This window comes from Pseudochaenichthys georgianus, chromosome 10 (genome assembly GCF_902827115.2).
Source record: "Pseudochaenichthys georgianus chromosome 10, fPseGeo1.2, whole genome shotgun sequence".
In the NCBI taxonomy this organism is placed as follows: Eukaryota; Metazoa; Chordata; class Actinopteri; order Perciformes; family Channichthyidae; genus Pseudochaenichthys; species Pseudochaenichthys georgianus.
The window spans coordinates 9,398,553-9,470,641 of NC_047512.1; the positions used below are offsets into that span (position 1 = coordinate 9,398,553).

The following is a 72,089-nucleotide window of genomic DNA, read 5'->3' on the forward strand; positions in this document are numbered from 1 at the left end:
AAAATGGCATAAAAACACATATTATTCTAATACGGGTCCTTTTAGACCCACTAATGGAAGAGTGTCGGGTCCAGTCACTCTAAGGGCATCTAAGGGTTGAATGGAACTATTTGACATTAATCTACAAAAACATTAACCGGTCATCCTGAAATACATTTACAGACTCACCAACTTTTCATATATTTTTCCAACTAGTTTATTATGTTCCTTTGTTTGACATCCCGTTTCACATTAACCAGCTGTTGTTCCAATGGAAATAGGGTCTTACAAGGCTTTACAGGGATGGAATGTTCAGACTTTGTGCTTTCATATTACTGAACGTATATGTTGTTAAAGCTTAGTGAGGATTCAACTGGATGCCATCCCAAATATAAACTAATACCCCAAACTATATCAGGCTTAGTGTTAATTATGATCCTGCTGTGATATTTTTCTTGTCTTTTTCTAATGTGAAATACTAAAATAAACTTGAAAATAATAAATGGTACTTCTCCGAGTCCTCTGGATCGATACCCTCATTACAGCGGTACAGTAAAAAGTCAGTTTCGCAGAGCGGTGACATATTCTTGGCATCTCCCTGCAGTAGATGAGTCTCGCTTCAGTTATTGATCAGGGTGTTTCCCCTCTGAATGGGGCTTCCCCCTTTAAACAAAACATCTATGCAGCCGTATTATACATGCTACAATTTAAACAACTTAATGTACGACATATCTGTAACACCACTAGCATACTATTGAAACTACAAATGGTTGTAAATAAGAGTACACATCACACAGTGCAGGGCTCCAGAACAATACTGTATTGATAAAGTGTTGCAGTATAGATTTGACCCCGGGAATATTGCATATGCTCGTTGCCATAATGGAAACTGAATGGTCCTCGTCAGCACATATTCAGTAATTGCGAAACGACCCGAGATTATGATGAAGGCAGGAATCCAGAAAGCTGCTTAACCGAAGCGCTTCTTCCCGGTAGTGTTGGACTGTACTCGAGGGAGTTCCTCAAGGAGCAAGAGGATCCGTCCAACATGAGATGCCACATATGTTTAACACCTCAGCTAGTTTCCTAAAATATAAAAAAACGACACTTATAGGATAAGTGTTGCTTTCTTTAATATTAATATTATCCCACACACAACAGAACCCATACATTAATATGGGGTATCTTACTTTAAGCCCAGCTAATCACACTGTAGGCTTACTCCTGTCTCGTTCTCAGTGCATCCAGGAGCAATAACAAATAGAGAACAGCATCCAAATCTAACAAGTGCATCTCAATTGAATTCACTTCAGGTTTCCGCTGTGAAAAGCCGGATGCAGACACATGTCATGGATACGTGTAGCAGGCAAGCATATCCATGTTTCAGTTTAATTAATGGTTATAGCACAACACTGACGTATTGGATTTATATACAGTACTACTGAGCGGTAAATACTGAGCGTAGGGCTGAGGGGCACCACCAGGGGGCTCTGGTTTCCACGCCAAGTGCAGCCAGGGGCAATAAATCACCATGATGCCACACTTTGTACATGACGAACTGAAGCACAAGACATTCATATTCATACAACTTACGTACCCATTGATTTAAAGCTGTGTCCAGAATATGACGGACATGGCACCCCGTTAGACTATTAGCACAACTTTGATACTGAGATTCAATGATTGAGCAGGCATAACAAAGGATTTAGAAGACTTCAATTTGTTAAAGTTCCAGAGAATGTGAGTCATTACTTTCTAAATTCGTCTGCTGGCACATTTCCCACGGCTCGCAGGACCACACAGCAAAAAGCTCCCGCTGCTGCTTCAGGAGGTTTTACCATATAAATGAAGTCATCTCAAAAGCCTTTTTCTCCTTCTAAATGTAATGAGATCTGGATATAGCAAACACGTCCGCTCCTTTGTGTATTACCTCATTTCACCTGGAACAAAGCTTGTGTCGTGTAACAGGGACTGATTGGGAGCGGGCGCTTGTTTGCTTGACAGTATGTGTCCCAAAAAGGCAGCAAGTCTAAAGGGATTTAGCTGGGAGCCGCCGACTGAGTTCTCTGCTGTATACATTTCCATATCCAGTATGCCCGGTGGACACAGCCCTCCTGGCTGGCATGTTTCTGTATGTTCGTCATGACCCCAAAGGTCTGCCTTGTTTCTAATTGTCTCTGTTTATTATATGTCTTTGTATCGAAGGCTCCACATTACCCAAGACCACCAAGGAAGTGGCAATCAAATGTAGACAAACGAGACAAAATACCCAGCTTTCACAGACAAAACCTCAAGGGGTGAATGAGTGTGTATGGGTGTGTGTGCGAAAGGGAGAGGGATTCCACAATGTGAAGTGCTGACATCTGCTGCAGGCCCTTGCAGGGCTGGAATGTGATACCCTCCTTTACACAAAGGGCCTTGGCCCTTGCAGCAGGCACAAGAAGACCTCTATCTGCCCCTCTCCATGGGGGCACCACACGTATGAAATGACTGTATCCATGCCCATGCTTCCTTTCCCAGCCATTAACTCTGATTAAAACCACAAAACCTCCCTCCATACCTTGATGCAGGGGAGATAGCTGCTCCGCGCTCTCTTTGAGGTGGTAGTCTCTGAGCTATGTGAGGGGCTAAATTGCTGCAGCATTACATCATGTGTCTGGCTCAATGGGTTCAATATGTGTTCAGCTCTCCTTTGATTGTTGTGTCTGTGCTGCAGCAGCCTTACTGTGGGGGATACTCTGGAGGGTCCTTGCCAATAATAGACGGGAGGAACCACATGAAACACAGTTGATGAGGTACAACATGGTGCCGGGGAGAAAGGAAATTGGGAACAGGAGGGAGTATTGTTCCAAGCGGTGTCTCTGCTTTGATATGACAAATTGAGAAGCTCTTAAACATTTCCTTCCACAGAAACAGTTAAGCAGAATGCACCAGGGCGCGTTGAACAGTGCAGTGAGGGAACGCATGCGTCTTTCATCTCTCTGTTGGGAAAATGAATCAAGGATTTAAACAATCCCGCCACGGTTACAACAAGCATACTTAGTCATATTTTCTCATGGAAAGGTTCCTCTTGAATGATGAAGAAGCTCCATATGTGAATATGATCTGTGGACTATATTGTTTAACCATACACGTTATGATTGTGATGAACCGTGATGCACTGGGAAATGTAAGTGGGCCAAAATGATAGCTGTTTGAAAGAGTAGGACAAATATAGTTTTGAGTTTTAACACAGAAAGAGGAAATGAGATGCCATACATGTCTGTCTTTGCCAACCGCCAACCATAATGTCACAATTTAGCTTCCTTTTTATTGACATAAGACACAACTATCTGGAAAACTATGTATTTTATATATGTTATATATTATAATGTTCTGTATTTTTTTAGACATTATGTAAAGATTACGTGGAATAATATACACATCTTGTCATCTTTACACTTAAAACAATGTTTTTCTTATCAATTAATTTAATGTGATTAATGATAATTTACTAACTGATCATTGATGTTCTTACTTAACTGATTCCAGGTTATTCTAAAAAAAAGAAGCAGAATAAGAAAAACAACGACAAAAAGGTCAATTTGAAGTCATGTATTCTGGTATTTTGTGTATTGAAGTTATTTTACATTGTGGAGGAACAGTCTGCATAGTTTACCTTGTATCTTCTTCATGACAGAATGTGCTGAGCTGCTTTATTCTTAGTTCTCTGGAGAAGATGACACATTGCCTGCCTGGAAAGTTAAACTACTGGAACTGAAACTGAATTTGGCAATACAGTGTGTGTAGCGGAAAGTGGATAAAACACCTCGTTGGACCAGCAGCAGCGGAATGGTTAACATGCCGGGGAGTTGCCTCGGCTGGGAAGTTGTACTTTATGTATAGCACCTGTTGTGCCGTCAGTTGGCAGTCTGCAAAAACCCAACCCCGGCCGCGCAGCGATATTTTATCTCAGTCTCCACCAAGTTATGACTCGAGACCTCGCCAGACAACGGAACTCGTCTCGGTGTTGCGAGTGGCTTCTGAGTACACACTGTATCATGTTGCTGCTCTCTCTCTCGCTGTCTCTGTGTGGGAGCTCTTGCTGTAATGCGTGAAGATCTGCGGGGATTTATTCAGACTGAGTCAAGAATGCAACGTGGACGCGCGCTTTAGCCAAAATGCCTCGTTGCTTTTCCAATGACCATAGATGATATGCATGCATACGGACGTTTTCACAACTAATTCCGGGATTATAATTACGGCACGACGAGCTTTCCCCAACTCAGTCTCCAACTTTTCTGTAAACCAACAGGTGCGCACTTGCAGTACGCAGAAGCTGCAAGGTCTGCGAGATTTGGATGAGGATTTTTCTTGATTTAGGGAGATATTCATTTTACTTTTTCACCTGAAGGACTGATGATTAAGATTATGTGGATTCTACTCTGCCTTTATCCTCTCCAAATGTGTCCAAAACAGCACTGGTGTCCTGTAAACGACGCATGTGTGTGGTGATACAAACCATCACTTCAACAGAGCTCTGTGATCGCCAACCACCACTCATCCAAATGATCCTTCCATTATTATTCCTTCTTGCATCGCTTCTCCAACAATATGGCTCGGAAGCTGAATCAAGTCATGTCAGCAAATTTCACACTCCAAGTGTAAAGGAGCAAAACGGTGAGTCCCCATTGTTGTTTGTAACATTCACGTGTTTGAATTGAACATGAACTGAGATGTTTTTTTCCGCATACATATAACGAAATCCTTATTCTAACTGGGCATGAAGCCATTCTTAAAACATGCACATCTTGCTTGAGTTTGGGCTGCAATGAATGGGAGTGTTTCATTCAGTTCAAACAGCATTAGGATCGGAAGTGAAAAATTACCTTTTACCTTTAAAGTGTACCAGTGTATGTTTAAGGGGGAAAACCCTCTGAAATGCCATGTCCCCCGGGGGAACTTTTCCCTGTGATCATGAAAAAGGCTCCATTCATTCAGCAGTAGCTCCAGGCGATGTAATTTGCTTACCCTCAGAACTGCACTAAGCTGCACTATCAAATTCAGAAATCCAGTTCTGTCAATGTCTAATGTTACCTCCATGTTAGGCTGGTGTTGATGGTGTATCGACCGTGAGCTGCTTTAAGTCAATAATTACCCCTCCAACATTTTCTTGCAATCAATTGACATTTGGAAACCACATTTTGTGATTTCAACTAGAGTGTGTGGGTGTGTGTGTGAGCACAAGCATGTTTAGTGCGAAGAATAGAGCCATCTTTTAAAACTTGAATGAAACTTTTTAGAGTTGTTTGATGCACTGACTTAAGCAGAATATTTTCCATACTGGTCAAATCTTTATAATTGTTTTTAAACTCACTTTAATATGTTATTATACTCTATCAATGGTTACCAATCAAGTACCTATTACCTATATAATACTCATTTCAGATAACACCTTATTGTGTGCTACTATCCTTCAGACACTTGCTTTGTCTTCAACACTCTTGAATTCATAAGGGGAACGCGTTGGCTGTTTGAACTCAAGTTCATTTTCATGAGGTGTTGAGGAATGGATGTTGGCCCGGTTGTGATACAACTCTTTACTGGGAGTACAATCCGTCAGACAAAAAACACAAAGCAAAAGCTGTGCAAAAGGATTTCCTCGAAGCTGTTCTTGTAAAGGTCTTATAAGTCATCTAGAAATAATGACTAAAGCATGTATTAAGTAACCAAGTGCAATAAAGCGTCAAACATTTGTATTGGGCTGAATTATTGACAGAGATGAATATGGCAACAGAACCTCATGGGGTACAATAAGCCTGCAGATGTTGCACTAGTCAAACTCCATGCATTACTCAGCCTGCTGTAGCCAGTGGGTTTGAGTGGCCTTGTGTGAGGACATGCAGCGCTGACTTCACTACAGTAACAGTCAAGGCTGGGAAATCAGAGCCTCCCGTCGGGAACTCCAGGTTTAATCAGCACGGTCGAGAAAGGAAAACAACCGTGAGGAGAGAGGGGAGGGAGAGCGGTGGGGGAAGTGTGGGGTGGAGAAATGTTAAACTGTCAAAGAACTCTTTCAATCAGCGGTCACACATTGGCTGAGGCCGGGCGAAGCTGGCCGGCCGTCTGTAACCTTTGACTGAAGTCTGAGCGCTCACCATGCTGCCGTGCTTGATTGCTGTTGCTCTGTGAGAACATTTGATATCGATCTGAGGGAGGGGAGGGAGCCAGACCGGTCTGGCATGTTTAGTGGTAGTTGCTGGGAGAGTTAGGGTCCCCAGTCGTATTACACTTGACAACTGGCTGCTGATGACTCCATAAGATATCAGAGGGGGCCAGTGCTGAGTGAAGTAACCATCTGTCACAATAAATGATTTGGACAAAAGTCTCAAGAAGTCCAACAGTATGGGCATGAACTCTGGAATGTAAATGTTGTGTGTTGTGGTCATAATGTATGAGAACACTTCCTTCCTCCACCACTAAAGGCTTATATTACAATAACATGCATTGCACGTTTCATTTTCATCTGTTTGCCACATGCGTATAAGGTTGCATGGTTAGTAAGGAAAAGCTTTGCTAAAAAAGGCATCTGCAGTTTGAGTAGACAAATGCTTTTTACGGTTTCAGAAATATAGTGGAGTTGAAAGCAAATGCTTGTCCCCATCCAAGCCAAACACCTCGACAAGTGAACTGTTTTACAGATGATGTTATTCCCATTTGAGGATAAGAACCATTTTATTTCTTATAACTTGTAGAAAGCTAATGCAGGGATACAATGGTGATCCATTTTGTCTTTCCATCTTGCCTGACAACATGTGACACACAACATAAACCACATCATTAGATTACGTCCAAGAGGCATTTGATGAAGACAAATAGCACTACATAAATATTTTTTGTATAAGTAGGTGTGATTTGTTATAGAATTAAAAGTATGTGTATTTAAAAGAGATAGTTCCATCATTTCTGTACTCCAGTCATTTCAAATAAACAGAGGCACATAACAATAAAGCTGCAGCACCTTGTCTTCAGGTTTATTAACTAACGCCATGCTTGTTTCATTTCACTGAGATGGCCTTTGTTCATTCTACAGTGTTTACAATGCCTTATTCCATTAGGCTGGGATTTACTGGCAGAGGCGGCGGTTTTATAACACAGCAGCGCATCCAGCTGAAGACGCACCTCAGCTCTTCTCACAGGTCATCTCAGGATGCGCCTTTTCATATCTCTGCCCTCGGTTACATAATCTGGCTTCCCTTCCTCGCAGAAGACCATGTGTTTACCTCCACTGAGCCCACCCGGAAGCACAGGCCACAGTCTTATTAGAAAAATCCGGCTGCAAATATTAGTAGGAGATGTGGATTACCTGCAGATATTCTCACATATCCTCTCCCTTAAGCGCCACTGGAGGAAGGTATGCAACTTGCTGCACCTGCCAATGATCACAGAGGCTGCTGTTCCGTTGAAGATTAAGAGATTAGGGGGAGGACTGGGGTCATAAGGGTCTCAGGCCCGAGGGGACAATGTGCAGTTTTCCCCTTCTACATACATATTAGGTAGAATATATAGGGGTGCATTCATTAGACTATTACTCTCACAAACAAGCCGTTTATGGGGACTTACAAACAGGAAAAAGGGTGGGTGGCCCTTTAGGTGAACTGTGAAGATCAGCCATTCATTCATTACTGGCTGAGGATAGTTGGAGGCACAACACTTCTTTTCTTAAAGGTTAGCAAGTGCATTAGAAAATATCTGCTTCTTTCATCAAATGCCAAAGGTATAGTACAACACTGCACTGTATCGCAACACTTCAGACTGAATTTCTTTCCCTGAAGTTCACAAGTATTATTATACCGAGAGCCATCTTCCACTAAAAACTGTCAAAAAGTAAATGGCCAAAACATAAAATATCATTGAATTACTCAGGAGACTACCATATGGTTTTCATGGAGGAAATAAAGATTGATATAATTAAACAGAACTATGAAATGGGACGTTTTAAGTGCTTACAATAAGGCAGGTCCTCCCACTACTTTAGTTTGAAACGTGAAGCTATAAAGTGACTTTTCTCACAAGTCAGGTATCATTATGGAGCCTCAACTCCTATACGTTTTTCTCTCCTTCAGCCAGTGTTACCACATCTGTCCTGAATAGAGCAAACAGTGATTTATATACTGTAGGTGCACGTCTCTTCTCTTCTACTTGCAGCTACAAGTGTCGCCAGCTGGCATACACGTTTCCACTATGTTGTTTTAAGTGGTTTCCATAGTGCTTAACTTTATGTTTTAATGTGAAATTACGATACGCCTCTTAAACCAGTGAAACAAAACTAGCCGGTCTCGGAATCTCCATGCGCTCTTTAATACAGGTCAGATGTTTGCGGAGCCTGCCTCTCTGGGAAAGCTACGGTTGTGCTTTGATGGATATGCTTGAATGAATGAATGAATGCCACACTCTGCAGTTTATCATTGCAGCGGGCAGTGCAGTAGCAGCCCGTGTGCTTGGCTGAATTAAAACCATCAGAGGAAATAGACGGGTCCACTTCAATGAATTTAGGGAGAAGCAAAGACGGAAACAATTACACTGAGTCACCAATGTCAGATGAAAACCAAATAAAAAAGATGGTCGTCAGGATTGTTTCCTGTTTTCTGAATGGAGCAAATGTATTTAGTTTACTTTTGTACTTTTGTGGCGTTAAAGACAATCCTTTGCTTAAGTCCCTAAACACACCAGCTCCTACCTGAATCATTGGAAGTAAGAACAACTATAATCGCATTATCTGCATGTATGCTATTTTCCCACAGTTACAGAAACACATTGAACACACTGCCGGGAGGAGATTTAGCCTCAACATCTCACTCCCAAGTGAGCGACCTTGGATAACAATGTCTATGTTTTCCCTGTCAGCACTATTTGAATATTGAGTGCTGTATTTGGCAAGCCAAGCATGCCACCGCCTGCCTGCTGTTTGTCATTTCATCAGCCACGGGAGTTTTCTGGGGCTCCGGGTCACAGGTCTAAGCTCTCCACAGACAACAGGTCTGGACCCTGAATCAGTGTCAGTGGAGTTTGCTTGGGAGTCAATGCCAGTGATAGACTGATGAATACATATGTAGTTACTGTATATCTTGGTCTCTAAGAAGTGACTGGTTCAACATTGCAAAAACAAAAGCAATGGTGTTCGGAACCAGACATATGTTAAGCAGCAGGTAAACGAGAATAAGCTGCTTGGCATTGTTCTTGATTCTGGTTTACGGTGGGCAAAGCAAATAGACAGTATCGTAACCAAAATGGGAAGGATCATAGCTGTGACGAGAAAATGTACAAAGTATGTAACACCAACCACTTTGAAACAAGTCATTCAGTCTCTGGTTTTGTCACATCTTGAGTACTGTCCGGTCATATGGTCAGAAATTACAAATAGCTCAAAACAAGGCTGCCAGACTAGCTCTCCACTGTTCGAAGCGCACTCATACTGGAGTTATGCATAGAAGCCTATCATGGCTTCCGGTTGAGAAACGTCTGCAATCTCGTGTTATCACTTTTCTAAAAAAATGTCCAATTTAGCAAAAGACCACTGTCTTTTTATGATCAAATAGTTTACACAAGAGACAAGCATGACCATAAGACTAGACAAGCTACATCAGGCCATCTACTGGCACCTAAACCCAGGACACATCTTCTGAAATCTTCTGTGTCTTATAGAGCTATAAAGGAATGGGACTCATTGCCAAACTACCTCGCTGAAATAGAGTCCAGAGCCTCTTTCAAGAAGAGATTGAAGGGCCGTCTACTAATGACCATGTTGTACCCTTGTGAGCTGTGAACCCTAATTTAATTTGATCTCATGCTTTGTACTGGTGGGTGTCTAGTGCACTCATCCTTGGCTGAGATTGATATTGAAAGTGGATGAGATTGTTGAAGATGTTAGAAATTGTTGATGATATTGGTGATGTTGATAATGATGTCAGGAATTATGTCTTGAATTGTGTTGTATTATTGTTGTATTGTTTTAAGTGTCGGACCCCAGGAAGAGTAGCTTTTGTCAAGAGCAAAAGCTAATGGGGATCCTTAATAAACATAAACATAAAGTGGATGAGCATGATGGTCAGAATCTGCATTGATAGATGTATTTGTCACGTGGGGGCAGAGCACCAAGCTGTTATCCTAAAAGTGATATATCATTGCCTTCTTGAGATGATACAGTGACATTGTAAGCACACATTGCAGCCTTGTTTACATTTATTTTGCATTTCTGACAAAATGAGCACAATATATTTTTTTCCCTTGTTAACTTTGTATGTAGTTGGAAATACACTTGCCGTTTAAGAAAAATAGAAGTCAACAGTTGGTCTAGACAAGATACGATACCATGAACAAGAAAGAGAGTTTCAAATATGAATTAGCGCAGTAACAAAAACTGTATTTACAAATGCAGAGACGAGATTGTCCAATTTCCTACATTGATCCTGATGCCCGAAGAAACTGTTGGATGGGCTCCAACATCCACCATTGAAATATCACCACACAGGAAGCACCACACAGTATTTAATCTAGTAGACATATAAGAAGTAAAACAATATTAACACATCTTCAGTTCGACAACATTGACACTAGCAACATGTTAGCCTCAAACAGCTAGCATAATGGCTACTTTGGTTGGCAGTAAACTGATCAAATAAAAACATCACAAAGAAACTGTGATTAAACATTACCACACACATTATCCAAGAGGATATTTAAACAGTAGATAACATGTACTGTCAATATTTGCTTGGACGCAGATCCAACAAAATGGTGGATGTTACAATGTCAATAAAGTTGCTGCTGTTGAAGCTAGTCAATGAGGGTTGCTACTGGCAACAAAATGTCCACTTGAAACAACTGTTGTGGAAAGAATAAAATCCTAATTGTTTTGAGTGGCCGGTATCAAAAGTGCATTCGCTTTGCAGCTCCCAGGTGTGTCTGCAACTGTCTGAATAGAAATCTGGGTGTTGGTGAGGAAACACATTCATGTTCCATGTTCAGCAAACATTGCCTTGATAAATAATGTGTTTAAATAATGTCTTTGATGTGGCGCACAGTTTTTCCTCTTTCAATTTCTTATCGGTTCAGCTCTGTAGTGGTCTCATTGTCCTGCCTCCATCGACTGCCCTCCAATAAGAAACACAATATGTGAAATATTGCTAGGTTGCAGGATTGCAGGATGGTCACACCATGAGCTTGGCAATATCATTTCAAACGTTTGGCTTTGTCAATGTTTCATTGCAAATGTATCTCATAAAAAGCCACCATTTCATTGGTAGTTGTAAAGATTGTATATTATTTCTTCCTTTTGCAAAATGAATACAGATTGCACTTCTATCCCATTCTCCCCTTATCTACGTGATGAAATAACTTCAATGGAAAAGCAATTTAGCTTCTTTAGCAGAAGGGCTTGGTCAATGTTATCAGCTGTTTCTGCACAATGACTCAAGTAGCTACAGTCTGACCAGCTGGCACTGAGCAAAGCTGTTCCACATGAAGCAGACTGAATTAACCAAACATGAGCAATTCTTAGTCAAGTGTAGGCCTCTGAGAGCTCCCAGAGCAGATATAGCGTTTTAAATGCGGACTTCTAAACACAGTACTCTAAATAGTCCCAATGCAAACATTGATTCTGCCAGGCAGAGGGACGTGTCTGCCTGCTGCAGTCTAAACATGACGAGTGGCGTATGTCTGCCTCAAGTCAGGGTTACTTGTCAGCGCAAAGACCTGACATCCAATGCACGTTAGCATTGTTTTCTCCCTTAGTTGTTGTTTTACTTTAGGCTGAATGTGGAACTGGCCGAATGTTAGCCGTTGAGGGCTAATAACATATACAGTACAGTACAAAATAAGGTGTGTTCACTTCTAGCTGCTGTAAAGGCCTTGAGCATCATAAAAAATCAGATCAGACTTGCCATTTCAAATAAAATAAAAACAATGTTTTACAGTTGACTCATCCTAACGCAGCCAATGCATCCATCAAACACCTATTCTGGTCATTTTAATAGGCTCATATATTTAATCACTCAACATTAAGGAAGCATTAGATCTTAAATAGCACAATGCTTATTCATTTGCATTTTGCATTGCAAAACGAGCATGTCAAGACAGGCACATGTATGTGTCTTTAAGGTATGTAACATAAAAAGCTATGGCATATGAAAACAGAGGAAAGATTTTTTGATTTACTCTTGGCAATCACTTTCATTCTTGTTAGATTCACCTCTAAAACAGAGGCTTGAATTTAAAATGCATTTGGATCAACTAGAAGCTGTTAGGGTTTGAGCTTTCCTGTCTTGGCAAAAAGTCTTGGCAGCGAGATGAGTTGACCTTGGTGATCGTCTCTGGAGGGCGTGTCTGCATAGCTTGGCAGATGTCAACACCTCCTATCAGAGGTATTTCAAAGTATCCTGTAATGACTCCACTCGACACTTGTCTTTGCTGCATAGCCTTGCAGCTGATTGACAGGGAGCTTGACACAGATCAAGTGCTAAAGAATACAACAGCTGTGTCTGTTCTGATATGATGAGAATACTTTACAATGAGGTGGAGTTCCTAAATCAATCACTAAATAAGTTAATTAAGAAAGACTGCTAGACGCTTTGGTAATGAACCAGTTGCTAATGACTTACACACTGGCCACTTTCCCAATGAATCATTCCCAATAAGTTTTGTATCAGGTGTTAAATGAAGTGTAACAAACACACAACCATTAAGTCCTTATTATTAGTCACTGTTTGTGTGGTTCTGTTTGTGAAAAATAGCTCTGTTGTGTAACTTGCAATACACCAATTATTTACGATGACACCTCCAGTAATAGAACAGCTTAATTATGATATAAATAGATTCCCTTATATGCGTTCAGACATTCATTCACAAACTGCATTGTGACAAAACGTCATGCAAAGAAAACATTATATATTCATAATTATTACTGCAACCATAAAAAAAGACCCAGAGTTGTTTCAGTCTGTCCCCGGAGGACCATTTTGTAAATAAGATAATGTGTTTGTGTTGCATTTCTCCCCGGAAGCACCGAGACAGTGTAGCTACATTGCTTGATAGGAATACACTGCACCGTCTCAAGCGTCATACATGCGACCAATTGAAACAAACCTAACTTTGTCTCCCTTCTTATCATGTGAAGGGAGTCGTGTCGAACTGAGCTACTAGAATTATCCAGAGACATTTCACGGTTATCAAGCACCTAGCTAATTTTAGAAAGCAGCAATGAGATTTACTGATGCTTGAGAAGCCTCACACAGTTTCGAATACACTCGAGACACCTCATTGCAGATATGAGGTGCAGTTTGAGCATGCTTAAAGTGGAATCAAATGAAGATGTTACTGTGGTTACAGCTTTTTACCGACTTCAAAACACTACTGTGCAAATAAAAAGTCTGTGCGGATACTCACAGGATGCATTAGTGTAAATAGCCTAATCAATAAGACGACGAATGCCAAAATATATTTGTAACGCCATCTTGTTTACTGCTCTTGACTACGAGTGCACTGCAGCTCAGGTGTTGTGCTTAATCCCATGTTAACACTGTCAGAATGTACAATGTGACACGGATAGTGACTTGTCAGATGAAATGTTATATATTATCACACGTTGTTGTAAACTATGTAATTACATACTGTTTTGGAATTGCACACCTTATGTGTGATTTGACACTTGTTACATGCCAGGTTGTTATAGAAACCCTGCCAGTAAATATCAATAATAGTAACTTGTAAGCTCACCAGCACACTCATCTTTCCAGTATAATCATTGTTAAACCTTCAACTAATATGTTCCTGATTCTCTACAGCTGGTTTATCGTATTTGTATTTGTACCTCAGTACGTTGTTACTAATATAGAGTGCCCTCTGAGAAGAAAAGTTATTTAGAGAAGACTGATGTCAACAAATCACAACTTATCTTGCTTGGTTGGTTTGATAGAGCTAATTTAAGCATACACGTAAAAACTTTACACATGTTTTCTTCATGTATTACTAATGTACTGTAGTTCCCCTATTGTGCATATTGTGATATTTATATTGGAAAATGATTATTGCGCTCACTTCCTATTACCTTCACTACTTACAATAATAACTCGTAAGTCATGCATGCCCGTGGAAATCAAACCACCACTGTATCTACTCAATACGCCATCCGAGGAGACTGAGAAACGAACCAGAAACTCATAAATAGAGATGTGAAATATCCCAGCTCCAATGCATTTAGAGGGGAAATAAAACACACACCTGTCCCGACATCATCGACATAGCGCTGGATTATGTCACCTAGCACATGGTGAGATGTGATATACGACGCAAAGCCAGTGGCATACAGGGACGGTAACCCAATCACACATACTATTTTGAGAATGTATGGCTTTTCCCAAAGCACAAATAGGTTTTCGGTGCAGACTGGATACGCTCTGCCAAGCCGTGCTTACACTCGGATCCCCATGGGGGGGGTATCCATTTCTATGGCCCAAACTAAATGAAAATGCACACAAGCTATTAGGTCGTTTTGACTGGCAGGAATGATTTGTGCATGTGTGTGTGTCGATGTCTGCGCATTGAACAGGAACTGCAGCAATCTCCATCTGTATAAAATAAGAGTGAAATGACCAGTACTCCCGACGGCTCCTCGGTTAATTGGGCGGGATTGTTTGTGGTACTGAATTTGTTTTTGTCTTGGAGCTACAGCTTTAGCTTCTACTGCTGGTGATGGTGGTGATGACACTGGTACTTGCGTACCATGCTGCGAATGGATCTGGCCCTTCCTACATCCAGGACATGGTTAAACCGTACACCCCAGCACGTGCACTACGCTCTGCATCAACCAAACGACTCGCTGCACCCTCGCTGCGAGGGGGACCCAAGTTCCCATCAGCAAAAACACGTGGGTTTGCTATCCTGGCTCCAAAATGGTGGAATGAGCTCCCCATTGAAATCAGGACCGCAGATAGCTTACACACCTTCCGGCGCAGACTGAAAACTCATCTCTTTCGACTCCACTTCGAGCGATAGAATGACTAACAAAGAACTGCTAACAGAGCACTTATATACTAATAAAGGACTGGCTTAGCCAGTTGAGCAGCACTTGAAACGATTGGCTCTTTGAAACCTGATGTTCTTATATGATTCTGTTTTCCTCAAGGTTGTGTCTTCCTGGTCGAATGTACTTATTGTAAGTCGCTTTGGATAAAAGCGTCAGCTAAATGCAATGTAATGTAATGTAATGTGATCTGGAATTTCACTCGACCGTAACACTTACTCAAACCGATCAGCTGATACAAAGGATAATAGAGAACATTGTACCTCAATACCATTTCATGTTTTTTCCAAATCATTTTAAAAGCCAGGGGTATACATAATATCCTCACAATTTGCAATTCCTTTTCCTTTCAACTCCTAAGTGTTGATTGAGGAAACTGGTGTGGCGAATATGATACAATACGCCTTCTGTAATTTAGTTGCAGCATGAGGAGATGCTGTCCTTGTACCGTAATAACTTGGCAACACTGACTGATTTACTGGAAGAATAAACTTTATCCATTGAACAGCCCAGTGCTGAAACACATAGACGCTTCCAGTAAGTCGGTTAGACATGCCAAGTTACTCCTCGCATGTGTTTTTCTTGTCATTTGGACATCTAGTGGACTATTTAATTAAAATCACAATACCATTTCTACAAGTCCATGCAATGTGCCAGTGCGTACAATCAGTATACGTCTGGACACGATGCCTTGCTAAATGCTTGTCGATATATCCTACCTGATGATGAGGTGAAATCTGATTCACGTTGGTGCTGACGTGTAAAGACCGAACGTCCTCATGCCCAGATGTTGCTTGGCTCAGTATGAGTTGAGGATTACAACATATGACAAATGCAGTCAAGTGATGAAAACACAGGCAAGTTCAAATAGGATCTTGAATCAAACAGACTAGGTTGTGCAATTAAAGGATGACAAATGTAGCTTTGAACTGGGACTTATATGATACACATGGCACTTGGTCGATGGAAGCCAATTACAAAGCATTACATCAGCCAACGTGAATATATAGTACTGGGAATACTGGAAGGAAGGATGCATGTTTGACAAAACTGTTCATAAGAAATATTAATTAATGAAGAATCTTAATCCCAGAGGGGTTTGGCGAGCTAATAGGAATGTCTCCAAGCAGAAATGTTGACTTGTCGTGGCAGGAAAAGCAAAGGGGAAACTCATAGTAATATTGATGGTGACTGTGATAACTAAACAGTTAAATTAAATATTTTACTTTCTCCCCTCCGTACATTTCCAAGACATTTTTCTATCCATTCACTTCCTCTGCATCGTGGGATAACAGCTTGAAAGGACATGTTCTGAATGAGTAATCCTGAAGAGTAGAAGACAGGTTAGCAAACGGTTAGTAGAAAAGGTGTTAAGCCCCCTTTACCCCCCTCCTTCTCCCTTTCCCTCCATATCTTACATCTGTTCAGCTGCCTCTAATTAGGGCTTGTACATCCCGGAACCACGCCAACTAATGAGACTCATTGACAAGGCCGGTCTTTCATGCCAGCTCCGTTTGTCAAAATCTATCTTTCAGTTTGTGCCTTGACAGCCAAGTTTGTTCAACACTTTGTCTGCCTTCACACCTGTTGACAGGACTTAGCTGAGATGAGATGAGAATTAAAGCGGGTCACTGAGTTGGCTTGTATTGCCATACTTTGCAGGATGCTTCTGCTGATGGATTTTCTCAGGCAGATCATTGACATGTTGGCATGTAGGCTGTGGGCATCAAGCATTTCCCCCAACCCTATTGCTGCCAGTATGTTTATTATGGTTTAAAAAAGTCAATTCATCACACTAGTCTTACAAAGTCTTTTTTAATACAGATGTCAACAGAAACTCACATTTGTTAATGTCATGGATACAAAACCATAGTAATGACACCATACTTCACCTTGAATTCACAATAATGTGGTCTTACATCATCGAAACATTGTCATTATACATGTAAACACCTACCATTTACAACCATGAAATGTCCCAATACCCTCAGGTCAGTTATTGCAGAATGTTACAATAGCTGTCCTAATTAGCTATTCATAAAGTGTATTGCAATAATAAGAGAACATTTTCACAGCAGACATTGTGGCTTATGGCAGGAAGAGCCTCATTGATTGAAACCAACTGCCATCATTAATGAAATGGATGTCACCTGTGCTTTCCCCGCGGTGACTTGTCAAAGCCAGGTGATTCCTTAATGTGTACAACATCCATAGCGTTAGACAACTTTGGAGTAACCTACAAGCCGTCTTTCAACACCTTAAGTTATTTTGCCAAGCTATCACGTTACAGACCTCGGAACGAAGAAAGAAAAACATCCTTCAAAACACGTAGATGAAACGGCGCTCTGTTATTGTGGTTGACAGCGCTCGCTAGGACACTTAATGGAATGGAGCCACTGTTGAAGTTGATGCGGTGAACGTGTAGCTGCCTTTTAATCGATATAATAATCCAGTCGATACAGAGCAATATTTACCTGTCATTTATTAGAATTTGTGTTTTTAACTATCTAGCAAATTTCATCCAATGTTAACCTTAACTATTCTCAGCTTTGTCTCCACCAACTTGTGACACAAAAATCTGTGTCTTACACTGCTAAAACTGCATCAAGTTGCTAACGGTGTTTAGTTGAGTTGTGAGGTTTTTTTACTACAAGTGACACCTTAACAATATGCGTAGTGTTTGATCAAATGTTAATATCAAAATATTGATTAGAGCTTCTTTCGGCCAGAATACTCATTACGTGAATGATGGTAAATACTTAGTCTTGGTGGTCCTTTTCCTGATCATTCTCCCGACAATCTGTTCATTAGTATTGCATTTTTGATTTATTGGAAGCTATCTCTGCAGTTCCTCATATACATGCTAACTCCTGGTTGCTTAGCCACAGTTCAGAAATGTTTAGTTCAAGAATTTTAAAGTTTAAGTAGGAAAGTGTTTACTCAGATGTCTACATCTGCATTGTACGAGCACTGCAGAGGAAGGCATGTGTTTCGAACCCTTATCTCCGGAGGTAATTATATGGCTTTATTTCCTGAAGTGCAGCTGCATGAATATTCATTGTTTCCGGCTATAAAATAAGGCTTTAATTGGCTGTTTGTGTTCTTCAATGTTTTGTTTAGGTTTTTATGATAACAATTGCACCAAACAACGGGGTGATGGCTAGAGGCAAATGGAAACAGATGATGGAGAGCCTTTTTTATAAGCAGTCAGAGAGGAGGGCTGGAGGTCTTTTGTCAAGCGGTGGACAGTCAACGGCTTAATGAGCTGTGTAGACTATTAAAAGGCCGCCTGGGATCTAAGTGCTTAGGCATATCAATGTAATTGTCATTTTTCAAAACAATTTCCAAAACAGGCACGTACAAATGAGCCTCACTAAGTGTCATGACATCTCATCAGTCTTCAGTAGATAATATGACTCACGGTGATGTGTGGGTGTGGTCGAAGGTATACGAAAAGGGGTTACTTGCAGTTCAGGTGCTCAAGAGACTTAATTAAAGCCCCCTGTTTGAACAAGAGACTAATGGTTTGATGAGTTTCAATCACATGTTGAGAGCAATTGATTAGATAACATAACAAACATGGGCTTAGGTGTGAGTACATCATAATCACTTATTTGAATAACTGCTTAAGGTTTTTAATTAAGGTGAAGCACAGAAGGTCATTAGGCGCGTTCACACCGCAGTACTTTTCCCACTTTAGTTCCGAAATGTTGCGTTCACACCAAAAAAATACGGAACTAAAATTAGTTCATGAGAAGCTTTGAGATAAAGGTTCTTATTTCTGATTTAATGGGCGGAATGCAAACCACGGCCCGTAAAACTCCAAAAACGTTTTGTGAAGCCGCCATTTTATTATTCTCGCATTAGCATTATTAGCATTAGCATTAGCCCAGCGCAGAAACGCAGAGAGACTAACTTATGGCAACACAAAAGAAAACATGGGAGCGGTGGAGATGAGGAGGTGTCGGCGTTCTGGCCATCCTGTTGGACTCTCAGCAGCTTCTACTGAAGCCCCAACTCCGGGGACTTCCGGCCGGGGACTTTGGGTGGCAGTATACGCCGTGAAGTGGTTTGCGGCCTGCCAGTAAACCCAAAGCAGAAGAAGAAGAAGTGACGTCAGCGGCTTCATTTGCCTAATCCTCCCCCAGGGACTTATTCTGGTGTGAACGCGATCTGAACTCATGAGAACTAAAGAGTTCTCATGAACTAAGTTCTGATGAACCTTTGTGGGAAAAGTACTGCGGTGTGAAAGCGCCTATTGAATCCACATGTAATCTGATTACTCTCTGATTGGTCTTTTATTTGGAGGAAATACCCATTAATTGCAGATTAACAAACTTTAAAGGGGCCCTTATATGCTTCTTGGGGTTTGCCTTTTCCTATATTGTGTTCTAACGTTTTTTTGTGCATGTGCGTACGTGGACTAAAGGGCAGGACGTCTCTAAGCGGTTGACCAATCACAACAGAGCTGGCCAACTAACCAATCATCGTAGACTGAGCTCTGGTTTCAGACAGAGGGTGAAAAGAGGTGCTGCAGCATGAGGAAAATGAAGACCTCTTTGAAAATTAAAGCATGTAAACATGTCACAGTAAAACGTAATGAAAGTAGAAACATGTGCGTTAACTATATGTCCGGGAATTTAGTGTGACATTCATGCTACTGACATTATGAACTATTTCCCCTTTTTATAGTGTGTGATATTCTCTAATTCGAAGCTGTTACAGATTTCACACATATGTGGCTTTTATCAAGAATGACTTAAAAGGGTGCAACAAGTTTAATTGCCTGTTAAACAAAGATCAAAGCAACCAACCAAAAAACTGCTGTTGCTTTTATTTGTTGTTAAAAGTGCATTTAATAAATAAAAAGAAGCAGACAGAGATTTAGACGCGGCACTTCATCAATTCTAAGTTTCAGGCTCGTAACTTTGCTTTTAAAACTTGGATGCACTCAAATGTGTTTCTTAAAACAGTGCTGCTATATTGTTTTTAATACTAACCCTTTGGAAACCCTTGGAGGAATAGATCCATAGAGAGCGGCTCTATAAGCGTCATTGCAAGTATACAATAATTGTATTCCCCTATTATGGGAATGAACCTGCAGACACTAAGTCACTGCCCTCGCCTACAGACGTCGCCCCTCAGAAACATCAATTTTCCCATTTTCTAATCCTCAAATTGCTACTCATGTCAACTCTGAGGATCCAGGTACAAACTTGCTTGGTTTAGCAAAGTCAGCCCTTTGGCAAGTTGTTATTCTGGGATGTATGCTGTTCCCGGGAGTTTCGAGGGCATGTTTTTGGTGTTGGCATTGATGATGGAAAGCAGCAGACAGAGTGGTGACTGAATTATGAGCAACGGACGTTTTTTCAGCAGGGTTAGTCAGTTTGACTCCTGTGCACTGAATTAAAAACACTCCTCACTACTTCTTTCAGCAAAGCAAGAACGTGTGGCTGTAGTGTCTAGCAACAGGCCTGTATCTGTGTGTCAGAGCAGGATGTTATAGGAAAAGAGCAGTTAGGCACAGAAAACTCTCCCTTGGTAAATAGAGGTTGAAAGGAGTATACTTGCATTACCCTGAGCTCTGCACTCTTCTCCAGCTGGGCCAAAAGGTTAGGAATGCGAGATCCAGGGCAGCCCGCTTAAAGAAATCGATCTGTATCTTGAAGCAGAGCCAGAGTTGTATTCTTAACCCGTCACAATTAAAATGTTCTTTTCCTTGTCTCTTTGTCCACGGCTTTGGATTAATCATTCAATTTGCCACAGCTGAAAATCTCATCAGACTTTACCCAGATTTCCTTGCATTGCTCCAAGCCTCTTAAAGGGTTGTTCACAGGTTACGTTTTCAATTGTTTGATTTTCCTTTTTCGGGGGGGAATTCGAGACAGCTGCTGCGATTAGACGGATATTATGTTGTGGCGTCAATGCTCTGAATTGTTTAAGAGGCAACACATTAAGTATGAGCAATGGGAGGTCCATTTTACTTCATGATTTAAGACAAGATTAAAGTAATTGGATAAGGGGAGGAAGATGTGTGAAGACAGATTTACTCAGTGTGTGAACTTGGCCGTAATCCAAGATGCACCGTTGGTTTTACTGAGATGCAAGTGCATGTATGTGTGGTCCAAGATCACTTATGTACTCATTAGTGGAACCCCTATTGACTTCTCTTCCAAACGGCTCATTGCAGAGTGTCTCTGTATTGGAGCCAGGGTGCTTCGAAGTAGGTTGTGATCAGCCGGCGATCCTCTCAGCTGCATTCTTTGCAAAAGCCACATTTGTGATCAGTCTTACTCGCAGAGTCTGGATCTGGAATGGCAAAGCTGTCTTCCAATCTGGCTCGCCGCAGATCAAACTGTGATGTTCTCCAAACATCCAGCTGTCCAGCTCACAGATGTGACTACAAAGCAGCCCGGAGCTCCCGTCCACAGCTGTGGGGAGAAGTTTAAAAAGTATGCGGTTCATCTGTCAGTGCTTGGTTCCCTGCCAGAAGGGGAGGTTATAGACCCGTTTCGCAGTGTTTGAGAGAACGCATTTTGCCGCCTTTTTACTTTTATCATTCCTTTCACTTGACAATAATTCACTTGGAAAACGATTATGAGTTTGACATCTGATGGGGAAATTCAGTTTGATATGGAGCACCCTGCAGTAATAGGGGCAGGCTTTGATCGTAATATAAAGAGAGAATATCGAGGCTTACAGGCCTGTACTGTTGTAACTTGTGTGGACCCATACATGTCGAACACAAATTAAAAACTCATGTGAATATAACATTAGGGCTGGCTCGTTGAAAGCTCGAGCAACTGCTTGTGGATCCTTGTGTAACACTTTCTCCTTGGTTATCACTGTAGTTTCCTTTCCACAATATCTTCTATAATTGTTTGTGGTATCGTTATGTTTTCGTCTTTGAAATGTTAATTAGTTGCACACTTCTTTTGTGATAGCAAGAGCTTCCTGGCACGTATTTATTTGTTGTATTCTTTTATTCAAAATTGATTAAATGTGGATGCTTCATAACACGCAGTTCCGTTAATTAAACAACAGTTCATAACAAAAGAGGTAATTGCTAAAAACAAATGAGGATTGCACTTTAATAAGAAAGCATAATGTACTTTATTTTGTAAAAATAGAAGGAGAACACTAAGGTTGTCTGAGTTTATTATGAATTTGTATGTCTGATCTGGTGCTGATGTTATGTCTAAATCCAGCGTCTGAGGGATGCAGAATACTACGGGGTCAACACACAAATAGACTGCTGTAGTGAAAAGACTGACATTCAATCTTCCTTTTGCTGGATGCCAAACACAAGTGTGGGCACTAATTAGAGGCTCCAAGAAATCATTGAGGGGCGGGGGACCATCGTAACCGGAGCAGAATCTGTTGTGTGGAGACGAGTTTTACTCTCTGCTGAACGGCCAAAGCCTGAGGGGCTGAAAGACTTCAGCTCTGGTGTGTCTGCTGTCCACACAACACACACTACTGTGCATCCAGTGCCATTAGAGCCTGCAGCTGAGGCTTTAAAACCCTTATCGCATTTGTAATCATTTCTCAGATAACACTTTGCACATTGCATCGAGGATACATTTCATAGCAGTTATGGAAGTTTAATCCGTGGAGGCTTGAGGGCTTCTCATGTTGCTCAACACCGGCTATTTTTAATGGATGAATTAACCGGGTGTTGGTGTGTGTTTAATAGTTGTTGTTTTTCAGGTTTAGAGCTGTTATCTGAGTCACACAATACAAATCAGACATGTTTTAGGTGAGTTGGGATTAGTGACATGTTTTTTTACCTAGATTATTCCACACATCCAAATGTGATGTATCCTTCTGAAGGTGGACAATTACTTTATCTCACAATCACACTTATGAGATACATGACAATATTTTTGTTTATAGCAGTTAACAAAAAAGTGATTCACGTGTTGTACACTTTTGAATAGTGATTCATGCAGTTGATTTATATTCTATGAAATAACATACCTTAGAGATCCATGTTTAATATTCCTCAATAATATGTCCAATGGAAACGTGTACCCATGGATTTTCTGTGGGACAGCTGTAGACAGTGCACACACACACACACACACGCACGCACTCATGCACGCACACACACACACACACACACACACACACACACACACACACACACACACACACACGCACACACACACACACGCACGCACGCACACACACACACACACACACACACACACACACGTCACACACACACACACACACACACACACACACACACACACACACACACACACACACACCACACACACACACGCATACTTGTGGTAGTATCAGGTTAGGTTATCCGATATGACGTGCAGATGTGTGGCTTTGCCTCTGTAGCAGGTGTCAACTGATTTCGCTCCTGCCCACTCGCTCAGGTTGACCTCAGCCTTAAAGAAAGACCACCCTTAAGTCAGATCTTAGCGCAGCACCCCTGCTGGAAATGATCTGCCCTGCTAAAGTGTTTCTGAGCATGGAGGTCACTACCAGCTGCCCCCCCCCCCCTGGCCTCCCTGTAGATAGAGAGGCATGCAAATGGCGCATTTCACTGCAGGGATCAATAAAGTATCACATTATTATATTACCACGCAGTGAAAGCAAGAGGCTCAGTGCCCTCGGCGCTGGGACTGATTACATTTCTTGTGACCTTTGACCCTCACACTTAAAGGGCTTTCACGGGTCATATTGGTCCACCTGTTGAGGACAGGACTTCTTGTTTAAGAAGTTAAAAAAGTGACAGAAGATGGCGCTGTACTGTGGTCAGAAAAGGCAAGATTTACTTTTTTCCTCGTTTTTTAAGTGTAAAAACTTACAGAAGAAACAGCTTGCCCAAGAGCAGCTACTGTTTGTCTTAAAAGATCTTTACAAGTCTTTCTGTCATGATCTTATCTCTTAACATGCTTGTCATCGGTCTCAACACACAGACAAAGAGTCATCCCCCCACGGCACGCAAACCTACCTTTCTCTCTTGAGGTGAAGCAAAGAAAGGGTTCTTTGTTTATTTCCCTAAACCTTGAATGCTGAATAATATTGCAATATGTTCATTGGATCAGTTGTGGGTGATACACAGTTAGGATTGGTGGAGCCCCCTAGAGGTTTTGGCCAAACTGCACTTGCACACTCAATCCTTGTCACTGCATGTCTGAAAGCTCTGCTGGATATGTCAAGACACATTTGGCATGCCTTGAACACCAGCAACAAAAATTAAATAAAGTTTCTGATTAAAGATGACCTGAAGAGAAAATAATAACCCTGAACATCTACTCACCAACAACTGATACACTCAAAATGTAACGTGGCTGATAACAGTGATGCTTCACTCCAAGCGAGCCAATCCTGACTGTTAATTACACATTAGCATCATTAGCATCATTAGCATCATTAGCATCGTTATTTATTTCCTTAGTGGAGAACAATTATATTTTTCATTATTTGCAGTTTCAGGTGGACACGGGGATCTGTGGCGTTTTGCCTTGAGATGGCATCTAATCACTGGGCCAGTCATATGTGAGAATACAAAAGACTGAGTAATAATCTTGCTGTCAATCAAACTGTATTTATTTATAGACAGCTGATGTTTGGATCAAAAGGCAAGGGCAAATGTTTGAGAATTGTAATATCATTCTGGTATATTAAACATACCCGTGATCGACACTAATAAGATGGCTGAGACAAGAGTCCTCAGGTTTTGCTGCTCCCTTTCTGCCTTTGTTTCACCGACCTGTGCAGGGAATTTGGGTGTCAAACGTTCCCGCCTTCTTCCTCTTCCGCACAACTCGCAAAGCATGTGCCTGGCAGATTAAATCTCTACAGAAGGGTCTCACGCAGTCAAATTATTTCTTAATGGTATGAAAGATTCCCATGGCGTGTTACAGACCCTTTTTTGCCCGGCCGACTGTAAACCAAAAAGCAATAAATATCCTAAGCAGGGAAGGAAATTTACTGCACCTGTAGTAACCACTGCACCGTCCTAATAAGCAACAGATGTCGGAGTGATTGCATCGAGCATTTTTAAAGAAAAAAGGAATTCTTTGTTAGGTGCAGTTTCATCACCTCACCAAATCTGCTTCAACTCCATTGCTCAGGGCCTCATATTCATTTTGATGTGAAGGTAACAGTCCTGTAATTAAAAACAACCTGGATTTAGTGTCACAGTACCTCGGCTGTTGATAATCTGGCAGGAAATAGCTGTCGTGCACGGTTATCCCTGATGCATGAGGCTGCTGGGAAAACACAGAGGAGAACTGGATCAATCTTTAGCCCATAATGTGTGAAAGTAACATTTTGCCATATTGCTGAGAATATATAACCCCCATGGAAGTGCATTGCATTCAAATTTGATTTAGCCCTGAGAAGTTTAACACATTGTTTAAGAATTGAATTTTCTTCAGAACCAATTGAAGCTGAAAATAAAGTCCGTACTCCTTAAACGTATCTTGTCTGACCTCATATGTGAAGGAGGTAGAGATATTTATTGCTTTCTCAAGGCTGAATAGTGGTAAGCCACTGCCAGAAGATTTTTAAGAAGAAAGGCATAGTTATACCTACTATATCATGCAGTATGACCACCACATAAACTCCAAAGCTAAGGAGGCCGATGTAGTGAGACACTGTAATGATATCCTGTGAGGAAAGATGAATTTAGTGAGCCTAACAGAAGCCAGAATGAATGTTTCTCATTCCTACCTCTCCATTTTTATGAGAACCATGCAGCAGTCTGGACAAAGGGCCGGGGGCAGCTCTCATTAGTTAATCGTTGCTTGAAGGCTTCTAACATGTATTAATGCCTCTGGGTATGCCTGCACGTGTGTGTGTGTGTGTGTGTGTGTGTGTGTGTGTGTGTGTGTGTGTGTGTGTGTGTGTGTGTGTGTGTGTGTGTGTGTGTGTGTGTGTGTGTGTGTGTGTGGTGTGGTGTGTGTGTGTGTGTGTGTGTGTGTGTGTGTGTGTTGTGTGTGTGTGTGTGTGTGTGTACCTTTCTGAGTGTGTGTGAGGGGGTAAGCCACTGTACTAAAATATGGATATGAAAGTGGATATATTGATGCCAAATTGTGAAATGATTGATTGTGTGAAGTTATAAAAGCATAGCACAGGAGTAAAAATAGTAATTATACTGTACACTCAATGTGCAGTCTTATACTGTATATTCATTAGTGTATTACTACGTTGACCTCTTGTATTCATATTATCATCAGTGGTATTAATATAGTCAGTGCTTGTGTGCTCTAATGCAGCGGTGTTCACGTCTCCCCGGCTCTCTGCACATGCGCTCCAGTTGTGTTCTGGCAGGGGAAAGGTTAATGTTTAACAGCATGAACGGTTCACCCACTAACGTGTGAACAAAGCACAATGGCTGCACTGTATAGGCTCCTATTTATTCAGTGTCACTTCCTCCCTTAATAGTCAGTTCTACTTTCCTCACAGAGGAAAGAAGTAGGTCAAGGAAAAGTCATGTTTGAGGTAATTCACTCAGGGGGACCGCTACTCTGATCATTAGGTGACATTGGTTAACCCTGAAAGTGAGGTCATTGTCAAGTCAATGTTACACCCAAGTCCACACTTGACAGTGCTCAAAAGGTCAATCAGACAGGGAGGATATGGAGAGGAGTCTTGAACAGAGCGACGGATACAAGACAGTATTGTTTATAACAAAGATAAAGGCTTCAGGAAGAAAGAAAGGAGGTTGGTTTGTGACCTTGTAGATCTGGATGAATTGTTGGTTTGGACTGTAGCCGATGTACTCGGAGAGAGCACTCTCTGAAGGAGGTTCTGCTTTGATGCAAGCGAACAAAAGATCCAAAGCGAAGAATAAGAAGGGATATTTCATTCTTGAGCTTCATGCACAAAGACCTGAGCCGAAGAGGAATGCAGAAACATTGTTCCCCCACCTACTGCTATTACCTGTGAGGACTGTGTACGGATTAGGCAGGATATTTGCAGACTTTCTGGATTTGGCCCTTCATCCGTGCGGTTCTCTCGGATACCTTTTCAGGACATAATGCTTTAAATGTCCAGGTACTTTTTTCCTGCTTGTCCGCCTTTCTCTTCAACAGCAAGCTCAGATTCTCCTTTCACATTCCCCTCTTAATTACAGTCTTAATCAAGTTTGCATTCCAGTCATCATTTAGCAGAGAAAGTCTTAAGCCTCCTATTGTCTTCGTTCCCCCCCTTACTTTGGTGTTCGCTGTCAAATTTGACCGTTCCTGTTTTAACTGCTATTACATTAACACAAAAACCATTAATCATCACCAAATTTAATTTAACACCCTTTCAAACTGTACATATGGTATCAGAGTACTGGTACACATGAACAACTGCAGTAAATACACAAAGAATAGACACTGAACATGTATTGGGTGTGCCAGGTGTGATCCATGTGGGGGGATGGGCACATAAGAGCGGGGTGTGTGTGTGTGTGTGTTTGTGTGTGTGTGTGTGTGTGTGTGTGTGTGTGTGTGTGTGTGTGTGTGTGTGTGTGTGTGTGTGTGTGTGTGTGTGTGTGTGTGTGTGTGGCCTAGCATTACTATACTTGTGGGGACCTAAATCTGTTTACACAGTCACGTGTGGGGACTCGCCTCCCTTATGGGGACAAATTGGAGGTCCACATGAGGGGAATCATTAATTTTAGGGTGAAGACTTGGTTAGGTTTAGGATTAGGGTTAGGATTAGGTTAAGGTTAAGGGTAAGGGTAAAGGCCCTGTCACACTGTCCCGAAATTGACACCTGATGGACACACGATAAAGGAAATGTTCAAATTCGGCTGTGATCGTAACAACATCGGGCCATTCGTGAGGGCATCTAAGCCATCGTATGACCGTCGGTGGAGTTTCTCAGGCTCCGGCAGCAACTTCGTGAGCGGCAACTTCGTAAGGCACTCGTGAGGGCATCTTGTCAAGTCGTGTCATCTTCGTGTTATCATCGGTGCATTCACCCTCACTCTGATCGGGGCGAATGCCCGATGGCACCAAGGATAACAAGATGCCCTCACGATGGCCTTACGAAGGGCAAAATTGACACACGAATTCAACACGAAGATGAACCTTCGCAAGGTCCTTCGGCAATTTGTTGGCATGCCAAAGATTTTGCCACCGCTCACGAAGTTGCTGCCGGAGCCTGAGAAACTCCGCCGGCGGTCATACGAAGGCTTAAGATGCCCTCACGAATGGCCCGATGTTGCTACGATCACAGCCGAATTTGAACATTTCCTTTATCGTGTGTCCATCGGGTTGTTTTATTGCACAACAAAATCCTGTAACCATATTGTGTAAATAACCCAATTTGTGTTCTGTGAAACTAAAAAGGTTATAATATATTATTTTGAAGGACAGTTGACAGGAAATTGTTGTTGTTATGGAAACAACATTACGGAGAAAGCGTAATATTTTCTACATATAAAGACGGATAAAGTAAAGAACAAAGTCTGAAGATATCAGTACAGTATCATAGTACTGTAACATAACTGTTTTTGGTACTTGCATTGCAGTTGTATGTCTTAAATGTAATGTAAATGTTGCCTTCGTGTGTGGTTCGGGGCCATCTTCGTGCAAAATTCACAATTCCATATTCGTGTGTCCATCGGGTGTCAACTTCGGGACAGTGTGACAGGGGCTTTAGGCATGTGTTGGTTATGGTTAAGGTTAGGTAAGTCTCCAGGAAATGCATGTGAGTCAATGTAATGTCCCCTGAAGTGATTGTGTGTGTGTGTGTGTGTGTGTGTGTGTGTGTGTGTGTGTGTGTGTGTGTGTGTGTGGTGTGTGTGTGGTGTGTGTGTGTGTGTGGTGTGTGTGTGTGTGTGTGTGTGTGTGTGTGTGTGTGTGTGTGTGTGTGTGGTGTGTGTGTGTGTGTGTGGTGTGTGTGTGTGTGTGTGTGTGTGTTCTGATCCGGATGGTTACTAATTCCTTTTCTTTATGGTGGTCTTTTTTGACCGGGAACACCATGGTGTTACAAAGTTGAGTAAATCATCAAAAATGCAATGAAAGTGGTGATCAGCCATTTTGAATGTTCAAATGTCTGCTGTGAAGGATTTCATGAAGCCTGAATGCAATCGAATGTAAAACAAGAAAGTTATGATTGATGAAAGTAGTAAATCGGTCAGATTTGACCCGAAGACAACAGGAGGGTAAAAGCCTTTAAAAGCAGACATGATTGTGCAAATAGATTTGTGTTTTGTTTTTTTGGCCAGTTGTATTAATACCATATGTACACTTACTATCAAACAAGCACTACAGTACATCTGGACTTGTGCATAACAAAAATCACCTTTATTTCAAATTATTCATTATGCATATTACGTTACCATTGACTGTTAACAGGCTCAATGTCGAGTCAAGGCAACATAATAAAGGAGACGGTAGCCGAAGTAATCAAAAAAAGAATTTAATTAATAATTACCACCATGGTTGAACAAAGGAAATATAAAGTAATGACAGACAAGAACACATACTGCACAGACAGGATCAGCCCCAGACAAAGGGGAAAGCAGAATACTTATGAGGTAATGACGAGACAAGACACACCTGGGTTAATTACAAATGGGTACACCTGGAGGGGAAACGATAAGGACTACAAAACCATAACAGGAAACTACAGCTAGACATGACACATCACACTAGGAGCGCCTGATCAGGGCACAAACACATAACAATGCACTTTATGAGTCTGTATGTTGGAGCTTTAATGGAGAAGTAATTAAAGACATGTCATAGTGATGGAGGACCAAGCTTACATAGCATGAACGCTATCGGCTTGTTTCCTCAATATTTTCAGTAGTTTATGCAAATAAATCAGATAGTAATGACTGCAGGGGCGAAAATGAAATGATATCAGAGTTTGAACCCCATGAGTTTGAACCCCATGAAGAAATAGCTTAAGGTGGCATTGTATTCAGTCTAGATATATAAAAGCTGACAGTGTGTATTATCAAAATATTTTGTCCTGAAGAAGGTGGCCCAGGCAGTTTGTACTTGAGGGCAAACTCTTCTCACAGTTATGAAAGAGCCCGTTCATCGACGAGCCGTGCCTGCGCTTTGTTTTTCTTTGCATCTGGCACACTGTCATGCAATCTGTTCCCACCTGGCGCACCACCAAAGCCAAATGAAAACTTCAAAGGGATATCTGCAATCTGATGTAATTGTTAAAAAAAAAGTGTCATTGTTGTTTCATCTGCTTAGACAGAAAGCCTGTATCGAGTTACATCTTGATAAAAATTATGTTTTTTATTAGATCAGAAATGGGTTTGACTTTTATGTCATTAAGAAAACACATCATTAAAAAGGAATCCTAAACAAAAGTAACTGATGTCATACATTTTGGTTTTAGGTTATGAAGAGTATTATTTCGTTCTGAAAAGCACATTTTTAGCACTAGTATGTAGATATTAATTGCCTAAGCCCATCCCTATCACAGCTCAGCCAACGTCAAGGCACACAGCAGGCCTGTCCAGCGTTGTAATTGAATGTTGAAGTATTGGGGCTGTAGTTATATCCAGATGTTAATGAAATTGGAGGGCTGTATCTTTTTTTAATTGCCTTTCCAAATCCTGCAGCAATGTTCTGTTTTGAACCAGCCATGTATGTCACACTCTGGAAAGCTCTAACAGGCTCTGTTCCTGTAACATTACAAGTAAAAACATAGTGTTTGAAAATATAAAACAATAAAGCAAAAATCTACAATAAATGTACTATTTCTTATCTCTTATTTTGGAGGAATTAAAACACCTACCCTTATAAAGTGTCGATGGAGCCTTTACTTATAGTAAGCTTATAATAAAACAGCTGTTAATAAAAAAATTAGGATGACATGTGATAGAGATTTAAGAGATAACAGCTGAATGAAGGCCATTGTTTTAAGAATGACCGACACCTAATGTGTACATGGAAAACATGTAGGTGTAGCAGCTTACAATTGTTAATGTAACTGATTTTAAAAGATGGTGAAGACAGACATACCCACCACAGCTGTTCACTTGCTCTCAGTGACCACTCCTTCAGACCGGCGTGTTGTCCCTGGAGCGTTTTTGAGGAACTCATGAGAACACGGCACAAACTTAACCCGTCTGTGTTTTTGTTTCTATTGCAATCAAATACCCTCCGAATGAATCCGCCTCTAGGTATGAATCACATCTTTAAATAAAATGTATGGCAGAATAACGAGTAATCAAGCTCAAATGTGGTCCAAATATAAATGTGGTTGCACTGGGGAAATGGTTACTCATCCGTTTAATGCACGGACGAACTCCCAGCGTCACACTGCCTCTCCGGAGCGCATTCAACTCCTGCTCGTTCCTCTTCTGACGGCGAGACATATTGGATCCGTGTATGAATACCGAGTGATCATCAGTGGTATACAAATAAATACCGTTCACATTGTACACATTTATATCAGAATGGTGATCAGTTCAGTTTATAAACGTATTTCTGAAGCAGAACACAGCATGCTGAGTATACTGTTGTGGCAATGATGCGAGTCTACCAGAGCGATAACTAATGCAACATGTGGAATACTTTATTCTAAAAAGAATTGCAAGGTTTTGTCGCCTTAACGACTGTCCTCTGTAGGGCATTTCAATTCGTTTATGTTTGTATTTCTTTTTACAAAGTGTGTGAATGTGCCGTCTCAAATGCAGCTACAGCAATACAATATTTTGAGTTGAAGCTGTACATGTCAAAATGACTGCATTAACAAAACGTGCATCCCACCAAAATGCAATCTTACATACAGTAGAACACTTACCTAACAGTTATCTAATATATTTAATTAAATGAAGTGAGGAATACCTTGCAGAAATGCATACATTTGTACTGATTTTATGACAAAGATTAGCCGTGTCCTCCTACTTCAAGTGCTCTCGTAAAGCTTTGCTAAAGACTGAGTACGATTCTTCCATTTTAGAATATTTATAGTATTTAAGACTGTGTTGCAATTCCCATGAAAGACACATGAGATCATAAATGATATATTGATGCTGTTTGGTATGGATTTTGATTGTGTAAAACACAACAAACTAAATGTTTCATCTCACAAACAGTCCTTCGATCAGCACGGCTTCAGGCTGTTGAGGCTCAGGTGGAAGTATCAGTGTTTCTGCTGATGGGGCCCCGGGGGACCTGATAGCTCCATCACGGTGATTACATCCTGCAGTCACTGCTCCCTAAGGGCCTTAATGGCCTAATGAGAGGAGCTTGGTGAAATCCATCAGGCAGCGTTCCCTTTGAAGAACTCTGCAAAGCACTCAATGTGTACAGGACATATACCGACATTAATAAGGAGAGATATAGCATTGTATGATCGTAGAGAAGTTCAGTTTAGCATGGTTTCTTCTGTAAAACACACGTATGCGTTTGTATGTTGGGCTTTGCGGCTATTGTTGCCGTCACATTGTATCTAACCCTTAACCTCTTGGGTGTAGTCCCGAGTGTGGCTCCGCTGCAGACCCTCGCTCCTTTGCATGAGGTTGTTGCCTCCTCATTGATTTCAATCATGCAATCAATACCAGATTAAATAATCAAGCACGACAAATCACCTGCTATTCCCTTGAATTATTTACGGTATGTAGATGTGTGTTGAAGCTTTACAAACCAGATATACTGTAGAGCTGTTGAAGGTTGTTTTGTTGTGTTCGTGTTTTGTATGTTAAGATTAAAGACAATGTGTTTATTGTAACATAGGTATGACAAACAAAGTTTTAGTCGGAGACAGATATGTCAAAGTTGGGCAAGACTGTCATAGTTTGAATAAAACATTAAGGTGCGGTCATAGTGTTACTTCTCACCTTTGATATTGGACACCTTGAGATATCATACTGCATCATATCTCGTTGCGAGGTGCTTAACGTGTTTATGTTTCAGTTAATACGCTTAGTTTCTTATCCAAACCAAGACCACGTTAAATGATGTATTGGGGTTTTAACTGATTACATCTGAACCAATAAAACTGCTGTAATATATGCAAATCTTAACACACAATCTGATTTGTGTTAAAGGAGTGCAAGATTCCAATCAGGAGAAGATCATCACAGTGTCTGGAGAGGGGATGGTCCACAGCCCAGCCTTCCCTCACCGTTACCCCAGGAACACGGAACTGGTCTGGAGACTAGTGGCGCCCAATAACATGAGGATCCAGCTCACCTTCGATCAGAGGTTCGGTCTGGAGGACCCCGAAGATGGCATATGCAAGTAAGACCATGCAGTAGTATGTTTGTAATTGTGTCTAAATACAAGATAATATATGAAAATATATATCTTGCCTTACAATATAAAGCAAGAATATATATTGTATTTGCAGGACTGTGACCTGTTATCAGTGTTCTATTCACTAACTTTCTGATCAATAGGAATACGACAATGTAAACTTATTTAAAAGTGGTGTATATATATATAAATTGTATTTATTGGGATAAACCCCTTGAGATGCATCATCTCGTTTTCAAGGGGGTCCCGGCAATAGCAACAACTTACAGACATACATAAACAAAAAAGCAAAACATGACAAACAAGACAAACCACGTACAGTCTGTTAAGTAAAATTCAAGTAATACATACAATCATTACAATTTGGTATATTATTATAATGAATCATATAATATGTAAGATGCTAGCATCCTTTATCCCATCTTTCTCGGCCAATGATATGTGAGCAGGGTCTTTCTCACTGAACATGTGCCAACCTATATGTATTTAAAATAATCCCTTTTATATTCTCTCAATGAAATAGTTCTTTGTCACACATGAGTTATCTATCAGTTTGTTTCATTAAAAGTGTCCTCTGCTAACCCAGCTCCCATCTAATGGGGTCTTCCCCAGGTTGGCATGGCAGATGCATGTGGGGCCAGGTCAAAGACTGTCCTGTCTTTCTGCTCGTCCACTCTCAAAGATTTAGAGTGCAGAGTGTGGCCATTTGTGAAATTGCCTCTGGTCTGCAGTGGCAGCTCGTGAATATTGAAAAACCCAGCAGCAGCAGCAGTGATTTGTTTCACAGAGGAAACCGTTATGAGGTTCAGATCTGCCGTATTTAACATAATGTAGCTGATATGTGTTGCTACTCAAGTGATTGTTTAAACGACACGTGACCCAACCCAAACTCACACATACTGTACATCCTCTGCTTTATTAAGGAGCCCACTTTCAATTACTGGGGTTGCCATTCAATTTAAACAGGGATCCCGAGCCCCTTGAATCGATTTACCCTCAGAGCATTATGCTCCGTGCCTTCTGTCAATACATCACATCGGACTGGTTAGCAAGGAGGAGTCCAATCACTGCGAGGTGGAGAAGAACTGGGGGAGGGTGACCTCGCTACTCATCCCTGGAGAGCCCCTAATGGATGACAAGGGGAATGACAGTTCACAGGTTTATGTTGGATTGTTGAAAATGTCGACGAAGAATCAGTATACTTCTGCTCCAATGACAGTTTGTGTGCATTAAAGAACATTGATGATACATGAGGTGTTTATGATTCTGACTTTGAATTCTGGTTGAAGTTGGGTTTTACTTTGATTTGCCATCCAGGATATATGACACCTGTAATGACAACAGTATGTGAGCGCAGGTAATTTAAGCCCCCCTGCTCTGTGTATATTGACGGATGAGGTTAGTGTTCATGTTGAGCCCCCGTGAGAGAAAGCTCCACAGTGGGTGCAGATTGACACCTTGTGTGCTGTTCTGACTCGACAAGACCGCACGAGTCCGCGTCCTGAGGGAGAGGGGCGATAGACAATAACAACATCCTTTTCCAGGGTCATGCAAGTCATGGCCACGTCTCCTGCTCCCGCTTTGACATGTTTCCCTCCTTCCCTCCCCACACTGAGGCCCAACAGGTTTTGATCAGATCCCAAGATACACACTCTTGGCAGGGTTGGCAGACACACATTCACACGTCTCCTTACTTGTCTTTTCTCTCACCCTCTTTCCTTCTTTTTCTCTCACACACATTCTCCGTCACACACACACACACACTCAAATTGAAAAGCCTCTGGCCAAGTCTGCATATCTTTCATGTGTGATAACATTTTTAAATGTTCACATCGTCTCCCCCAGTGTTGCGGAGAAAAACGTTCAAAGTTATTGATACACTGCTCTTCGCCTGGTGCCAGTGCACAATTAATGCATGAAAACAAGACCCTGATCTTTTGTCCGGTGATTTAAAGCGATGGCAGGAGATAAAACAAACAGTAGGAGATGTGTTCGGCTTTACTAGCCAGCCTGGAGCGAGAAGCCTTCGCTGAGATGAGAGCGAGGCTGTGTAGTCGAGTTGCTCATCTGCAATTCTGTTTGTCTGTTGCACGATGAAAAGCATTCTTACCAAATCCACTGGAGGAGAGGCATATTGGAGCGGGATTGGTTTTGCCGGTTGGCATGGCAGCAGAGTCGTGCTTGAAGGCTCACAGACAGGACGGTTCTCAGAAAGGCATTTATTCTCTCCGTCTTTACTCTAAAAGAACAGGACTAAAAACAGTGTTTGTGTTGCTAATCTGCGTCATGTCAGATCTAGATATTGTGTCTATTAATAAAACACAAAAGGAGAAAGTGTAGGGGAAAGCTTTGTGAATATTAAACTCAGTTTGCTTGCAGTGTGAAGGAAGGTAATATCTGCCAGCAGTGTATACGACTCCTTTGTTGTTCTGATCCTGTTCACTGTGACTGTTCGACGTACAGTTTGGTATGTGTGTCAGTGCATATGTAAGTCTGAGAAACCACTGTTCGACGTGGTGATTCTGAACACATGGCGACGTGTAATGATCAGCGCGTCCTGCATTATTGATGAGCCATCTGTCAGAGCTCTGGATCTGTCTCGGCGCTGGTTTTAGAGGAAAGCTTCTTCGTTGACCTGCATTTAGAAGGCAAAGAGAAGCTGAGCTGATATTTTGCTTTACAAAACCATTTCATGCCAGTCTGGTTTACATTTGTATAAAGGAATGTTCTATAGTTCATGCCGGTTTCTAACATTTGTACATTTAAACTGAATATATGGTTTATGTTTATTTGTGCAGACTAGAAAATTCCAGTATAACTTTCCAAATCAAACGCAGCAGGGTCAGTAAATGTATCGACCATCCTGCCTTTCAGTTTATTTAACATCACAGAAAATCCATTTTTAGTCCCGCTCATGTCCCTCATGTTGTTTTATCGAAACCAGCCTGAACTGAATCCGTCAAGCCTGCGCAAAATGTAAACAATGTCCTAGAAATCCAAATATCCGAATTGGCAGCACTCAATGAGAGGCTAGCGTGCCTGTTGACACAAAGGGCAAAGTGATTAATCCCAGACTGTGAAGAGTCACTGAAACAAGGCTGTATTGAATGCAGTGCAGCCACACACAGGTACACATAATAAAGACTGAACTTGTGAACTGCGTGTCTTAAGTGCTGAGGTCGGGCGATGTTAGCCTTGGCACGCCAACGGAGTCTGGAGCAAGGCCATATGCTTCTGCACTCCATATACTGGGATTATGGGTTTGGCCGCCGGTGAAGAGAGAGACCGTCATGTTGATGCCGGGTCGAAAAGTTAGATCCGCACTTCAAGCTAAATGTTGCTTTTGATGATATTTCACTCCATTTATTTTATATCAGCATTTAGTTTAGTGAAATTCACAGTAGCCTACTGACTTTTTTTATTTATCATTATTTATGTAGGTATTGAATAGGTTGCTTGTGAGCCAGATATATATATATATAAAGTCATCACATGATTGAATATGGTAATGTCAGGTTATTGAGGTTGAGTTGTTGAAAGTGAAATTAGAAATATAAAATGGCTGAGATAAAAGTGCATTATTGCAGAATTATTTGCAAAATACCTTCATAATGTGTTAGTTCATGTTGACTATTAAAGGTGGGGTAGGTACATTTGAGAAACCGGCTCGAGATCGCTAGAATTTGAAAATACACAACCGGAGAAAATCTGCCACTTCCTTACAGAGCCCCTCCTCCAACACACACGAACGCGCACATGACCAATGAGGGCACGAGATAAGTTTGTGCCCCGATGGAAGGCTGACAGGCAGGTAGGGCATCCAATTTGAACGGATTGGTTGTACTTTTTACAGTATTACGGCTTCTACAGATGACATTTTTTTATGGATTTTTTGTCAAAGCACTTAAGATATTCATTGCTATCGGGGTGTTGAGAGCATTCCATGGAATATAACAAAAAGGGTATCTCGAGCCGGTTTCTGAAACTTACCTACCCCTCCTTTAAGCAAATAAACAATTTATAATTTGTATATTAGTAAAAGTACAGAGATTGACAGATCAACACCGTCAACATAAACGAGCTCAATGTTTAATTAAAAACGAGATTTCAATGACAGCATGTAGCATCAGTGTAATAGGCCTGTCAAAAGGCTGCATCAGCACCAACAGTTCAACAGTAGAGCAGCTGCTTATTCTGCACTATCAACCAACCTGAGATTTGTCCTCACTACACCCGGCAATATCCAGCTCATTTATATTCATGTAATTTAGGTAGTAAATAAGAAACAACTCTCTAGCAACTTGTAATTGTAACTTGTTTTATTTCTTCTCTTTAATGAGGTTAAACTTTATTTCCCTGGGCAGCTTTACTGATATTAACAATTTCACCTTCAGAGGGGTAAGGCAGGGCTGATGAAAACAACATGATGGCAACATGCTGAAACACAGTTTACACAATGCACCACTGCTAACCAGAAGGACCTTACATTAACTCTGAGCACTTTGCTAAGATGCCAGTTAAAGCAATTGGCTAACCCTGGCCCACATAGATATTTAATTTAATGTCAAACATCTTAAGCAATTAGTATTTTTCTTCATCATTTCCAGCATATATAAGTGAGATGTTGCCACACATTCTTATGCCAGTTGTGCACAGACGTAGTTAGAGCAATCCTCATGTGATCAGACCACAAATGATGCTTGTCTATATCAGGTTGAAACAGGGTCTGGTGAGACTCAACTAATCAGTTTCTGCACCTTGTGTGTCTCACTTCACCAGGTACGACTTTGTGGAGTTAGAGGACCTGACCGAGAAGAGCATCCTGGGTCGCTGGTGTGGGTCACAGTCGGCTCCAGCTAGTCTCACTTCCAAAGGCAGTCAGATCAGGATCCGCTTCATGTCTGATGAGTACTTCCCCTCTGAGCCGGGATTCTCCATCCGCTACTCCCCTCTGCCTGTGGTACGTACAGTGTCTGGAGTTTAAGAATTTATATTTTAAAGGTCACCTATTATGCAAAATCCCCTTTTTCATGTCTCTTCTACATCAACATGTGTCTCCTCTGTGGAAAGAGATGCTGAAAGTTTCAGGAAGAAAGATCCACTCACTTATTGTCCCGATCCATTTCTATAAAAACCTGTCTGAAAATGAGCTGATCAGATTTTGACCACTTTATGATGTCATAACGATTTTTTTTGGCTTGTGTAACCATTAGCCAATCACCAACCAAGGTAAGCCCCCTCCCCACCTTATCACCTGGATCTCCTCCTAGAGCACCATGGTGTTCTTTTTAACCAAATCTCTCTCAGAGGAGGGGCTCCTTATTTTCATCTAAAGTCACAGACAGAGAATCAGTACTTTGGAAACAGGGCTGAAACAGAGGGGATTATGGGTAATGCTGCAATGATCTGTTTGGTGTTTGGAGCCAAACATATTTGTATATATCTGAGACCTGTAATATATTGATGATAAACAGTATAATAGGGGACCTTTAAGATGTTGAGCGCTTCGCTGCTTCTTTGCCAACTTCAGGGAGTTCCCATGCCAGTAAGCAAGGCTCCTCCATGCAAGCACAATTAAAAATGATTAGCTTGTTGTGACATAACTTGGTGACTTAACATTCAATCATCCATTTTTGCTTATGTCTACAACAGCTTTAAAGCATTGTTGAAGGATACATTATGTTTGAGCACTTCAGACCATCTGGCACCTGCACCATTTTACACAAAATATCAAACCTTAAAATTAGCATAATAGGGTCCCTTTAAACGCAGATGAAAGAAAATGTCCACAATCTCTGCAAATGCACAGTTACAGTAAGACACTAATATCATGTCTGAGTCCTTTAAGGATTCAGATTGTGTATAGTGGACCCTGGTATAGTCCCACAACGTCACACAGAACACAGTGAAAAACAATCTTTAAGGTTCAAATGGTCTCGACACCTCTGTAATTTTCTCATTTTCTGGGGTCAGCCTTTTATATAAGGTGTTAAATTACCTTATATACTGTATATTACTGCTCTATATATCACCACATACCCTGACAACCTGCTATGTGCCTTTTAGATTCAGTCTGACAGACGGTGTGTGTGTCAGTGTCCCTGACAAAGAGGTCCTCTGACCCTCAGGGGGATTCATTCAATCCTCTGAAATGAAAGTAGGAATTAAGAGATAGAAGTGCTTTCTTTGTCGGAAATTGGCAAGCCGCTGTCCGTCCGTCTCACTCTCCCCATGTTTTATCATCACATACAGTACTGAGAACTCAGAAGTAATATCCCCTTTCATGCATTTGAACAGTACCCTACTTCACAAAGATACCCATGTTATTTGACTCTTTGTGTAGCACTTAAATATATATTTTAGTCACAAAACAACCTGTTCCTCTTTCTGCTCTGTCCTGCTATTTCTCTTGTCTCCTGAAACATACTGTAGATTATAAATGCTAGTTCCATCCCTTGTGAATCTTTGTTTCCATACCCCCCTTTAAATGTTTGGCACAAGCTGAAACTTTCCAGTGTATCAAAAGCGTTGGCAAAGACCAGTGGGAAGCTCAAGTCACAAGTGCAGCTATGGTAGCCTACAAGAGAACACAATGTGACTGGCACTAAAGGAAGATGGTCTTATTAGCATCTTCCTTTAGTTCCTTCCCTCGTACTTGACCTCAGTTCGACATTAGCCTGATAATCAGACTCAAAATAAATCATGTTTCACTTTTCAGCCTACCTTTAATGTTCTCTTTTATTCAGTTTTTGTTCTAGTACAGTTGCATCAATCCCATACATACTTTATGCCATTTTAAGCTGCATACAAGATGTCCCCGCGCATATTTCTGCATACAGCTACAGCACATACAAGGCTGGATTACAAAACACACCGACTATTTGCGTAAGGAGGTCAAGATTACCTTATCAGAAAGAAAGTTATTCGGTTCCTTCCTTTGTATTTTAATCAGTGAGACAGATCAGTTGTGCCTCCAACAAAGGCTTGCATAACGACTGTGAAAAATGCATGAGAAAATGTTCCGAAAGACTTCTTCGTCTGTGTATTTCTTGCCTTCTTTGTCTCGATCCAGCCTCTCCCTATTCCACATTCTTTTTCCCTGTCAAGCTGTTTCTGTCCTGCTCTTCAGACCACACACACAGACACAATCCCTGATGCTTTCACAGACAAAAGCCTCGAGATAAACTGAAGAGACGACTGCCGTGTTTTAACCTGTCATGTCTTAGTTCTGTTCACTTGCTTTAAGTAAACATCTCTCCTCCTCATTAATCCCTAATGGCCTGCAGCACTGTGAAATCTGACAAGCACAAATAGGCAACTGAGGTCACTGATGGCACTTTGTATTCTGTCTGTAACTTTGTTTTATGCTTCAAAAGCTTTTTAGTTCTCTCATCCTTTATACACATTGTTGTTGCATGCTTTCTTCACCCTTAAAACACAAAACAACTACCATGCTGAGTGTCATGCTGGGTATCAAAGCTGTTACTTATTCTTCTATTCATCTGAGGATATTCTTCATGTTATGATTGAATTGCATGGAATTGTACCGTATGTTTTCCCCCAACAGGCTCAGTAGACTGTGATGTAAGATACATGAGCAAGGCTTTGCTTTATCTAATGGAGAATGATTAATCCAATAAGTCACTATAACAAGGAGTTGTTCGATTTCAAATTCCCTGAAGTGGAGTAAAGTGTTATTTAAAGAACAATTCATTGGTTTTCTTTTTATTTAAGCAGCAGTCTGCTCCATAGTCTTGAGCCGGAACATTCCTCAGCATTGTCTTTTTAATACACATTTCCCCCCTTAATTATTATGTTTTGCTTTGTTTGAAATGTCTCAATCATAGTGCACTACATTACCATAGTGTTGGCACCCTGAAGTTAATCAAGTAAATACTATTCCGAAATGTCAAGGCACAAATTAAAGGGCTTTATAACTCATACAACAGCCTCATCAACAGTGGCGGACTGGCCATCGGGACGTTCGGAACGAATCCCGATGGGCCGGTACTGAAGTGGGCCGTTCGGACGATGTGGGCCTGTCGGATAGGTCACTATCAGCCCCCCCACCCCCGTCGACAATTCACTAGCGGGATAAACTAGCGGTACTTAATTGGGCCGGTCGGATAAGTCACTAGCACAGCCGGCGGTACCGAAGTGGGCCGGTCGAGAGTCCCGTGCTGATTTTTAGTCCCAGTCCGCCCCTGCTCATCAATTAAGGTAAGGACAATCCCCCTAAAACATGTTTGACATAACAATTAGGAAGAACCCCTGACGACTCTCTTCCAAGAATAATGATAGAATGATTCCATAGAGAAATAAAGTATATTAGCCAAAGATAGGCAATATATAATTCAATCAAAAACAACATTGTGTAGCTTGTGACCTAAGATGTTCATCGTCATTACTACACTGTAGCTATGACCAATAAAAACCTTGAATCTTGAACTTGAACATTGAGTAACGTATGGGTGCTTGACAATAGTTTGCAGGTATACATGTCAGACATTTGAACTAGTTTGAAGTAAAGGACTCCACAAACAGTACACAAGAAAGTCACTAAAGATTCGGGCTGAATAAAATAATCCAGCTGTATTAGTTTTCCACAAACTCAACACATAATAGGTAGGTCCCAATAAACGCATTGATACCCAGCCCTACCATGTGAAAATACAAAATGATACATCCCACACGGCAATGGATGTTTTGGATTTTGAAAGTCACATTTCATTACTGCTATAGAAAGAAAGTTCTACTGGAATAAGAGACCGGGTTTGTCTTTCTAATCCGAGGTGCAGAAACTATGAGGGGGGGGAGGAAGCTTTGGCCTCTGCACGTTCAGCCTGCCTTCCCTTTGAACTTCCCTCTGACAGAGAAGCAGCACGCTATAACAACAGCAGCACTCTGTTTCCTCTGTGGTCGACCGGCAGCTACTGGAACCCCGTGCCACGCAGGGGCCGGCACTTTAGTTTATATTTAAACAAGCAATAATTCCTCCCCACCACTTCCATGGAGGGGGGGGGGGGAAATAAGACCCGGTCTGTAATTCACAGGAAGAGATTTTGAGAGAAGCATAAAAGAGCGAGGCAAAGAGGTTGTTAAAACATAGAAGAAGAGAAGGAGTCTGTTGAATTGAGCACGAGGGGTGTTGAGTGCTGGTTTGAAGGAGCAAACAAAACATACATCATTGTCTCTGTGTGGTCCCAATTCAGAATGAAGTCCCGCTGCTCCCTACGCATGGAGATCGCTCCACCAGCTTTGTTTGTTTGAATGGAAGTGAGTTGTACAGACTCCGACCTGAATTGAGGTAAAAAGGACAGTAGAAATAAAGCATGTGGCAAAGACGTGCGAGAGGCTCGCTGTTGGCATTATGAGGTCTGTTTTTACACCAACCTAAATTGTAGTGTAGTGCAAGCGAGAGTAAACAACACTTTCTTCACGCACAACAGACCTTGTTGCTACTCTTGTGCAAGGAAGCGGTTTGCAACTTCATATGAAGGAGAATATATTGTTTTCCAGAGCTCTCCCAAGATGCTATTTCAGAAGTCTCATCTCAACATAGTTAGCTGAACCTGTCATTTTAGTTGCCAGAAATAGGAGCGTGTGGTTGTCCTGTGTCAGAACAGAGAGAGCTGAACATGAAGTAATCAGAGCTGGAAAATAAGGTTATTTCTTGAGGGGCAGGGGGTTCAGAGAGTTTGGCAGCGATAACAGGTCCATTAAAGGCTTTCACACCTTCTGTCCAAGGTCATCAAGAGGAATACAGAACATTCAGCCTTGGACTATTGGAAGCTGTGTTGCCTCTTTTCAAAACGGTTGTACATTGTAATCTTGTGAAAAGCTGCCTGCGCAAAATCCAGCCTTTGTATCTGCTTAAATTGCAGTATGTAAATTCAATAATGTCTGCCTTTATTTATACAATTGGACATAGACTGCAGCTAACAGGAAAGTAATTGTCTAAATGCATCATATTAGCAAAGATATAAAAACACATGTGAGCTATTTTTATGCAGAATTAGAAAATAAAGGGTTTTAATTGAGTTCTTGATCAACATCAGCAATCAGGCATTGCTTACCATGTGAGATAGGGATTACCATCACTACATACATAACATCAACCTCTTAGAAACAAAAGGCCTTACAATAGCCGACACAGTGTTGGCCACTGTTACATTATTGTGCACCATTTGTTATGAAGAAGACTAATAGATTCATAATTCATGTTGTCGGACACCTTGTCCGTAAGACAATACCTGCAACAGGACCCGGTTCCAACATACATTTGTCATCTCAACATCATGTCATCACTGCCTAATTAATGCAAAACAGCATCACATTTAGAGCTTTTAAGCTATTTTGATTGTTGTCACCATATAACTCAAAATCTAACATCTTGAAATACATTCAATATGTATCTAAATGTGTCAAATCATCTATCTAAATGTATAAACCAACTTTTTCAGCTTATGCCAATACCATATGTGCTCATCAATTCCTAATGTGTAAAACATGTCACGTCAAGTTGGTGGTCCATTTAAGTACTTTGTTTGTGAATGTCTTAAACAGGAGCTCTCACAGTACAGAAACAGCCCTAATAAAAGTAGCCAACGACCTACTGATGGCAGCCGACTCTGGGTCACCCAGCATCCTGGTCCTTCTTGACCTGAGTGCGGCTTTCGACACAGTGGACCATACCATCCTCCTCCACCGCCTCTAGACCTACACCAGGGTGACGGACACGGCTCTGAAGTGCTGGGGCCGATCCTGTTTTTAATCTATCTATTACCTCTGGGTCATATCATCAGACAACATAACATCAACTTCCACTGCTATGCCGACGACACTCAGGTCTACATCAAAACACAACCCAATACCACCACTATCCAAACACTAAACACCTGCCTGGAAGACATCCGCTCCTGGATGACCACCAACTACCTTCAGCTCAACAGCAGCAAGACGGAGGCAATCCTGATAGGCACCACCGACCAGCTTGCCAAGGCCGCCAACATCAGCCCCTCCCTTGATGGTCAGCTCATTCCTCTCTCCTCCGTTGTCACCAACCTCGGTGTAAGGTTTGACCCCACTCTTTCTTTCCAAGCCCACATCAAACATATCACCAAGACCTCCTTCTTTCACCTGAAAAACATTTCCCGACTGAAGCCCTCACTCTCAACTGATGACATCAAAAAACTGGTTCATGCACAAATCCATCAACCGCTTGCAACTTGTCCACAACAGCACAGCCAGAGTTCTCACCGGTACAAAAAGGTCCGCACACATAACCCCCATACTTGCACAACTACACTGGCTCCCAGTCCACTACAGGATCCAGTTCAAGGTTCTGCTCCTCACGTACAGAGCCCTGAATGGACAAAGCCCAAAATACCTCTGTGACCTCATTCATACCCAGACATCTACCCGCTCTCTCCGCTCCAGCCACGCTCCTCTTCTTTACATCCCCCGCACACGTCTCCGAACAATGGGAGACCGAGCCTTCTGCTCATTCGCCCCGCGCCTCTGGAACTCCCTCCCAGATCAGCTGAGATCTGCCCCTTCCACCGAGGTCTTCAAAACCGGCCTTAAGACCCTCTTCTTTCGGCAGGCCTTCCAATAAACTTTGAGCATGGTACACCTGGAGTACTGCCATTTTTATCGCTATCTCCGACTTTTATTTTTGTACTCTATTTTTTTTTTTTTTTTCTTATTATTACAATTATCTGTTTAATCTCTCAAAGTGTATCAGTATCCCTTGTTGTGAAGCACTTCGAGATTTGTCTTGGCAGATGAGAAGCGCTATATAAATTAAATATATTATTATTATTATATTATCTGCTTCTTATCTTTATTAACACCATGCTGATGTGTCTCTGAAGAATAGCTTGGCTTCTTTATCTGGAGCTGAGCTTTCACTGTGCCGCTAATTGTGGGAGTGTTGCACCATCGACATTCACAAGCTGTTAATGGCTTCCAGTCCGCGCTGTAAGCCACCGCCAACACTCAACTAATAGGAATCACAACTTTTTTCTGTTGTCTGGAAAAACTCTGCTCAGAGAAATAACTTTTTTTTAATTTACTGGTTTTACATACTGTATGACCACCTGGGCGCCTCCCTAGGGCGTGTTCCAGGCACGTCCAGCTGGGAAGAGACCGAGAGGTAGACCTAGGACCAGGTGGAGGGATTATATCTCTTCGCTGGCCTGGGAGCGCCTTGGATCCCCCAGTCAGAGCTGGTTGATGTCACCAGGGAAAGGAACGTTTGGGGCTCTCTGCTGGAACTGCTACCTCCGCGACCCGACCACGGATAAGCGGGAGAAGATGGATGGATGGATGGATGGACATATGACCAGTCCGTTTTCCATGAGTTTTTATTTTCACATTTGGTCTGTTTACCTAAGAAGGTGCCAAATAAACCAAAATATGTTCAGTGGTTATGAAGTTATTCAATTTACTAACCCTAACCCTCATTAGAGTGAGTCAAATATGTGGCACAGCTGTATTTCTGTAGCCTGTGGTGCAGCCATGTCAAACCACTGGCATCTTATTTTAAAATCTAAGACAAAAGGACTTAAGTGTGTCTGTATTGCATGGACCTCTGCTGTCAATAAAGGTTGGTTGTTATGTCTTGCCCCTTTTATTCAATGGGAAAATCCCAACAATGCTAATTGTGTCTCGGCAGGCCGTAAAAGGCATACTTGGCTCTACTGGTGGTTAATAAAGAAAAACACTTTGGAGTAAAATATGCCCCTTTCACACCAGCGCCTTTTCAGCTCCGGCTCGGAGCTAGAGCCTGAAAAGCGCCGGGTTTTCCAGTTCACACCGCAGCGGCGCCGGCTCTTAGCTCCGGAATCCGCTTCACTTCCAGCTCCAAAAAATTGTCGGTCCAGAGGCAAGAGCTTTGGAGCTAAGAGGCGACGTCGCTTACGTCTCTCTTACGTCGAGGCGTGCAGGAAACTAAACCCACCTCCCTGAACATGGGTCGACTGTCATGCCTGCCTACAAGCAGTGTGCCTATAAACACACTTTATAAAGTCAGGCAACACTAACCAGGCTTCGTGTGATTCTGTTTATTTGTGCCTTACTTTGACCATCCGTTCACTGTTATCGATCATTGTGGAGAGAGGCAGACGTGTTGTTTTGTATTATTGCAGCTATCGGATGCAAGTAGTCAGTTTAGCTTCGGTTGCTATGCTAACATCACCCGTTTTATACCAGAGAAACTTTCATAACAGCGTTGTGATACAAAACCGTGTCAATTCAGACTGACACACATTCACTTAGGCTAAGGGAACTGGGGATATGCATCAGCTGCTTGTGTGAGTCGGACAGTGAATACTTTAGAGCGGCCGCTGCAGTGTGAGCTAACCGGGAGCTACCGGGAGAATAAACTCCCGTGGAAGAGCAGCCAATACTGCAGCGGTCGGTAAATGCTGCAGAAACACATTAATAAACAATGAACCACGGCACTCTGGAGAAAAGTATAAGGTTGGAGAAGTCGTTATTCAATTTATTCTGGCTTCGTGTGATTAAAAGCAACACGATCATCGACCCGACGCAGTTGTTGTGAGCGCCGTAATGGCTGCCGTTGGAGCGATGTAAACGGTGACGTCATGACGCAGCAGGGGCAGCTCTGGGGCGCCAGTGGGCGGTGTGAACAGAGCGGGAGCAGAAAAGGGAAACCGGAGCTGAACCAGAAAAGCTCCCGCTCGGAGCTAGAAACTGAAAAGCGCTGGTGTGAAAGCCGCAATAGTGTAAGCCACTTGATGGATAACCTGTCAATATGTGACATGAAATAGCATTATATAAGATTCAGATTCTTGGTATCATTTCTTCTTTTCTAACTTGTCTGCTGCCCCAAAAGCTCAACTGAACATTTCTTTTATTTTTTGTAACTGTCACATTGTTGCCTTCTCCCCGTCAGTCACATGAGATTAGAGCGAGCGTCGAGCTGACACGTTGGACAAACGCAGCATTGCCAGATGAAAGGTTTAACAGATTAGTCTCTTCTTTCGTGGGAAGACCGACACCCTAGGTTCGTTCTCTCTGTGACTGCACGCTGTAGCCTGGAGGGCTGGGATTCCAAAACAAATAATACTGCCGCTTAGGGAGCTAAAGAGACAAATGATGTAATGCAAAGTAAGCAGAGAAGATGACAGAGTTGAGATAACATTTGACAACTTCATTTTGTATGCCATTAAATCACATTTTCCCTCTCAATGCATTGCACTATTTTGGATATCATATATTCCTGGTTGGAGTTCAGATGCATGATGACCTTTTTGTCTCGACATGTTTTTTCACTGAGGCAGGCACACACTCATATTTCCCACAGTCTCCCGGCAGTTGACAGTTGTTTACATCAAGAATTGAACGATAAATAAGTTGTAGTTTTATATTTCTCAAATGTCTGATTCCGTTGCCAAAGTGTCAATGCATCGGCCGAAGTGTGGATGCTTTCCATAACATCAGTGTGTCTGTAATCTTTAGTCAAGCCTTCCACACATTAGCGGGTCTAACACACAGAGCTTAAATTGGATCCCAGATGGCCTGGACGGTCATGGTTTCTGTTAACTCAACTCAAGTCCAAACCACTGTAGCATTTAATGAGCCGAAACACATTTTTACCACGACCTAAAATGAACCATTGCAGCATTTCTTTTTATATCCCAACTGTTTTTCACATTGTCAAAATAAGGACATCTTGTCACTGCTGACAAAGTTGTTTCTTCTGTGTAATTTTCCTGTTAAAGCTTTTGTATGTAATAAAAACCGGTCTGCTCTGTAAGTACCCTGAAGCAGAACGTGGCTTTGCTACAGTGTGTGTCTTTCCTACACACATTATGTCTCTCTCTTAGAGTAACTCAAAAGTTGATGAAGCATTATATCCTGTGTAACTTTAAGGATACATTGCCTACTGTATTAGCTGAATGAATGACCTTTCTTTTCTGTCTCTATCCATCTCATCTGCCTTCCTGCAGAGTGTATCGGAGCCCGAAGTCCCCGCAGTCATCCCCCCGTCCCAGCAGGGGGTTGAGGAGCTGTCAGAGGCTGTGGCAGGGCTGGACAGCGTGGAGGAGGTCATGAAGTTCCTGGAGCCGGAGCGATGGCAGCTGGATATGGAGGAGCTGTACAAACCAACGTGGCATGTGCTGGGGAAATCCTTCCTCCACAATAAGAAGGCCAGAGGTAGGACACTTTCAAACTCATACATCACGATGGACATTACATGAGACAAAACATTTAAAGGTCCCCTATTATGCTGTTTTTCATCAATATATTACAGGTCTCGGATAAATACAAAACATGTCTCTGAAGTGTTTGGCTCCAAACACCAAACAGATCATTGCAGCATCCCATAATCCCCTCTGTTTCAGCCCTGTTTCAAAAGTGCTAATTCTCTGTGCTCTCGGACAGTGTTTTTCAAAGTGGGGGCCCCGACCCCCCGGGGGGGCCGCCAGGAGGCACCAGGGGGGTCACGCAAAGTTTGAGGGAAAGGGGATATTTTTTTTTTTAAGTTACATTTTTTGTATTAATAACTGCATATCTATCTATCTATGTGTCCTTTGATGCCAACCTTTTAATATTTTTCACTTATTCATATATATATATATATATTTTTCAAGCCAATCAGAATCGACCTGCCGCCCGACGATAATGCTATATGGGGGTTCTTGGCATGGCAACGTTTGGGAACCCCTGCTCTAGGAGGAGATTCAGGTGATAAGGTGGTGGGGGTTACCTTGGTTGCTGATTGGCTAATGGTTACACAAGCCAGCAAATCATTATGACATCATAAAGTGGCCAAAATCTGATCAGCTCATTTTCAGACAGGTTTTTATAGAAATGGATCAGGACAAAAAGTGAGCAAATCTTTTTTCCTGAAACTTTCAGAATCTCTTTCCACAGAGGGGACACATGTTGATGAAGAAGAGACATGAACAAGTGGATTTTGCATAATAGATGACCTTTAAGAAAGTTGCAAAGATTATTTCAAAGGGAAAAGATTTTGATCATGTACTTTCTGTGTCTTTGAGGAGGAGCTGATCTAAATCTGTTGAGGGAGGAAGTGCGACTGTACAGCTGCACCCCACGAAACTTCTCTGTTTCCTTGCGTGAGGAGTTGAAGAGGACAGATGCCATTTTCTGGCCGAGCTGCCTCCTGGTGAAGCGCTGTGGTGGAAACTGTGCCTGCTGCTCTCACCGCTGCTTCGACTGTCAGTGTGTTCCTGCCAGGGTCACAAAGAAATACCATGAGGTGAATATTAACTTTATGAAATGCGAGGGACATTTGTATACATTTTCAGACATTTACAAGTTCAGCTGTTCAAGGAATTCCATTTCAGTAGCACACATTTGTAAAGGTTAAATGATACAATGACAAGAGGACAGCAAAGAACAGGGCTGGGTATGCTGGCTTACCCTATGTATGGTTTTATATATATAATAAAAAAACATGTGTGGCCTTTCCAACTTTCATTCTTTAACCAATATTGCACACAATTTACAGCATAATGTAATTCATTCATCAAAATTAAATGTGTTGAGCACATTCATGCTGAAGTGTGGTGAGTCCATGAAATATATCGAAGCCTGCAAGCTGGTTCAGGCAGTCAACTGTAGCACCAATGATTCATCAACATTTGACATTCTCCCTAATCTCTATTAAAGCTGTTAGATGTGCCATCTCCCTCTCTAGTTTCATAATTCAGGCTTCTAAATGAATGAAATTGAAATATCACGTACGGTTTGGGATTTCAGAATTGATGTCACTGGCATTGTCATAACTCTTTGGACAATTATTGTTGTGTGCAAGTGCTTGATGTCCAGCCGCTTACTAAAGCATCTTCCTCTTTGACAGGTTCTCCTGTTGAAACATCGAAGCGGAGTCAAAGGCCTGCAGAAGTCCATGACTGATGTCCTCCTGGAGCACCATGAGGAGTGTGCCTGTGAGTGTAAAGATGACTGGGACTGACCTCACTCGTGTAATAGCTGCCACCAGAATCGCACAGGTCATTAGAAATGAACCTCTGCAGCTGTTGCAACGTTCTGTATCTCATCCACTTCCACTGGAAGCTAACAAGATTGTCCCTTCATCCTATTGTCCTTTCGCTAATTGGATAACACGGAACAGACTGGAATCTAATAAGTCTGCTGAATGGATTTGACTGCTGTGGAATACCAATAGTGTGCTCTGAGTGCATTCTAGAGACACAACAATTCACTGGAGCAGATCTAGACTATTACCTTTGTGCTCTGAAGACTATTTATTTTTCAGAGATATGAACATTGAGGTGCTTTTTCCTCTTCTTGAGGTCTCTTTAAAGGTTCAGCTAGTGTGGGCTGATAGTGTCATGGAAAATGGGAGCTTCTTTGTTCAAGTACTTTTTTTATGTCTATAAGCGAGCTGGCTCCAGCTGCCTTACTCCCTCTGCTCCTCTATTATTATCATTGAGGCGAAGAACGGTCCTTCGTCATGAGCAGTTTTCCTTTGCTCCCCTCTTGTATCACCACAGATTTAATCTGCAGCCACGGTGTTGCTAAAGCGTCTTGCTAATCAGACTGTTTAATGTGTAAATAATTCACTTACATTTCCTTTCCACCGTCGTGCCTTTTCTGCCAAAGATTCTCAAAGAGAAAAATAATAGTTGCACATGTAGAATCAGCTGGTCGTTACATTTCGACCCTTCTCATGTATCTCAAATCTGCTTGCTTCAGGAACGTCAGGCAACTCTTGCTATGTTTGAGATTGTTCATATTCAATATTTATTTGTTTAATTAAAGGGAAATGTAGGTCCAAAATGTTTTCTTTTTTGCTACATATGTCACTGTAAAGTAGTATAGGCCTCCCGTTTTCATTCTTACTCATCTTACATTGCCATTGTGTTATGGATGGTTTTCAATTTCTATATGCCAAAGTTATTTATCTCTGCCTTTGCAATAACTGTTTGTGTATTTCATTGTATTGAAAGTCAAAAATAAATTCTTCCATTTTTAATTTTGGGTATATTACTTGAGATTCGTGAAACAGAAACAGAGAAATTATATAAATCATTTTTTTTTTAAACAATGGTTGCATGTAGTCCTAACGCAACATGACCAATGCTGGACTTCACTGGAGGAAACTAGATTTGGATAATTCTTAATGGAGTTTTCATAATGCTACTAGTATACTGTAGGTAAGTAGTGGATAAAAGGCTGATAAGGAAGACCTGAAGCAAAGATGATCATTCAAATAAGCCGAAAACTATTGCAGAAATGTGACACAAGAACCAACATTACCAGTCCATTATTCATCTAAGTAGAAACAGCATTGTTAGTTTCAATTCATTGTGTTTGAATTATGCCTGGAATTATCTATCTGATTTTCTTGTAACCCTTCTCTTGCGTTTCGGGTCAAAAGTGACAAAGTCACTCGGTCATAAATATTGTGTTTTTCATCCAATTGCCTCAAGACCTTATGTTATCCTCCACACTAGGCCTCTGCACATATACACTTGATGATCACCACTTGCATTGATTTTTTTGTGATTTATTCAACAGTGAAACACCCATGATGTTTAGATGTATACATCACTGCAGGGGACATTACATTGACTTACATGCATTTCCTGGAGACTTATCCTAACCTTAGCCATAACCAACACATGCCTAACCATAACCCTAACCCTAACCCTAACCAAGTCTTCACCCTAAAATGGATGATTCCCCTCATGGGGACCTCCAATTTGTCCCCATAAGAGAGGCGAGTCCCCACACGTGACTGTGTAAACAGATGTAGGTCCCCACAAGTATAGTAATGCTAGGCCACACACATACACACACATATGTATTGTGCTTATGTCCCCCCACACCTTCCAAACAAAACAATTTACTCTAAGTTACGGGAACCTCTCACTTTCTCGCAATGTATACCACACACACACACACACACACACACACACACACACACACACACACACACACACACACACACACACACACACACACACACACACACACACACACACACACACACACACACACACACACACACACACACACGTATTGTGCTTATGTCCCCCCACACCTTCCAGACAAAACAAAGTACCCTAAGTTACGGGAACCTCTCACTTTCTCGCGCTGTTCTCACAGGTGCGAGCTCTGTGCCCCTCGACAAAGAAACATCTCTCACTTTCTCGCAATAAATGCCCCTCCATTACGGTCTCTCATGCCGTTGTATTTGTGCCTTGCTCACATTTGACTCATTGACACAATGAGTAGGCAACCGATTAGAGGCTCTGTACAAATGTTTTGAACCAGATGAAAAGAAGAATGAACCAGAAATAGAGGACGATGTCTCAGAAATGGAAGACAACAGCGATCCAGACTATGAGCCTGACCAACTATTACGTTACCATTGACTGTTAGCAGGCTCAATGTCGAGTCAAGGCAACATAATAAAGGAGACGGTAGCCGAAGTAATCAAAAAAATAATTTAATTAATAATTACCACCATGGTTGAACAAAGGAAATATAAAGTAATGACAGACAAGAACACATACTGCACAGACAGGATCAGCCCCAGACAAAGGGGAAAGCAGAATACTTATGAGGTAATGACGAGACAAGACACACCTGGGTTAATTACAAATGGGTACACCTGGAGGGGAAACGATAAGGACTACAAAACCATAACAGGAAACTACAGCTAGACATGACACATCATACTAGGAGCGCCTGATCAGGGCACAAACACATAACACCAACAGTCAACAGACCAGTAAGAGGCCCCTGAGAGAGAGGCCCCTGAGGGAGAGGCCCCTGAGAGAGAGGCCCCTGAGAGAGAGGCCCCTGAGGGAGAGGCCCCTGAGAGAGAGGCCCCTGAGAGAGGCCCCTGAGGGAGAGGCCCCTGAGAGAGAGGCCCCTGAGGGAGAGGCCCCTGAGAGAGAGGCCCCTGAGGGAGAGGCCCCTGAGAGAGAGGCCCCTGAGGGAGGAGCCCTGAATATTTATTTCACTCTAAATGTTTATTGAGGAAAACACTGAACAGTATCAGTGTCTTATTTTATATTCATCACAGTGAATGCAGTGAATGCTGAACTTGATGGGCCCACCGGTGGGTCCGGACCATATACTTTAGTTGAAAGTACACAATGAAACACTGACTTGCTTGTATCAAATCAATACATCCCATACATCATTGGAACGGGAGAATCTCAGCTACAAGGCCGATTAACGCATTTCCATCTCCAGTAAACACATCCTACATGGCAAGCATTTTTATAATATACACTAATGTTAACTTTGTTAACCACTTTGAAAAAAAGGTTTATGACATTCGCTCTTCTTTTTCTGACTCACCCCTACTTACCGCCGGATCACCTGAGCCACCTTCAACCGGCACACTAACCTCCTTTTCCCCTCTCTCTCCAAGTGAGGTTCTTACCCTCATTACCTCTGCCCGCCCTACCACCTGTCCTCTGGACCCTATCCCTTCAAACCTCCTTCAGACTATCGCTCCTGATATTCTACCGTTTCTCACCCATTTCATCAACACTTCTCTAACTTCTGGTCACTTTCCACACACTCTCAAGGAGGCGAGAGTAAACCCTCTCCTGAAGAAACCCACTCTCAACCCGTCTGATGTTATAAACTACAGGCCTGTCTCTCTCCTCCCGTTCCTGTCTAAAACACTTGAACGCGCTGTCTTTAAACAACTCTCCTCCTATCTCCATCAGAACAACCTTCTGGATCCGCACCAGTCTGGTTTCAAGGCAGGTCACTCCACAGAAACTGCTCTCATTGCTGTCACTGAGGAACTGCACACTGCTAAAGCAGCCTCCCTCTCCTCTGTCCTCATCCTGTTGGACCTGTCTGCTGCATTCGACACGGTGAATCATCAGATCCTCCTTCGCACTCTCCAAGAACTTGGAGTTTCAGGCTCTGCACTTTCCCTCCTCACCTCATACCTCAAAGACCGCACCTACAGGGTTACTTGGAGACGGTCTGAGTCCGACCCTTGTCAATTAACTACAGGGGTCCCTCAGGGCTCTGTTCTTGGTCCTCTCCTCTTCTCCCTGTACACAAACTCGCTCGGATCTGTCATTAGCCCGCATGGTTTTTCATACCACTGCTACGCTGACGACACCCAATTAATTCTGTCCTTTCCCCGCTCAGAGACCCAGGTCGTCGCACGCATCTCTGCTTGTTTAGCTGACATCTCTCAGTGGATGTCCGCTCATCATCTCAAGCTCAACCTTGACAAAACTGAAGTGCTTTTCCTTCCGGGAAAAGATTGTCCCTCTCTTGACCTAACTATCAACATCGGCCCCTCTGTTGTTTCCCCGACTCAGACTGCAAGGAATCTGGGTGTTATCCTAGATAACAACCTGTCGTTTACTGCAAACATCGCTGCTACAACCCGCTGCTGCAGATACATGCTTTTCAACATCAGGAAGATACGCCCACAGCTGACCCAGAAATCGACGCAGGTTCTGGTCCAGGCTCTCGTCACCTCACGCCTAGACTACTGCAACTCCCTCCTGGCTGGTCTACCTGCATGTGCCATCCGACCTCTGCAGCTCATCCAGAATGCAGCGGCTCGTCTGGTCTTCAACCTTCCAACATTTTCCCACACCACGCCGCTCCTCCGCTCCCTCCACTGGCTTCCGGTAACTGCTAGAATCCACTTCAAGACACTGGTACTTGCGTACCATGCTGCGAATGGATCTGGCCCTTCCTACATCCAGGACATGCCATTACACCCCAGCACGTGCACTACGCTCTGCATCAGCCAAACGACTCGCTGCACCCTCGCTGCGAGGGGGACCCAAGTTCCCATCAGCAAAAACACGTGGGTTTGCTATCCTGGCTCCAAAATGGTGGAATGAGCTCCCCATTGAAATCAGGACCGCAGAAAGCTTACACACCTTCCGGCGCAGACTGAAAACTCATCTCTTTCGACTCCACTTCGAGCGATAGAATGACTAACAAAGAACTGCTAACAGAGCACTTATATACTAATAAAGGACTGGCTTAGCCAGTTGAGCAGCACTTGAAACGATTGGCTCTTTCAAACCTGATGTTCTTATATGATTCTGTTTTCCTCAAGGTTGTGTCTTCCTGGTCGAATGTACTTATTGTAAGTCGCTTTGGATAAAAGCGTCAGCTAAATGCAATGTAATGTAATGTAATGTACAGTAAGCACTATCTTTGAATTTACTGCAACATTATAACATGAAATTCCCCCCTGTTGTCACCCCTTGATTCTACTTGCGTTGACTGTTCAAATGAGACGTCAACCACCAAAATGGATAAGGGGTTCCAGAGATATCACTGTGCAAAACACAACGGTCAATTTTGACGGAAAATAGTGGGAAGGGGGGTCTGACCTACTGGAACGCAAGAGAAGGACAAAACAGAGGATTTTTTAACAATACGTTATTTTGACTTCATAGCATTCATGCATTCATCTAAATCCAGATTACAAGTTCTTCAATGAAAATCTAAAACATTTTATAACAAAGTCAAGGGACATTATTTCAACAGCATGTTTAATCATGATGTAAACTGAGGAGCTACAATGAAGGGGCAGGTTTTGTTGTAAAGTTTTAGCATGCTATCATCTGCATAGAAATGTAACAACATGTAGGATGTTCTTTATGATGTAGGTTGGCACTTAGTTAATTATCCACGTCTGTTTTAATGGGACATTTAAGAGCCTACATTTTTACTGAAATATCAACATAGGGGAAAAAGATATGTCCAAGTTGTGTGGACAGGTTCACATTCTTGAACCAATTGACTCGGATTTAAATAACAAAGTAACCTTCAGAGTGATCTTTAGTTATTGGAGATTATGCATTGACGGACATGTGTGTTACTTAATTTTTTCTCATATTACTTTCAAATTACATGAACGTACCCTCAAGCATTATTCATGTTTTCTTTATTTCACAAGCTCCTTATCAGACACAGAGCAGCGTTGTTAAAGCATCCCCTCGGCCATCAGGTCACCCAGCCAGGAGGAGCTTCTCATTTGTCCATCTCCCGCTGTTGTCCTGGCCAATTATTCTGATCTAATGTGTGCTCTGGCAGGAATCTACAGTGACGCCAGATGCTACTACATAAGCCCGCCGGCCCCCAGTGTGGTTTTTATAATATTAAACAGACTGACTTCCTAAGTCAGTGTTTCTTGTCAGAGGTAACCTCACTGCACTGGCACAAGATGTGACACACAGCATGGGCCATTGGTCTGGTTCTTCTAGTGTGTTTGTGTATGCGTGCGTGGAGATGTGTGGAACTACAATCCACCACATGACGCTTCCACCCTTCACCCACTGCTCCTTCGCTGTGAAACCAAAGTAGCCTCAGTCATGCTAGACCGCAGCAGCACGGTGCAATTAAAGTGTCTCTACTTAACGTTAGAAACTAGATTTGTATTCATTTTGTCTCTTAGGAAAACCAAACTCTTAACCTGCACCCAACTTAGAAGTGTTGCTCAACGTGTGGGTTGAACAGACAAAGAAAAGGGCAATGCATATGGAAACGCAAACTTTTGAAACGTTGTCACTTTGCGGTACATTTCACAAGGTATTGCATACAAACACAAAGCTGGTACACAGATAGCAACAAGCACAGCATCAGGCTGATGTCCTTTATTTCTTTAGAAGGTTTAATTGCTCTAACAAAAGATTGAGGCACATTGGTGGTTTCTTTCTGCCTCCGCTACACATGCCTCATCTCCACAATCAACACACACCTCCAACATCTCCTCCTACAAAGACTTGTTTCATAAAATCACAGAACTAACATCTAATATATTCCAGGTTTGACCTTTCTTCTCATCGTTTGAATAGCTGCAGAGACAGAGCCTCCTACACCTTTTCAAATCATTTGAGAAAATAAGAAATGCAAACTCAACACAGTATTCACAGACGTCAGAGTTGTCCCTGGCATTTTGCTGTCAATAGAAATGGTGGAGGTTGCATTGTTTTTTTATTCCATCTGCTCTATCCTCTCCTGCTCATAGACATTATTTTAAATGAATCATGCACTAAAGTTGAAAATGAATTTGTCCCTGATGGCGGATTTCCGAGATTCTGGCAATATGATTATCTCAGAGAATTAAAAGAAAAAGAAGAAGATAAACCTTTATTGATCCCCTAGGGGAGACAGTTTTCAATTGTCCACTGTCTTTATACACACGATCAGGACGTGAACCGCAACCTTTCTTTTCCATGGCCAAGTGAGACTGACCTACTGCCGCCGCAAAAAGTAACACAAACAATTATTTCATAGTCTGGGATTGAATTGCCTCCCATAATGTTATTAGTATTACATTTTTATTTCTGATAGGACACTGGCAAATGTATATGAGAATGCCACAACCCTTTATTTTCAAGTTTGCTCACTTGCTTCCTTGCTGCTTGTTTTGCACAATATTGGTAATAAACTCCATCTGTCACAGTTTCTGTTCCCAAGAGCTTAAAAACCTTCTGGTCCTCTCTCAAACCTCAACCAGCAGCACTTTGGCAGCCATTACTGTGGTCTTGCAGTTTCCACTTATCTTTGTCATTTCCCATTAACACAAGAAATCCTAGAAAGCACTTTTTATAAGTTCATATCTATTATTTTTAAATATATCAATGTTAATGTAACTTTAATGAAAGCTGACTTTGGATTTGACTCTGACAATTAGGTGTTGTTGTATTTCTATGATCCCTGTCTCCTACAAGATGACATTCCCATAAAACCGCATTCCCAATTACATTTCGAGGGAAACACCTTTTCCTCGCCAGTTTTTAAATCCATGGCTAAGATTGTAAATTCAAACAAAAACAAAACACAACATCAGAATCAGAATAACTGTATTAGTCCCACAGAGGGGAAATGTGCATCGTTACGGCAGGAAAGAGCCCCATACAGCTTAGTGTATGTTAAAAAAAAGTACTAAGTTATGATATAATAAGAAATATAATTTTTTTTTAAAAATGGTTAGGCACCAACACTTGGTAAGGTTTGGTAAAAAAAATCATAGATTAAAATAAATATGTTTTTTAACATTACAAAGTTCAAGTCTTGAATGATCAGATCAGCACCTCCAAATCTGAGGCCATGGTTCTCAGCAGGAAACCGATGGACTGTCCACTCCAAGTAGGGAATGAGTCCTTACCCCAAGTGAAGGAGTTCAAGTATCTCGGGGTATTGTTCTCGAGTGAGGGAACAATGGAGCGTGAGATGGGCCGGAGAATCGGAGCAGCGGGAGCGGTACTGCAGTCGCTTTACCGCACCGTTGTGACGAAAAGGGAGCTGAGCCAGAAGGCAAAGCTCTCTGTCTACCGGGCCATTTTCGTTCCAACCCTCACCTATGGTCATGAAGGATGGGTCATGACCGAAAGAACGAGATCGCGGATACAAGCGGCCGAGATGGGTTTTCTCCGCAGGGTGGCTGGTGTCTCCCTTAGAGATAAGGTGAGAAGTTCGGTCATCAGGGAGGGACTCAGAGTTGAGCCGCTCCTCCTTCGCGTCGAAAGGAGCCAGTTGAGGTGGTTCAGGCACCTAGTTAGGATGCCACCTGGGCGCCTCCCTGGGGAGGTGTTCCAGGCACGTCCAGCTGGGAAGAGACCAAGGGGTAGACCTAGGACCAGGCGGAGGGATTATATCTCTTCGCTGGCCTGGGAGCGCCTTGGGACCCCCCAGTCAGAGCTGGTTGATGTCGCCAGGGAAAAGAAAGTTTGGGGCTCTCTGCTGGAACTGCTACCCCCGCGACCCGACCACGGATAAGCGGGAGAAGATGGATGGATGGAAGTCTTGAATTAAACTCTGATTCTGATTAGATATGTGGTTTCATACGAGGTAAAAAAAAAAAGACTTCTGGGGGAATTAATGTATCGGCTCAAGTCTATACCATGCTCCTCTGGAAGTGGACTTCCACAGTTTGATGTAACACATCAGCCATATTTTAAAAGCTGGTATAAAATATGTTTTCCCCAAAACGTAAATTGACAAAGCAGTGTTTTTGTATAGGCACATTGTGCTTCTTATCTCTTCTTCGAGTGTTTCCCCTGATGTGGCATCCAAGTGCTGTTAGCATGCTCCTAATAAAACCATCGGTCACACCTGCTGCCAGCACTTAGTCAGCTGTACTGTATGTGCCAAGTCATTTTGGTGACAATTATCCCCGGGCGCCGTTCATAATGGCAGCCCACTGCTACTGACACTAGGATGGGTCAAATGCAGAGAAACCATTTTGTTACATAGTACCTGTACTATGTAATAACAATAAAAGTGAACAAAATTAAGCACAGATAAGCTGTAATTTCCCAAGACAGAAGAAAGGAAGAAAAAAACAGGCAACTAGTTGAACAAGGCATATGCAGTGTGAAACTTCATCATCTATGTTGGAGTAAAAAGTACTAATGGTCCAGAAATATATGTGTAACAGCGCTACTCAATTTCCCTCCAAGTCACACGTTGTATCCACAGTACAAGAGGAAACCTTGGGAGATTCACTGCAGCCTTTGCAGAGCTCTCACATTTGCAACAATCCATCTCCTGCTACTTGCAACTGCCTGTAAATCTGAACATGCAGTCTGGGAATCGATTGTTTATAACAGTGCTGGGTGTTTCAGCACTGACTGAAGGGGAAAATATGGCGGCCTCTACCAGATGACAACTCCAGCATCCCTAATTGGTTCACAGTACACAGAGGGAAAGACCAAACTGAATGGTGCATGGTATGTTTTGATAATTATAGGGTGCTGCATTAGCGGTTTTTAGAGAACTGGCTGTTGCTGCTGGGAATGTAAGGTCCTCGACTTTAGTGTAGTTAATCATGGGTCAGGAAATCCTTTACAAAGCAGCCCAGCAGAGAAATGCTCCACGTTAAATATACTGTACGTTGAATCGTTTGACAGATGTCTCCCATTTCAGCCTTCTTCTCCTCATTACGTCTAGCATTTAACCGCTCCACGTTGCCACACCAAGATGAAAGGTTTTTACTCTGAACTTTATGATGCACTATGCATTAAACATCCTGCTATAAATCAAACGTGTAAGTGTATACAGTACACGACAATTTCAGAGAACTAAACCATAGGCAAAAAAGAGTAATATACTCAACGGAAGTCATACAAATGTCATCCCTTGGATCCTATAGCACCATTTTAAAAAGTCATCAGGTGTAAATTGCATTGAGTTCGGAAATGTGTCACCTCACTCGCCTCAAGTGTATCAATTCCCTCTCAGATCGCTTAGCAAATGTCACCACACTGTGACTTTAGCCCTGAGCATATCTGGGCCAGTGACAGTGTGAGCGCTACATTCTTGGATAGCATATCTCCTGTACACACACACATACACACACACACACACACACACACACACACACACACACACACACACACACACACACACACACACACACACACACACACACACACACACACACACACACACACACACACACACACACACACACACACACACACAGAACATGGTGGTAGTACAGTAGATATACCGAGGGTCTGGGACTGATGAGCTCCGACAGGCCGCTCACAGATGATGCTATTACTCACAGACGTCCATCCTGCCCGCGGCCATGAGGGACATGCATCCTTAACAGAGAGAGAGGTCAAAAGTCAAAGATTCCTGTGTCATCCATTTAATTGGTAGTTTGCTTTGCTCAGCCTGGAGGAATACTATGTGGGTCCCTAATGATACATTTAAACTAAAGGGAAGGCAACTGGCCTCCTTTTGGCATCATATTGTAATATTTTGAAGTGCAAGAATATAAGAAATTCTAGGGCATGAAAGGAATGCTGTTGTTTGTTTGTGTATTTCGTTAAAAATGCTTGGAGTTTCAAGCCAAAACAGTCAACCAGGATTTATAAAAATGAACACACATTCTCCGGTTCAACACCGGAATTTGGTCGAGGCAATTGAGTTTTACACAAGCCACAGCAACCATATGTTTTAATGTTGCAGCAAAATAGGAAAACGTCTAGCGAAGGACATCATTATGGCTTTTTTTAGGATGTGTCCGGCCCAAAGGACTTGCATAATGGCATAAATGATTTTATTGATTAAAGACCTGTTATTGTCCTAATGAGTCCAACCATCTTCTCTAGGAAAGCCTATACATTGCCACACACTGTGAGCACTAATGTTGTATTAATTGTGTAAAATGTTAAAATAAATGGTGTCATTGAGGGCATGCAAAATAAACTGTTAATTGCCAATTACTCTTTTAATTATGGACAGTGTCTTGATAGGTGATTAATATGTTGTTGTCACATGGGTGACATATGTGTGCTCAATACAACTCGAGGGGGTATAGGTCACATGATGTCCCAGGGGTCTTGCGTGGGAGCTGGATCCAAACAGTCCTCTGAGACTGACAGATATCCAAGCTCACTCTCCCTGACCTGGGTGTACAAAGAGATCATTGGTGTCCTATTATCGTCTAAAAACACATTCAACGTTTTGTATTTTCCTTAAATGATATGTTTTGTAGTGTGACCACTGACCATACATTTTGCTTCATCATCGCCTTGTTTTAATGTTGATATGTGTCACGAGGTGTGCTAGCTGCTGACAGGAGAACTGAATTATATTAATCTTACTTGATAGTGGATGGCCTCTCAACTTTACATGCTGCAACTTTCATTGACAAATTGCACAATTCAAATGTATGGAAGCTTTCAATGCAACATGTCCATCTGTTGTCTTATTCTAGTTTTATTTTTTAACCCAGAAATTGTAAAAGTTTTAAATATGTACCCCTTTGTTATAGAAGCAAATCTAATCAGTTTGAATGTTTGCATGTTACAATACAAAAAAAACTCTGCCCCTCCCTCCATAGTAAAACTACAGTATACTTACCTTCAAAACCTCTCTTAAAGAGCACCTTCGGGGGAGAGCATTGCAAAACTGGCCCCGGGAATGGTACAAATCTCAACCGGTCGTACAATGGACAGCTTCCCCCCCCCATCTATGTATATACTCGCATTTTAGACTATGTTACTAACTGTATATCTGTAGACTTGGTATGTCTTAAATGTCCGGTTAGGATGTATTAGAACGAAATCTAAAATGAAAATTGTAAATAAGCAATCTGTATGTAAAAAACCACCTGTATGTAAATTGTAAATAAGCCATCTGTATGTCAAATATGTCTTACATGTCTTATATGTCTTAAATTATATGATGAATTGGAAATGGGGGACCCTGATGTAAACAAGACGAACGTCTTTCTCTGGTCTGCATCCCCTTAACAATTGTATTTTTTTAGCTGTACTGTACTGTACCCAATATACAAGCTGTTAATAAACTTTTCAATCAATCAATCAATCAATCAATCAATCAATCAATCAATCAATCAATCAATCAATCAATCAATCAATCAATCCCTCTCTGACATCTCTCCCCTGAACTCTCCACCCTGCCTCCCACCTTTCCCCCCTGCCCCAAATGGTCCTGGACTTTAAACCTTCCCTCATCCAGCACCAGTCACTTTTCTGCCCATCTCCGCTGCTACTGCACTGAAACTGTACTTTGAACATTTTAAATATATTATTAACATTTTAAATTGTATACCCCATTTATCTAGGCCCTTTTTGTTTTGTTTTATGTATATATGTCACACTGTGGGACTGCGGAAAACGGTATCTTGAGATTTCTGGATGTATAACACATGTAGTAATTTTGACAATAAAGCCGACTTTGACTTTGACTTTTGACTTTGACAATGTCAGGTCTTCTTGAGGTAGCCACTCTGACTCCTTCCTCTACTCAGCCGGTCGGGACATGCTCCTCAGAGGGAAAGTGCCCGCACCATGTTAGCTTTACATCTGAGTATTAGCCAAACACAATAAGGGCCCTCTGTCAGACGCTAGACAGAGATGGATGGCTTCTCATGCCACTCGGTGAAAAGGTGACAAGGTACAAGATTCTTTCAGGTAGTGTTACTTTAGAGATGTGTACGAGTATTTTAATCTGCACTGCATGGAAGACCTCTCAAAACATGAGAGAAATAATGAAGAAAATATGCACAATACCATGTCAATGCTACGTTTTTACAGAAGCTAGTTTCTTAAATGGATGCGGAACTAATTCTCGTTGTTATCTACAAAGTTCTCAGAAGTGAAAAAATGCCCTAAAGTAACAACCTCGGCATACATTTCACAAAGTTAAATAAGGAGGAACTGTTTCTAATCACGGTATCTCTTTGTGAAATTGTGATTTTGAAAGAAAGCTAACATCTTTAGTTAAATCTGTGATATTCACTGAGGGACTCTTTGTCTGTAATGTTAGTTTCACAGTAGGAGGAAAATATACATAGCCTACAGGAAAGTGTGTAAGATGATGCTTTCACGTTTGCTTTGCACTTCAAGAGCCGAGCATCAGATCATGGATCAAGCGCAGAGGGCACAGGAGACTCGGACCATGAATGAAATATTTTCTTTCCTGGATTTGCCCCATTGCCTCACTTTGAGTCACACGCACAAATGGGCCGAGTCAACCGGTGTACAGATCCTGTTTTCTTTTTTCGACACTGTTTGAAACGAGGGTCACAGACCACATGTGAGGCACAACACAGGTCCCAGTCAGCAGTCCTCTAAATGTCCCATTCATGTCAGGGCACCGCTGGGCCAGTTCTTAAGATCGACTGATGTGGTCACTGGGAGAAAAAAAAAGCACAACGGACGGGGTCAGTAAACGCTTTCGGTACACATTTAGGAAACCAGCGTTGGCTGATGACATGTGGCGTCTTCTGTCCTGCAGACTTTCCAGTGATTCAGCTTCTGGAAAATATCAACACAGCATCGCTCATAATTATACGAGGTACCGGTGAACACCCAACATCAGAGCTGATAGCATCAGCACTTAAGCAAATGTTATTCTTTACTTGAATCAGGCGAGCACATTGCACAAACTAGAAATTACAGTCAGCCTTTATATCCGTTTTGATTTAATGAGACACACACAAGAGAGCTCTGAATAACTCTGTGTTTCCCCTCCATGTTAATAATGTGGACGAGCGTTTCAAATTAGGTACTGAGAGAGGCTAAGATAAACTCTCCCATCACATAACCATGTAAACAGACTGGCGGTTCTCCATCTAAGGAAGAAAGAGCCATTTTGAACATACCATGTTTTCTAAAACATAGTGGGCAACATGTACTTTGAGCCGAGACCAAAGATAACATTATGCCAAGTTGTTGTCTCTCATGCCAATCCCTTAAACTACCTCAGCCTCTTTTCTTTTTTCCCCCACATTTTTAAACTCAGAACTGCTACCAATTTCTTTCTTTCGCCTGCTTACATTTTTTGCCAGTTCAGTTTATGTTGTGGTGGCATTTTGATCCCCACATGCTTAGTCTGATCCTGAGGGCTGCTCTTGACTTTGATCACCAGCTGTGTTCCTCTAAGTAGTTGTCAGGGGAGATGAGTTTGGTACATATCTTCAGCTGTGTATTTGAAGGCAGTGAGGAGTGTGTGTGATAAATGCATAACTCACACTCTTACTTCATGTTCCTCTGATTGGCTGATTGATTCATGTTTGAGTCTTTCACGATCTAAATTGGTGTTGAAATTGTTTTTCTTTTTTTACTGGTTTACCTTCTGTTACCTCACAGAAGGTGTGTGGGAGATTATCTATGGTGACAAAGTCAGATCAGTTTAAAGGCACTTACTTGACCTTCATACTGAACAATTCGAAAAACGTGATTAGTTGTTTTCTGATTTCAACTGAAACTGTATCATCACGTTGATTTTTATTAAAACATTTGTTTTTCAATATTCGTTGCTAGAAACCAACTTTTCCAACTTTTCCATGAAAGTAATGGTAGATCATTTCTCATCATAAATTGTGCATGATTTACACAGAATTTTAATATGATTATAAGTTCAGTATTTCTACAATCAGTTTTCCATTGCGTTAAAGCAGGCGGTGCAGAAATATAACCGGTCAAACGTTAATATCCTGTATAATATTGCCTTGTGCCTAACAGTGGATTTAAGAATACAGTCTAAGAATGACCTTTTACTATTGCACATTTTAATTGGTATAAAAGAGTCAGTGCAGTTGGCTTTATTCTCCAACTTGAAGCGAAACAAGCCTTTAAGTAAGACAGGCCGTAATGCTATCCTCAGTCTCGAAATGCAAACTTAGCAAGATCCAGTCCCTGGACACAGCTATTGTTTAAGAAGTGAACGTGTCTTTCCATCAAATGCAACTGAGACGTCTGCTTTTGTTCTGAGTAATGTCTGAAACACTCCCTGATACTGGGTGTTAAAGATATCCCCTGTTCCGGGGCCAAATCGCTCCCTAGATCTCCAAACATGCTGTTAACATTAAGGCAGCACAGCAAATAGGTTAAATTACATTCATATCTGTATTGATTACAGAAATCTGAAGAATAAAGAATGCTATAACTGACATTTAGGAAATATATTAGAGTGCAATAGTGTTTATCAAGCTGCTCAGAGTAGACACATCGAAGCAAATATTAGCAGATCATTTATTTTTGTCATAAGTCTCGAAACATTTTCAAAAATAAAAAATGGGTTCAGTGCAATTCATTTTGCAATTACTGATACTATCAGTAAGTATTAAGTAAGTATTAAGTCTGATTTTGTTTGTCTGTCATGTTGTGCAGCTGTTATCCAGCAAAGAGGATGATTTCAGTAAAGTGATGTTATCCAGTATTGCAGGTTACACACCATATTTCTATAAAAACATGTGTCAATAGATTTGCAATAAGAATTGTAATACATTTTGTAGCAAAATAACCTTTGATGTCAGAATGAAAAAAATCCTCAACCCTTCAATATAAAGCTTTTTCTTGGACTTCCAGTTCTCTTTTCCATTTCTCTTTCCCCATGAGACTATCTGGCATTGTGTGCATTGCATAGTTGTCATGCTGTATCAACTGCAGTAGTTTTTCTAATAAAACTGTCTTTGAAGTCGGACTCAGATAAGATCAAACATTTTAATATAAAACTGTAACAGAATCATTACATTCAGAACCTATGAAAAACTGATCCACCTTGTCTTTGTCTGAAAAGGCATCAAAGCCTTCAGACTCCCTCAGGCATTGGCTTAAATACGATGGTAGCATGATAGGACTTGTGCTACCGGTGATGTCTGACAAAAGTCATGCATCTCAATGTCTACTTTTCACAAACAGAGTTGTTCAGTAATTGCATTGTAATTATTAAATTATTAAACAAGTCTGAAGACCTTGAGGTTAATATTTGCCACAAAAACCAACCGGCAATCTGTTCAACAGCAGAAGTGCTTTTGTTTCTGTAGAAGCAGAACATTTCCTGTGATCTCAGCTAACCTGCAATCCATAGAAACATTTAACAAGCATATTTGCGACATTTTCATAACCCCTAACCCGATGAATAAAAGCATAGCATTTTTTTTTTAGCAACTTCAGTCTGTTTATCCATGTTGCAGTGGCATAGCTATTAAATAAATGCTTAACTGTGGTAAAAGCAGTAGCCTACTTGACCACTTAGAATTGGCGAATCATTTTTAAAGAGAGTCTTGCCCTTCTGTAATTTATATTGACTGTTCAAAGAACAAGTACTGACTTCAATTTACATCTATGATTTTTGAACAACTTGCACACTGTACATGCAAAGCAATACAAGGAATTGACGGGGCGTAGAGGTTGTTTTCATTCGAAGAATACCGTGTGCCAAGTTACTGCAGCCTAAATGAGGGTGTTTTTATTGGCTCCTTAGTGCTTGGCTCGCGGAGAGTTTAGCTTGAGCAGGCATAGCCCGCAGTGTCTTAAATAGCTTGTGGGGTCCTGACTCTGCTTTTCAACTTCACTAGTGAGTGAGTTGCTTTGTAATTATTTCAAACCGCGGAACAATTATTTACCTTCCATCTAATTGACAAAAGCCTCACATCCACATGTGTTTGGGTTTTTTATGACCCTTCATGATGCACGAGGTGCTACTAGCTCATACCACTAAACTCTCGTAATAGTTTATACTGAATAATACTGTGGCAAATGTGATGGGATTTTCATTATAGAAGACCCAGGCTCAACTACCTCATTTACAACTTAATGCATCCGTGGTAGGCCTGTATTTAATGAGAAAATAACTTAAGGTTAGTGCAAGTCAGATGCAGTTGATAATGTGTTAAAGATGTGAGCGCTGCATTTCCATGCAGCACATTCGTAGGAAACAGTAAGCCCTATCGGAAAATTCCCTGCAGAAATGTATAATGTGACGTTGCCCGGAGGCAAATAATGAAATCAAACATGTTTTACCTTGTCAATGTATGATGCCTGGATCTATGGGGATTATCTAGGAAGAAGTCTGATGAGGTCTCTGTACACGCTGTCGATATCGCAGATGGGATAAAGGCAATAGCGTGCTCATAGCATTTTAAAGCTTTTACTGCTGACAAAATGATTAGCCGTCTTGTTTACTGATTGTATGAGCCAAGTGGTGTTGTTGGTGTCTCAGTTTACCTTATTTATATGTAGGCCTATAGTGCAATATTATTTTGAACACTTGGTGGCGGGGTTTAGCTGCACCGGGTGTATAAAGGGGTTACAGGTGACAGGAAATGACGAGGACACAGGAGGAAGAGCATACCGATTCTACCAGCCCAGCCGGCAGATGCTCATACCCCAACCCTCACTGTATACTTAAACCTTGGTATGTAAAGCAATAACCATCATTCTAAACTGCAGCAAAAGACCGGAAATTCATCTGTTTGTGTCTGCGTCAGGATCACTCTAAACCGTCCAAGTATTGGCAAAAGGATATATAGGACATTGGAACATTAAAATTGCCATTACACTGATCCTACTACTTACCAGGGTCGGCTCTAGAACAAATCGAATGGGGGGGAATCATTTACCAAGGGCGGGCACACACTGCCGTCAACAACCAACACACAAACACCAACGCAACTTAAATTTCCAAAAACATGCTGTAACGTCTATTGTCTTTCACACACATTGCAGGGTGTAGTGCTATTTTATAGCGCACCTATGACTTTCACTGGTTGTGGTACGACCACCAAAACAGAAACATATGGACATAGGCCACCATATAAAAAGTGTGCAAATGTATTTAGTATCCTATCCATGTGAACATATTTTAGGTGGGGTGGACCTTCTCTAGGAGGGTCTGGGGGCATGCTCCCCCGGGAAGATTATTTTTTAAATATTGAAGTTAAATGCATCAATCTGGTGCACTTTGAGAGCAACATGAAGAGATCTATGGATAGCCTGCATCTCTCAGCATCTATATATTTCAGTTGTGAATCCAAATCCCCCATAAAAAAAAATGGCTCACGTGAAAAACATGCCATTTTGACATTTGTATACAAGCCATCAGGGATTCATTTACATGGTGGTGTACTTTAATCTAATGTATAATCATCTACTGTCTAAACCAGTGTCAAGTAATATGGTTTGGGGATGGAAAATCATTTTAAATGTCATAATGTAGTCATAAAATCTGAAGTAGAATAACTACCGCACACTCCCAACCCTCAGAACGGTGCTGTAGAGAAATGCTGCATATGGAGCAATTAAAATAATAGGGACTACCACATCCTTATTCAATAAAATATTGGTTTAAGGGCGACATTGTGCACCACTGTTTGCAAATGTGTCCAACAATGTTGGTTCTCCCAATAACATCATATTGGTAGAGGAAGTTCTTTCCATGGGTTTTAAGTGTACTGTTTTGACACTTGTCAAATTGTGGATGACTTCAAATCCCTGAGATGAGGAATATAGGGTCCCACAAGGATCAATACTAAATCCCCTGCAATTTACAATTTGTTGGTTTAGTGGTATGTGACATATTCATAATACACTTTACATTGAAATGGTATTACTGCGTTTGAGCTGAGATGTTTCTTCCATACAATCATCATCACCAACATCAGGTACGAATGTTGTATCATGTCTTTCTAGGACCTTGCTATCTAAGTTGACGGTGGTGCATTTGTTCGTCTTACTATGTGTCTTTGTCTGTCTGACCATATCTGAGATTAGGATGTTTCCATGTTTTGATTGTGGGACCATTGTTCAGCCTTCAGGGGAAATGTAGTATGTTTCAGGTAATGTTTTTCTAAGATAACCGATTAAAAGTCTCTTTGTGACTATCCCAGTGGAAACAGAACTGTGTGTGAGTCAAACAAACCAAAGGGCATACCAGACAGTCACAGTCTCCTGCTGAGAGACCAGTCCTTTGAATGCATCACTTAGGTATGTCATGCAAGTCTGAGTAGAGCCAAAGAAAAACAATAACACTTGACTTTAAGTCCCCCTGTCGAGTATGTACTCGCCTACAGTCTATGGTATAGCACCGTTTAATAAAGGATTTATCATGTTGTATTGACATTTTCAATGACCACAAACAGGGACGTTTTTTTCATTTGTCTTCAAAGGAGAAGCTTTAATAGTTGAGAGATATAACACATACAGATGTCGTCATAGTGTGTTAAGCATTTGTGAAATATGTGTATACTGCTTATCCTGTAAATGCTAAACAGAGGGAAGATAAGTGCATCAATGTTTGCACTTAATGCCCACTCTCTCTGTTTTGTATTTGGCAACACAGTATTGTTTGCAATTCATTAATCCTACATCAATTTCAAGGGAGACTGGGAGTCATCTGTGTTGATGTAGTTATAGATTTTTAGAAAATGATTTGTGATAGCAAACATCAGGAGAATGCTCCACCTTTTTCCTGAAGTGCATCTACTGTTGTTTAGTTCATAGTTGAACAGATTTGCATAGAAAAGGAAATCCTGTGTGTGGTAAAACAACAGGCTGATGAGAGAGCAGAGTTGATATGAAAATTAGCTCTGTGGGAGGAAGCATGTAGGAACTGGTGGTCTGCCACTGCTGGCACCCTCTCAGAGTGTTTCCACAGGAGATGCCAAACGACGGCTGTGCCAAGAGAGAGATGCATCAAGGCGACGGGCCGTGGCATTCCCATGTCTCTGATCACAGAAGGTAGACTCCGCAGGGTAACCTGGGAAAATCCGGCGGTGGGAACGGTTTGCGATTTGCTCCTAGAGCTTCAACTCGCCTGTGCTGCAAGCCTCTGCGGTGTTTTTTCATTTAGATCAAAAGGCCCAACCCCAATTCCATGCATGCAAACACAGTGAAACATCTGCAGCAGAATCCATGACATTTCCCCCGAGGATTTACCAAGTGGACATATTAAAACAAACTCCTCCATGCTGCCGGCCCCACCCCTGACCACTGGAGCTATGACCACTCTGTGTCCACATCTGTGTTGGGTTGAGAGGGGAACAAAACATGAAAGGCTTGTTAATCGTGAGAAAATGAGCACAAAGATTATGTGTCTGTTTAGCTCACTCCATTCAAAATTCAGTAAACAAAATACTGTAGCTTGTTGACATATTTAAATCAATGACAGGCTGGGGAAATAATTTATTCCAGTGAGCATTACAAACACTTGTTTCTCATGCATAGCAACTGCCATCATAGTACATACTTGTGGGATGATTACACCATTATGTCATATTTCAAAATAAAAGCAGGAACTGTTAACCATTGAATCTGCAACTATCTTATCCTTTTCCAAAAATCATGATTAAATGACTATAAGACTTACACATGTGTGATGTCTTTGATCAGGTATCTATAGTAACACACAGGGATGCTGCTTGTCGGTGAAGAGGCCCCTCTCCAGCTTTCTTTGAGATAGCGTTGCTATGGAAATTAGCATCCTGGCCGGCACACAGGAGAAACTGCCTCTATAAGTAGAGTTACTCTATGCAAATATCTCCCTCAGGCAACACAGAAATGAGACTGAAGAGATGCCTGCGGGAATTGTGGTTGAAGAAAGGGGTCATAAATAACGCCATTAAACATTGCAAGGTTTTTTAGTAAATGGTTCACATAGCCGACAGCAGTGGATAGGAAAGTATTCCATATCTTTCTCTCATAATAAATTACAGATTTTGTGAAGCAAGTGGACATTTGCAAATAGGGGATAGTGTTACTTATTTAAATCTGAATTCAGAGCAACAAGCAGGAGACACAAACAACAACAGAGAAAGCACTGAACGAGATGCTATTGCAGGGAACAAAAATGCATTGTTAAAAATATCTAGGCAGTACAGCACATACAACACAGTAAAAGCCTGAACATGTTGCATTAACAGCTGAATATAAAATATGTAAGCAAGTGGTAATATCAGACATAATCAGCTCTTATTTCTGATGTTTTTGTCTCAGTGAGAAGCAGGTGGCTATGATGGAAATGTGGAAATATAATTTAGCTAGACATGATTAATATAGGAACAATTGCACATGTTTGTATTCTGTCTATGGGGGGAAAAGGCCTATGGCATTCATTGTGAGTGGCCACCATGAAGCTTTTCCGGACATTCTTATAATTATTTTGTTACATACATCAATTACTTGAGACAGGTCAACAAGATAATACATGCCCATTTAGCTGTCGTAAGACTTATAGTGAAATATGTCGGAGTGTCTATTTGTGCAAATAGCAGTGTTAACAATTGTTTTACCCAGATGCCAATAGCACTGTTCACTATAGTTACCTGGGTGCCAATAGCATCTGCCGAAATACTGTATGTCAGATCACCAATCAAAGGAAGATTATGTAATAGCTCTTTAACATTACATTGTTAGTATGATGTGAAAGTATGGGGAAAGGAATTGAAAAGAAACAGCACAAGTCACATGTAATAAAGCAACAGGAGGACTTAAATGCCATTTTGGCAGAGAGGAAACTCGCCTGGTAATTTTAAAAGCGTGGGTTTTATTTTGTAGCCTGCAGCTCTGCTCTCAGACTATACAACCTGTTGCCAGGCAACC

General features: G+C 41.6%; 1 protein-coding gene across 2 annotated transcripts; it reads left to right on the forward strand.

Moving 5' to 3' along the window:
- The first annotated feature begins 3,806 nt into the window (after positions 1 to 3,806).
- pdgfc (platelet derived growth factor c) lies at positions 3,807 to 51,235 on the forward strand. 2 transcript variants are annotated; one of them, XM_034092193.1, is made up of 6 exons: positions 3,807 to 4,638; positions 33,033 to 33,225; positions 38,020 to 38,200; positions 48,219 to 48,426; positions 49,275 to 49,495; positions 50,099 to 51,235. In XM_034092193.1, the coding sequence occupies exons 1-6, from the start codon at positions 4,461 to 4,463 to the stop codon at positions 50,210 to 50,212; spliced, it is 1,095 nt and encodes a 364-aa protein (XP_033948084.1). In that variant the 5' UTR covers positions 3,807 to 4,460; the 3' UTR covers positions 50,213 to 51,235. The 2 variants fall into 2 exon arrangements, with proteins under 2 accessions (XP_033948084.1, XP_033948085.1); XM_034092194.1 differs by having other exon boundaries at positions 49,278 to 49,495.
- Positions 51,236 to 72,089: the final 20,854 nt, after the last annotated feature.

Bases quoted from the DNA above. Each gene is read 5' to 3' on its own strand.
- pdgfc (XM_034092193.1), top strand. From the start codon at position 4,461: ATGTGTGTGGTGATACAAACCATCACTTCAACAGAGCTCTGTGATCGC. The intron at 33,226-38,019 runs GTAAGACCATGC...TCACTTCACCAG, and splicing joins CCCGAAGATGGCATATGCAA to GTACGACTTTGTGGAGTTAG. The intron at 48,427-49,274 runs GTAGGACACTTT...TGTGTCTTTGAG, and splicing joins CCACAATAAGAAGGCCAGAG to GAGGAGCTGATCTAAATCTG.